The 72,089-nt window shown below is 32.2% G+C and overlaps 7 protein-coding genes across 8 annotated transcripts in view; 4 read left to right on the plus strand and 3 right to left on the minus strand.

Moving 5' to 3' along the window:
- The window catches only part of LOC144544744 (putative disease resistance protein RGA3), a 3,843-nt gene extending 1,788 nt beyond the window's left edge, over positions 1 to 2,055 (plus strand). The window contains exons 1-4 of one of the 2 annotated variants that reach the window (XM_078293299.1): positions 1 to 515; positions 1,421 to 1,501; positions 1,583 to 1,634; positions 1,855 to 2,055. The exon at positions 1 to 515 is cut by the window's left edge and continues 1,788 nt beyond it. The gene's annotated coding sequence lies outside the window, so the exon portion shown is untranslated. Of the gene's footprint in view, positions 516 to 1,420; positions 1,502 to 1,582 lie in introns of both variants that reach the window. The other variant, XM_078293298.1, reaches the window with a different exon arrangement.
- A 9,891-nt stretch (positions 2,056 to 11,946) lies between these two features.
- Positions 11,947 to 18,171, plus strand: LOC144545247 (putative E3 ubiquitin-protein ligase RING1a). Its single transcript, XM_078293838.1, has 10 exons — positions 11,947 to 12,234; positions 12,824 to 12,882; positions 13,131 to 13,212; positions 13,734 to 13,854; positions 14,218 to 14,259; positions 14,634 to 14,775; positions 16,022 to 16,332; positions 16,796 to 16,903; positions 17,357 to 17,509; positions 17,949 to 18,171. The coding sequence occupies exons 1-10, from the start codon at positions 12,089 to 12,091 to the stop codon at positions 17,979 to 17,981; spliced, it is 1,197 nt and encodes a 398-aa protein (XP_078149964.1). The 5' UTR covers positions 11,947 to 12,088; the 3' UTR covers positions 17,982 to 18,171.
- A 4,101-nt stretch (positions 18,172 to 22,272) lies between these two features.
- LOC144545144 (ethylene-responsive transcription factor 4-like) lies at positions 22,273 to 23,071 on the minus strand. Its single transcript, XM_078293730.1, has one exon. It carries the CDS (start codon positions 23,034 to 23,036, stop codon positions 22,446 to 22,448), a length of 591 nt encoding a protein of 196 aa, XP_078149856.1. The 5' UTR covers positions 23,037 to 23,071; the 3' UTR covers positions 22,273 to 22,445.
- Positions 23,072 to 27,207: 4,136 nt separating this feature from the next.
- LOC144545147 (dihydroorotate dehydrogenase) lies at positions 27,208 to 28,753 on the minus strand. Its single transcript, XM_078293734.1, has 3 exons — positions 28,563 to 28,753; positions 28,346 to 28,417; positions 27,208 to 27,749 (listed from the first exon to the last, which is right to left on the minus strand). Exons 1-3 carry the CDS (start codon positions 28,713 to 28,715, stop codon positions 27,360 to 27,362), a joined length of 615 nt encoding a protein of 204 aa, XP_078149860.1. The 5' UTR covers positions 28,716 to 28,753; the 3' UTR covers positions 27,208 to 27,359.
- Positions 28,754 to 50,422: 21,669 nt separating this feature from the next.
- On the minus strand, positions 50,423 to 55,433 carry LOC144544893 (calmodulin-binding protein 60 B-like). Its single transcript, XM_078293428.1, has 8 exons — positions 55,299 to 55,433; positions 55,139 to 55,196; positions 54,691 to 54,758; positions 53,879 to 54,384; positions 53,413 to 53,567; positions 52,842 to 53,123; positions 51,228 to 51,291; positions 50,423 to 50,788 (listed from the first exon to the last, which is right to left on the minus strand). The coding sequence occupies exons 1-8, from the start codon at positions 55,385 to 55,387 to the stop codon at positions 50,637 to 50,639; spliced, it is 1,374 nt and encodes a 457-aa protein (XP_078149554.1). The 5' UTR covers positions 55,388 to 55,433; the 3' UTR covers positions 50,423 to 50,636.
- Positions 55,434 to 59,691: 4,258 nt separating this feature from the next.
- On the plus strand, positions 59,692 to 64,282 carry LOC144545016 (calmodulin-binding protein 60 B-like). The gene is made up of 8 exons (XM_078293570.1): positions 59,692 to 59,802; positions 61,495 to 61,562; positions 61,854 to 62,350; positions 62,614 to 62,768; positions 63,082 to 63,204; positions 63,620 to 63,731; positions 63,820 to 63,939; positions 64,071 to 64,282. Exons 1-8 carry the CDS (start codon positions 59,692 to 59,694, stop codon positions 64,280 to 64,282), a joined length of 1,398 nt encoding a protein of 465 aa, XP_078149696.1.
- Positions 64,283 to 70,437: 6,155 nt separating this feature from the next.
- The window catches only part of LOC144544892 (glutamate--glyoxylate aminotransferase 2), a 4,590-nt gene continuing 2,938 nt past the window's right edge, over positions 70,438 to 72,089 (plus strand). The window contains exons 1-4 of the mRNA XM_078293427.1: positions 70,438 to 70,754; positions 70,846 to 70,979; positions 71,453 to 71,518; positions 71,965 to 72,082. Coding sequence (XP_078149553.1) covers positions 70,866 to 70,979; positions 71,453 to 71,518; positions 71,965 to 72,082 — 298 coding nt within the window. The 5' untranslated portion in view covers positions 70,438 to 70,754; positions 70,846 to 70,865. The remainder of the gene's footprint in view (positions 70,755 to 70,845; positions 70,980 to 71,452; positions 71,519 to 71,964; positions 72,083 to 72,089) is intronic.

A 72,089-nucleotide genomic window follows, 5' to 3' on the forward strand; every position in this document is an offset into this window, starting at 1 on the left:
ATTGAAGAAATTACAAATTGTTGATTGTCCCCAGTTGAGTTCACTTCCGGATGGTCTTTCGCACCATGCTACTTCCTTAGAGTACCTTCATATTTCCAATGCTGACAATCTGATTACCATAGAGAACCTCCCATCAGTCAAAGAAGTTCGTGTTCGGAGAAATCCAATCCTAGAGAGGATTTCAAATTTACTCAGCATCTCATATATTGAAATTTCACAATGCCCCAATCTAAAAGCTGTGGAGAACCTTAAAACTTTACAACGGATGGCTTTAAGTGATTTTGAAATGGAAACCCTCCCGGATTACTTGACAACGGCAATGATACAATCATACAAAAGCTAAGAATCAACTGTAGTGAGGAGTTGCTGTTGAAGATTGCAACCGAAGGAGAAAGTGGTTCTCAATGGAACAAATTTAAGCACATTCCCAAGGTGACTATCAATTCACCAGACGAATCTTTCTCTGCTACTTACCAGAAGACACCGTTCAGTTTTACCACCAATATAAGCACAAGGTTAGTAGCTATTTATTTATTTTACAAGTACAAATAGAACCTATACAACCGAATTAGTACCCGAGTTCTTCTCGGTTTTTGGCCCCTTTCTGTATTTTTTTCCTGATTTAACTGACATTTCTTATCAAAAGAACAAAAGTCACTTCTGGCTGGCTATCTCAAGTAGCACCCTGTCTTAATTATCTGATTGGTAATTACATGCATAAGAAACTACTGGCTGGCTATCTCAAGTGGCATGCGTAAGAAACTTCTATCAGTTAACCTCCAAAGGATTTGTGTTTGTGCAATTAATTCTTGTTTTTTAATTAACAATGTAACAAATAGATAAATGTTTAACAAAACCGAGAGTTTGGTCTATGTAAGCACCTTAATTGATAACTATCTGTCTTTATATAAAATATATATTGACAGATTATCTATTTTCAAATACGAAAGTCAAAACAGATTGAGGGAGAAAACACGATACGAATTTGCATAATATTGTTGGAATTCATCATCTATTGCATTCACAAATTGTATGTATTTTACAGATTTTTTTTTGTTTTGCACTTGTTTTTTTTCCATAACGAAGAAAACCCAAGGATTTTTAGTATCAAATTTCAAAACATAAATAGTCAATTTAGGCATTGAGCCGTCGTTGGGATGCATGTATGCTGTTATTAGTAGTATTTAATGTTATTACTTGCTTGCGTTCAATTCAGGTGTATATGTAACTTAATTTGGGAACCATTAGAGTTATATAATGTAAGTATATATATAGTTTCAGTAAACCATTAGATATATAGAACGAAGAAAAAAAAATTTAGGAACTTGCAAGCAAGCATTTGTTTTTGCATTTAATGCACAGTATATAAAAAGTTTCGGTACTACAATGCTTATTTATCTTTCATGTTTGTGTTTTATAGATAGAGCGACTAATTAAACTTGTGAAGGTGGAGATCCGCAAAAGAGCACCAAAAACTTCAGCTAATTCAACTAACCCCCAGGTATTTATATGTATTTTTCATATTTCATACCACTGAGTTGCCAGGAATATATATGCTAGCTGACATGACATCTTCCTACAGGAAAATAATGCAAGGAAAAATAGGAGGTTTATGATACATGTTCACTCTAAAGGTATGATACTGGAGGATGAATATGTGATAATTGGATCAGCCAACATAAACTAGCTATCACTTGGAAAAACCAGAGTTACAGATATTGCAATGGGTGTGTACCAGCTGCAATACACTTGGAATAGAAACCAAAACCAATCTGCTCCTCATGGTCAGTTAAGGGCAATATGCATGCCTGAACTTATATATAACATATAATAAATCTGATTAATTTAATGCAGATATGTGGGTACAGAATGTCATTATGGGCAGAGCACACTGGTACCAGCTGTGAGGAAACATTCCACCAATCACATAGCCTTGAATGTGTACAAAGGGTACACAAAAGAGCAGTGTTGAGGATTTATATAGAAGTGTGTTTATTATTTTTAAATTTTTATTTTTATCTACTTTGGTTATATATGCTTGTTATTTTGTGGTTATTTGTCTTGGGCTGTGTCTTCCAATATTTCTTTCTCACTGTTCTTTTTCCTTATTTTAATGGTATAAAAAGGAGATTAATATGAACTCTTGTTTGTATTTCAATATTTTAATATAGCAATGGTGGCTCTATATAGCATCGGTAGTTCTTATGTTGTTTTTAACGGATTTAATTCTTTATCAATAATAGATACCACCAAATTTAATTACCCGTTATAATATCCAGAAAAATTGACACTTTTAGCAAAATGGAGTATAATATAGTCTAATGAGTGAAGCTAGCGTGTGCTATGCTCATCAAGCTCTTTTGGTGAGCATAACTCTTAACCGTTCGATTTCTTATTTGATTTGTGCAGATCACTGATGAATTAGGTCGCGCTAAGATAGAAAAAGGAAATGTCTCTGTTAAATTGCTCCGTTATTTCTCCTTTCTTCTCTCTATTCCCTCTTTGTATGCAAAAAACTTTAGGATGTGTTTTTTAACATCTTTATTAAAAGATTAAAAAAAATGAAGGGGAGGGAAGCTAGAGCTATATATGCACGTCAATTGCTCGTGAATCGAACTTTTGGCAGAGAACAAGAGGTAGCGGATATGAATTCCGTGTATAATTTGATGATTATGTTCACCTCCATAATGGAGTGTTGAGTAGGTGAACTCTTCTGCGCATCTCATCCCTTTCCTTCCCGTCTCTTCTTCTACACAGGTGATTTTGAAGCAAATTAATTTCTTAATTAACCACATATGATTAGCTGATATATATGCTTGGCAGATTAGATAAGACGAGAGGACTTATTTCATGTTTTTTTTTTTGTGAAAACTTGACAGGGACTGTCAAGTGAGACTTATTTCATGTTTTTGGAAACATATTTCCAATATTAAAATAAGAGGGATGTATAGCTTGAATTTTTTTTTTTAGATGAATGAATTGCTGACTTGAACCTTTCAACTTGCAATAGCGCATTTTCAAATTAACTCAAATTAATTTGATTTGTTGTAAAAAGTTCTTATCATAATTTTTCAGTGGAGATTTCTGTTATTTCTTTTGTGGTTTTTCTTCTGATATTTTCTAATCAGTACTGTTCTTAATGGGTCCTAATGTAAGTTGGGCTCTACAGCGTTTTGAACTAGAAAGATCCCAACCAAACAAAGGATTGACATGGCCACTTGATCATATTATTCTCTCTTCCTTTTCTTCCTTTTCTTCCTTTTTTTTCCTCTAATTTCTGTTTCTCCTCTTCCGTACTACAACAACACAAGGGTTATGTTACACAACACAATTCAAAAACTGCTGTCAGTATCTCCAACAACAGCCCTCCAAACAAACAAAAAACCCAACTGATAGAATTACCAGCAACAACCATGCGAGAAAATGTCAAAGAAGAATCATCCTCGACATAAGGCAACACCTCGATGACCTTAACCTCACTGCTACTCATGGCAAGAACTACCTTCCATGGGCCAGAGCAGCAACAATTTCTCTCAATGGCAAGAACTACCTTACTGTTTGGGTGAAAGGGGGTAAAGGATTTAGATGCTTTCACACAAAAATGGAATGTATTGTCCCACTTACTGGCATATCAAGGTAGATGCAGTAAATTCAGTTCTTCTGGTAATGTTTTCTTTTTTTTACAGAGATGAAATGCCGTATGTATCTGAACTGTTTTGTTAATGAGAATGTAGCCTATGGGCAATTTGTCAAAATACACACACACGCACACACACCAGGCCTCCTCATCTCTATGGTAAAGGTGGCCAAGAGTCTCTTGCAATGTACAACCACTTCCAGCAGCTTATTTTCCATCCATTTCCTTCTTGCACAACCAAACAACCCAGAAAATGCCGACATTTTTATTTTTACCCCATTAAAAAATTATTTTAATAATAATAACTAAAGTTTAGTAATAATTTTTAAAATACCCCACCCGTGGAATTTTTCCACGGGTTGGAATTTTAATTCCAATTTTTTTTTTTTATAAAACAGAAATTTATTTTTATTTTTTATTTTTTGTATTGAAATATTAGAAATGTTGGATATATTTCTTTGAAAATAGATGGAATACAATATAATTTGATTTATTAGAAAGACTGTAACAAATAACCCGGATCAATATTTTTCAGGCCGGATTTTTCGTGGTTGTAAGAAAAATTAATATATTTCTTTATTTGTTATTGGAAAAAAATAAAAATGCTTAGATTCTGAGTTATTGATCCCGGTTCAAAAGTCACTTATATGTAATCTAGAAAATATTGTGATCCTTTTAGGACATTTAATTAATAAAAGGTTGTATCTATTTTGATAATTCTTTTTGAATAATAATTATTAAATAACTTAAAGTTTTTGTTTTTTTTCAAAAATAGATACAACTTTTGGATCTGCAAGCACATTTTAATATATTCATCATGTTAAACGATTTGGATCGACTGTTTGAAGTTTGAAAACTTTAAAAATGTAGGGTGTAATTCATTGTCATCAAAAAAGATTGTAAGTAGATCTCTCCTCATGGTATATATCTATTATTCGAATACGGATAATTTAAAATTTAAAACCATATCCATACCGCTATCTGCACAAATATTCAGATATTTGTATAAGATCCAAATTCGGTCCAATAATATCCGACCCGTTTTCACCCCTACTTCAAATTCAGTTTCATGATTTAAAATTCCTAGCCCAGAGCCCCAGAAGGGTTCTTAGAGACAGCCTAGGAAAGGGAGATGGTGCGGCCCAGCTGGGCCCATATGGAACTCAGATCAGTTAGTCGAAAAAATGTCTTCATAGTTTTGGGTATTTTGCGTTTGTTTTTTCAATTGTGGTAATATTTTGAAATAATTTCTTTCACAGTAATATTTTTAAATTCATTTTAAATTGAATTGACCGAATTAGAAAACTAGATAGTTAAATTGAATCTTTCCACTGAAAAAAAAATTGACATGTCCCTCAATGAAGTATAATTTTTGTCACTTAATTAAATACTTGTCACTAGGCAAGATACAAATTCTAATTTCTCAATAAAGTATATACGACATTTGTCAATTTGTAATACATTTGTAGATTCGGGCAATTTAAAAGTGTAGTCTGTTTAATTTTTTATTTAGAATCTGAAACTTACACTCTCAAAAAATTTTGAAATGAGTGAAGTGGTCAAAACAAATTGAAATTAATTTTGCATAGAGTCAATTGTTAAAAAAAAATTTTAAAATAAATGTATTAAAATTCATTTATTAACCTTCTAATTTTGGCCGCTTGACTTTATACTAAATTAACTCAAATGTTTAAAATTTTCACATGTAAACGCATCACTCGTAAGATAGACAGGTTTCAATGATTTGGATTCGTCATTTGAAGCATATTCGATGAATTTTAGACTTGAGTTCACCAAGGAGCTTGGTGAACTTAAGAACACCCTAGTTCTACTCTCTCTCTCTCTATATATATAGAGGTTGGCTAAGATCAAAGTGGTAGTTCCTGAGCTTTGGTGCTACCAATTCGTTTTTCAATTTTCAAAGTTCAAAACGTCGATCCGAACCGTTCAAGTTGTTCTCCATACTAAATTGTGCTTGGAGAACAACTTGAATGGTTCAGATTGACGTTTTGAACTTTAAAAATTGAAAAATGAATTGGTAGCACCAAAGCTCAGAAACTACCACTTTGATCTTAGCCAACCTCTATATATATATAGAGAGAGAGAGAGAGAGAGTTAGGCTGGGGTGCTATGGATAGCATAGTGGCCTCTATGCTACGGCTCAATATTCGAGTTTTCAAAATCCAAACGGTCGATCCGAACCGTTCATCTTATTCTCCATATTAATATCTGCTTGGAGACCAAATTTTACATTTTTCTGAATTTTTTTACTATTTATTAAGTATTTTACAAAATTGTTGATCCAACGGTGGCTGCACAAAACAGTAAAACCGTTGGATTAGCGATTTTCAAAGTGGCTTAATAAATAGTAAAAAAATTCAGAAAATTATAAAATTTGGTCTCCAAGCAGATATTAATATGGAGAATAAGATGAACGGTTCGGATCGACCGTTTGGATTTTGAAAACTCGAATATTGAGCCGTAGCATAGAGGCCACTATGCTATCCATAGCACCCCAGCCTAACTCTATATATATATATATATATATATATAGGAGGGTTCAAATGCCTTCATTATGCCTCCATTTTTAAAAATATTAATAACTCAAAATTTAAAACTTAAAAGTCAAAATAAAATCGTTGGATATGATCTATATCATTTTATCTATGAACGTGTAAAAAATTATAACATTCCAATTTTGTTTTGGTTGTCATCAAGAGCTTGTAAAAAAAACACTAATGTGGATAATTTCTATACGTTGATTTTTCAACGTATATATTCACATTTAAACAAAATCGAAATGTGATAACTTTTTATGAGCACATAAAGAATATAACATAGATTATATCTAACAGTTTTATTTTGATTTTTAAGTTTTAAATTTTGAGTTATTAAAGTTTTTAAAAATGAAGGCATTTGAACCCTCCTCTATATAGAGAGAGAGAGAGAGAGAGAGAGGTTGGCTAAGATCAAAGTGGTAATTCGTGAGCTTTGGTGCTACCAATTTGTTTTTCAATTTGCAAAGTTCAAAATATCGATCCGAACCGTTCAAGTTGATCTCTATATTAAAATGTTCTTGGAGACCAAATTTTATATTTTTCTGAATTTTTTTACTATTTATTAAGCCACTTTGAAAATCGCTGATCCAACGGTGACTTAACAAAACAGTAAAATCAGAAGCCACCGTTGGATTAGCGATTTTCAAAGTGGCTTAATAAATAGTAAAAAAATTTAGAAAAATGTAAAATTTGGTCTCCAAGCACATTTTAATATAGAGATCAACTTGAACGATTCAAATTGACATTTTGAACTTTGAAAATTGAAAAACGAATTGGTAGCACCAAAGCTCAGGAACTACCACTTTGATCTTAGCCAACCTCTATATATATATATAGGAATATGCTAGCATGCTATGCATAGCATAGAGCCCCTCCATGCAACGCCTTGGATTTCGACTTTTCAAAATCCTAACGGTCGATCCGAACCGTTCATCTTGTTCTCCATATTAATATGTGTCTGGGGACCAAAATTTACATTTTTTTGGAAATTTTTTACTATTTCTTTAGATTTATTGAAAATCGCTGTTTTTTTAAACAGCGATTTTCAATAAATCTAAAGAAATAGTAAAAAAATTCCAAAAAATGTAAATTTTGGTCCCCAGACACATATTAATATGGAGAACAAGATGAACGATTCGGATCGACCGTTAGGATTTTGAAAAGTCGAAATCCAAGGCGTTGCATGGAGGGGCTCTATGCTATGCATAGCATGCTAACATATTCCTATATATATATATATATATAGATATGTATGTATGAGGAGGGTTCAAATCCCTTCATCATGCCTCCATTTTTAAAAATATTAATAACTCAAAATTTAAAATTTAAAAGTCAAAATAAAATCATTAGATATGATCTATATCATTTTATTTATGAACGTGTAAAAAATTATAACATTCCAATTTTGTTTTGGTTGTCATCAAGAGCTTGTAAAAAACACACTAATGTGGATAATTTCTATACGTTGATTTTTCAACGTATATATTCACATTTAAACAAAATCAAAATGTGATAACTTTTTATGAGCACATAAAGAATATAACATAGATTATATCTAATAGTTTTATTTTGATTTTTAAGTTTTAAATTTTGAGTTATTAAAGTTTTTAAAAATGAAAGCATTGTGGAGACACAAAAAATGAAGGCATTTGAACCCTCCTCTATATATATAGAGAGAGAGAGGGAGAGAGGTTGGCTAAGATCAAAGTGGTAATTTGTGAGCTTTGGTGCTACCAATTTGTTTTTCAATTTTCAAAGTTCAAAATGTCGATCTGAACCGTTCAAGTTGATCTCTATATTAAAATGTTCTTGGAGACCAAATTTTACATTTTTTCTGAATTTTTTTACTATTTATTAAGCCACTTTGAAAATCGCTGATCCAACGGTGACTTAACAAAACAGTAAAATCAGAAGCCACCGTTGGATCAGCAATTTTCAAAGTGGCTTAATAAATAGTAAAAAAATTCAGAAAAAATGTAAAATTTGGTCTCCAAGCACATTTTAATATAGAGATCAACTTAAACGGTTCAAATCAATATTTTGAACTTTGAAAATTGAAAAACGAATTGGTAGCACCAAAGTTCAGGAACTACCATTTTGATCTTAGCCAACCTCTCTCTCTCTATATATATATATATATAATTTTTTAGATCAAGTGATTTTCTACCTATCTAAAAAAATTGTAAAAAGTTTCCAAAAAATGTAAAATTTGGTCTCCAAACACATATTAATATGGAGAACAAGATGAATGATTCGAATCGACCGTTAGAATTTTGAAAACTCAAATATTGAGCCGTAGCACTGTAGCCCTCTATGCAACCCATAGCACGTACCGTATATACATGCTAGCTTTTATGTAGGTAAAAACACTAACACATTATTTCTTAACACCAATTAACTAGTTAAAGGTGATCTGAGGCGTAGAATAATTGGAAGGGAAGAAGATGCAAGGTTTCTCTTCTTTCCTCTCCATCTCTCATTCTCTCTCTCTCTTTGAGTTCTGTTTAATTAAGACATCTCTTTTTGTCTTTTACTCTGTAATCGCGTGACTTGACTGACTGGTGGGGTCCATACATGCAAGGGGAAGAGAGGAGTGGGTTCTGTTACTTCTGTACCACTACGGCACTACTTTTTGTTGTTTTTGTAAAATGCCAATTCTATAGACAACGAATCCGTTTGACAACGACTCCATATCCTCTGAGGTAACGAAATATTATTGTTTGAATCAAGGCCGTCCGATTAAAATCTGAACCATTTCGGTTTGAGGTGGAACGCACAGGGTCACTTTAATAGTCATGTGGATTCTAATTGAACGGTTCAGATTCAAACAGAAATATTATGTTACTGTAGGAGTAGGGGTGTAAACGAGCTGGCTCGGGCCGAGTTGGGCCTTAGCTCGGCTCGTTTATTTTGGCTCGAGCCTGGACCGAGCAAGCTAGACCTAGGTCACCCGAGCCAAAAACCCCTGGCTTGCTTGTGACAAGCCAGCTCGAGCTAGCTCGTGAGCTGATGAGCTGGCTCGCTGGGCTTTATTGAGCTGCTATTATACAAATTCAAAAATATAAAAATAAGAAAGCTCATTCAAAAAATTTAAGAAATCGTCCAGCATGCACATCTTCAAGCAACTGAAGCCCATATCTTTTCTTCCCAAACCAAAAATACATCAATTTTGCATAATTGCACCTTTAAAAATGGGACTGGACTTAAAATTATATGGGGCTAAGCCCTAAATCCACTGTAGTTTAACGAGCCGAGCTGGCCCAGTCCGAGCTGACCCCTAACTCAGTTCGTTTATTTTGGCCCGAGCCTGAGCCGAGTTGGCTCGTTAACAGCTCGGTCCACTACCGAGCGAGCTAGAGGCGAGTCATGAGCGAGCCACGAGCCGCGAGCTCTTTTAACAGCCCTACTTAGGAGATAGAAATTCTTAAACAACTAGGGATATGTAGGATTTGAGTGAGTCTATGGTACTATGCATAGCAGCTAGCAGCTGAATGTTTTCCAATTGGTGAACGAGATAGTAATCAGATACATGTTGCGGTTGCATGCATTAAAGTTTAATATAAAGAACAAGAGATCTGTTACTACAAAAATAAGACAGTATTTGCCACGATAAAAGTGTTTTTTATATTTTTGTTGGTAATATTGATATGCTTAGAAATAACACGTTTTTATCAGTGTACTTCGGCAATAGTATTTTTTTTATCCTCGTAGATATTGTTCCATTCTTATAGTAACAGAGCTCAAACAAGCAATCAAGTGATTGATGGAAGCAGGATCCAAGGAAGAGAGGAGAGCCTGGAACTGAGCAGATGAGATGAAATTGGCATGCAGAAAGGCGATGAAGAGAGAAGTCGTGTCGTATGTTCACTTGTAAAAATTCGCCGAGGAGTTGGTGAAGGTAAGAAATGTGCAACCGCCATGTCGGTTCATACTAAGTCGTGTCATGTCAGGTTGTGTCAATCAAAAAATATATTTTAATAATTTTGGATATTTTGTTCATACTAGTACCAGTGGTTTGGTACCGGTTTGTTGACAAATGTATGATTTCATTTTATAAATAAAATCGGTGGAAATAACTCACTTTTATAAAATAAAATAAAAATAGTTTTGGATATTTTGTGTGTGGTATTTCATGTGTGGTATTATTTTGAATTAAATTTCTTTCTCAATTTTCATTGGGTATTTGTAATTTAAGGAATTGTACTGATTCATTAATTATACATTGTACTCATGATTCATTAATTATACATTGTACTGATTCATTAATTATACTCATACGGGGTATTAAATATTAATAAATGCTGTTTTGGTAACTTGGCTTCAGTATGAAAATAAAGAAAAAATATGATTAATTATATTGATAGCATAATTGGCAAAATATTTTATTTTTTTCAGATTCAAGTATGTAAACATCAAAATTTATCTTCTTTATTTGTAACAGCAAAATGTTTGTCATGGTTATTTCTTTCTATTTATAAATGAAAACTAATTACATGTCAGCACAAAGAGGAAATAAAGGGGGCTTGGGAATAAGCAATTGTAAATAAAAAACACAAAAGCAAAGGAAATTTTAAGATTGTATTTTTCTTAGGTTTGGCTATAGTAAATTTTATATTATTTTTTTATTGAAATATATAACCTCTAATGTACCTGCTATATAACTAAATTTATATATATTATATTTTGAAATAAATTTAATTAGTTATAAGAAAGGATAGATTTCTAACAAAAATTGACAAATTAGTTTGGTATAGATTTTAACAGAGCGGTTTCATCTTCATACAACACACATAGTACCAACGATATAATATCAAAACAACACTGCATATGGATTGTGCGCTGCATGAAGCTAAAGCTGCTCTGTTAAATATTTTACCCGGATGGGAGCCGAGAATAGCAATGGGGCTATTCTATCATTTAAAATTGGGCCCGGAATAAGCTATTCAAATAGAGAAAGAAAAGCACATAAAATTTTAAGATTGTATTTTTCTTAGTCTTGGGCTCTTGGCTACAGTAATTTTCATTTTTCTTTTTATCCAAATGCATGTATAGAATTACTGCTGCATGCTATTGGCTAAATTAATATGATATTACTGAAATAAATTTAATTAGTAATAATAAATGATAACTTTCTAAAAAAAACTGACAAGATAATTTTCAATTTTATATAATATAAACATGTGTATATTTTAAAATAGCTAGAATTTTCTATGTCTAGAGCTATATAACTCGAGAAATGAAATTATATTAATGTATATATTACAATTATTAGTGAAGTATATTCTGACGTTCCATTGAATTCGTTTGATTCACATTAAATTAAGTAAGGACAGCTTTAAAATTCGTACAATCCAGTATGCACGAATTTTAATAAAAAAACAAATAGCTTTGCTTAAAATTAGACTGAATTTAATTCAATACAAATTGACACACACACCCTCGATTGCCCAAAAGAAATGAGAGTTAAAAATAAAATAAAATAAAAGGAAAGAAATGGAGATTCACTAGTAGCATAATAGTTGTATCGGACCAACCAATTCGATCTGATGTTTGGTCGAAGCTATTCGATTTAGAAAGTTTAGAAAAAAGAATAAAAAAAAAAGGGAAAGAAATAGAAGTTCTGTGGGAGCGGAATAGAATAGCTGCATGGTTTTGTACTTTTGTTATTCTCTTCTTATTCCGAAGAAAAGAAAAACAGGTGGCACGGTGCCACATCACGGCTATTATAAGGAGAGAAAGAGAAAGAGAACCCAGAGAAAGAAGAGAGAGAGCACTCGACCAATAACCCATCCCATCCCTTCCCTTCCCTCTCTCCTTCTCTCTCCCTTGCATGCCCTCTCTCTCTACCACCAAATCATAATCAAGAAAGGCGTAAGAGAGACGGTTGAGGGAAATGCGATCGCACGACGAGAGGGAAGAAGAAGAAGAAGAAGAAGAAGCGGAGGAGGAGGAGGAAGCCATGGAGAGAGGTTCCATGGGGGAAGGAGAAGAAGGAGGTAGCGACAGCGACACCTCTGACAGCTTCGATCAGACCAACCAGTAATAAAGCTCCCACCTTTCTCGTTTCTTTCTTTCGATTTTAGCATCGATTTGCATGCGCCAACCTCTTTGTTCTCTATAATGAGACCTCTCTACTTAATTTCTACAAGTGCTTTGTTTGTCAGACAGTGGCTTCTGAGTTCTGATTTTTTTAAAAGAATCAATTTTTTCTCTCTAACATGTGAAGGATGAGGTTATAGTTGGTGGGTATATTGGTATTTTATAGTATTATGTACCAGTTGCTGGGTCGACCGGTACAGTACTCTGTACCAAAAACGGTACTCAATGTGCCAACCAACCAATGTTGTCTGACCCAAAACGGTACAGTACCTCTCTGTTGTTTTTTTTTGTTTGTTCTCTAAATAGTTGGTGACTTGGTGGTATATTGGTATTTTATAGGATTACTACTATACCGGGTCTTATGTACCAGTTGTGCCGGGTCGACCGCTACGTTGCTCAAATGGTACAGTACTCTGTACCAAAAATGGTACTCAATGTGCCAACGAACCAATGTTGTCTGACCCAAAACGGTACAGTACCTCTCTGCTGGTTTTTTTTTTTTTTGTTCTCTCAATAGTTTTTGTTTCAGGTTTGTGCATGTTAAACTAGAAGAAATTCGAAAGGAAGTGCAATGTCCCATATGTTTAGGTACAGCATTATAAATCCCTTTTAATTTATATCCAATATTATAATTATTATTTCAATTTGCAAAAGCAATAATTATTATGCTGTAATTTCTTTGGTATAATTAACCCCAGGCAGTTAAGAGTTTAAACTAATTTTGCATTTAGTTTGCAATTAGTTGGTACTGATTTTACTATCAATGAATGTTAATATGATTGCACCTTTGCCAAAATTTAACTTTTTTTCAAATTTTTGTTTTGAAACTTTTTCAGGAATAATCCGGAAAACCCGAACTGTTATGGAATGTCTGCACCGGTTTTGTCGTGACTGTATTGACAAATCCATGCGTTTAGGGTATGTAATATTATTTAGTAAAGTGTATGTTCTATAAGGGTATAATGGTCAATGTGAAGACATACAAGTTTAATCTGGTACAAATGCAAGCTGGTATATACCCAAATACAAACAAAATTTGTAAATAATAAATCATCCATTTCTTTTATTATACAGGCATGTGGTACCTTAACTATTTTTTCTCGGTATTTAAAGGGGATGAATTTCTTTGTTTTAAGCTGTAATAGCCTGTAATAGCTGGTAACTATTTGGCTATATCACTACTACTTTATAATCCATTTTTTAGCAAAATAAAAGCATGTGTCTAGGGTATGCAAGTGTATGTCCTATAAGGGTAAAATGGTCAATGTGAAGACATATAAGTTTACTCTGGTACAAATACAAGCTGGTATGTACACAAATAGAAACAAAATATGAAAATAATAAATCAGGCATGTGGTACCTTAATTATTTTTCTTGGTATTTATAGGGTAAATATCTGGTTATATAACTATTAATTTACAATTATTATTTTTACTTAGCAATAATGAGTGTCCAGCTTGCCGTACCCATTGTGCAAGCCGTCGTTCTCTAAGAGATGATCCCAACTTTGATAAATTGATATCCGCACTGTATCCTGATATTGACAGATTTGAGAAAGAGGTACTACATTTTTTGATGTATATCTTTTTTTATTGAATTTTGGCATGTCATATTTTCTTTAAGTGAGGCTATGGTAGTATGCATAGTGCATAATGGTTCCTACTATGCATCAATATCTTCATTTTTAAAGTCCAAACAATCGATCTGAACAGTTCAACATGATCTAATTATTAAAATGTACATGTCGATCAAATTTTACATTTTTTAGAATCTGTTTACTATATTTTTAGATAGGTAGAAAAGCACTTGATCTAAAAATTCTAGACCATTCAAAAGTAGTGCTTTTGTTGGAATTTCAGAATGTTTTTATTTTTATTTCTTTTCTGGTATATGTTGAATTAAAACTGGTTTTCCTTATTGCAGGAACTATCTTTTAATGAAGAGGAAAAACTAAGGAATAAGCTGGTAGTTTTTAGTTCTTTATAATATTATATCATATCATTATATGAGTCTGTATCCTCTGAGATATCTCAAATTTTCAGTTTATCTAAAGCAGGGCCAAATATTTTTTTTGGGTACCTATTCAAAATACAAGGGGTCAGTATTATTGTGCTTTGAGATTCGTGCCGAAAGGATTTGAACGGTCCAGATTTTCCACAAACCAACTCAAAAGTTTGACTGTTTGAGATATCTCAGAGGATGTGAACTCATCATTATATACCCTTACTCCTGAACTTACTAATTTATTGATTTTCGACCAATCGGCTTATTGCCATTGCTTATAGTTTAATGTATGATTACTCTTTAGTTTATATACTGAATTCTGGTTTTAATGGTAGATCCAAGATTCGATTGCAGAGACATTTCGCCGGCAATCAGAAGTGGCCGGAAAGAAAAGTGCCGCAAAGTCACCTGTATCGGCTAATGCCCGGAGATCGAGAAAGAGAGGCACGGGATCCGCCCGGGATATGGGCCCTTCTGGTAATATATCAATTACTTTATTATTTGTTTTACACCATATCAGGTCTATGGTGTATATTAGTTGATTTGGTCAAATATATAAAAATCTGGATAGATTTATCAGATTGTGATATTCTTAGTCAATTTGGTTGAATATATAAAAATCTTTTTCATTTTATAGTGGATATTTTAAAAGGTTAATTTTGTATGGAATTAAATATATACTTAAAAGTACATTTTTAATTATTAATAGGCCAAAAGATTTTTTGTTTTTAAAGTATTTATAGGGATTGTCCACCTTTTGATAATTTGCAACTAAAACTCAGATTTTTTTTATTTGCAAAGAACACCCAGATGTTAAAGCAGAATCAAATCAAAGAAAAATGGCTAAATTGCCCCTGATAAAACTTCTTGTTGTGAAGTCAAATATATCAGTTTAATGAAACATCTGAAATAAATGAAATAAACATCCAAGATACAATGCATTTTTTTTTTTTGCACAGTACTTCTAGGAAGTGTCCACCTTTTGATGATTTGCAACAAATACTCAGATTTTTTTATTTGCAAAGAACACCCAGATGTTAAAGCAGGGTCAAATAAAAGAAAAATGACTAAATTGCCCCTGATAAAACTTATTGTTGTGAAGTCAAATAAATCAGTTGAATGAAACATCTGAAATAAATGAAATACAATGCATAGTAGAAACTGCTGTTGTTGTAAATTAAATTATTGATAGGCCATACCTTGTCTTATTTAATTACTGGAAAACCAATTGCAACTAAAACCCAGAATATTTTATGAGTAATTAACTCAAATGATCCTTATAGTATCATCTCTTTTCCATGTTGATCCTTGTAGGTACAATATTTTCATTGTTCTTTTAAAAGTTTCTCACTTGTACCAATTTGGTCTTGCCAGTAATAACTGTTAAAAGTAATATTTCGATCCATCTCAGCATCACAGCATTTCAAATAACACATGCATGTAGTCATACGAGCAGTTCAGGTGTCATAAATACTTATACCACATATCATATATTTTCAAGATAATGGTAGGACTAATCTGGTACAAACACTGAAATACTGAGATCAAAATAGGGTTTGAGTTATATTTTCAGGACCATTTCTGTAATTACGCCTTTTTTCTTTTGGATATTTTTGCAAATAACATCCTGTGTAAAAAATGATTTAATCAAGAAGAAATGACCAAGTTGCTCCCTGTCTTTTCCTTATGATACAAATAAATTTCTTCATAACTGCATGTACAGGTTCTGACAACGATGAGACACAAGAACAGCAAGACAGCATTGAGGAGGTTAATGTGGCGAGAAACGGGACCCACTCGTCAGAGGAACAATCACCACCTCCTCCCGAGGAAAGACCAAAGAGGCGTAGAAAATCTAGACAAAGCATAAATGAGGAGAGAGAAATTGGCGAAATTGAAAATTTACAGGACAGTTTAAACTCGTCACTTCTGATAGCATGGGGCCGCAATGGGACCCGGTCCCGCCATGCTAGGGTCCCGCGCTTGACCAAGTTGATACAGCACCTGAGAAATTCTGAAGAAGAAAATAATGAGGTATGTATGTGTGCCAGTATGATTAATTTTTTAACAGTATGTGCAAAAGTGTCTTTGGAAAGATTAAATTTGAAGGTTATGAGGTGCATTTTGTAATTGTAACACCAGATGTAAAAGCAGGGTTAAATCAAAGAAAAATTACTAAATTGCCTCTGATAAAACTTCTTCTTGTGAAATAAAATTAATCAGTTTAATGAAACCTGTGAAATAAATGAAATAATGAGGTATGTGTATGATTAATTTTTATGAGGTGCATTTTGTAATTTTGCAGTTGAACCTGATTGTAAATTTTAATACCAGATGTCAAAGCAGGGTCAAATCAAAGAATAATGACTAAATTACCCCTGATAAAACTTCTTGTGAAGTCAAATAAATCATTTAATGAAACATCTGAACCAAATGAAATAATGAGGTATATATGTGTATGATTAATTTTTATGAGGTGCATTTTGTAATTTTGCAGTTGAATCTGAATGTAAATTTGGTTCCGCTCAATGGATCAAATTCACCTGAAATGGAGAAGACTTATATTAGTTGCCGGTCTTCAGTTTCTATCCGTCACCTCTGCCATGTTAGCATCTCTTTCTCTCTCTTTGTTAAACAAAGTAATTGTACAAAAGTAAAGAGTGAGGCTATGGTACTATGCATAGTGCATATTGGTCAATACCTCTCTTTTCAAAGTCCAAACTGTCAATCTGAACCGTGCAACATGATTTCCATATGAATATGTACTTGTAAAATCAAATTTTACATTTTTTATGATTTTTTTTCTATTTTTTTAATAGGTCAAAATTACTTGATCTAAAGATTCTAGACCATTCAAATGCAGTGATTTTCTACCTATCTAAAAAAATAGTAAAAAGATTCTAAATAATGTAAAATGTAGTCTTCAAGTACATTTTCATATGGAAATCATGTTGATCGGTTCAAATTTAGTCCTAAAGTACCACAGTCTCACTCAAAAATAAATGTATTTGACAATTTATGATTAAGGTGACTATTTTATATTATTTTTTTCATGCAGCTGGTGTCGATACAGACATCTTGCCTAGCTGAAAATGTGGAGATATACATGAAGAAACAAAGTGTTAGAAATTCAAGTGGCGTGTTTATATTATCTGGAGAGAAATCTTTGAACGAGATAATACCCTTTGGATCTCTTGAGAAAGGCGAACTGGTTAGACTAATTAGATCAACTTCTTTTCTATAACATAGTTTGTTTTGTCCTATTTTTTATTTCATTATTAAATTTTCTTTGGTTGGTACGTATTGGTGTAATCAAATTCAGAAGAATTTCAACTGTAGTTGTACGTAATGTTACACTTTCAGTACCTTATCTGGTCCAGTATTTTAACTGTAGTTGGTACATATATTTGAACTGCAGTTTGTACGTACTGGTGCAGAAAATTAACTGTACATGTATTTCAGTACATACCAACATCAAAAATAGGCTGCTCATTTGTGATAATGCACTGGTACACAAAATGCAGACTCAAAATGCAAACTAAAACATACTGGTACAATTTCAGTACCTTTTGTTATTTGATCTATAGCTGATGTATATTTACCAGTTTATGAAATGTCAAGTTAATATAATTTTGCTTCTTTGCTTATAGGTGTTGCTTTATGCTGTGAAAAATACAAGGTAGGAACAACTGTCATGTGCTAATTCTCTCCTCTGGTAGAAATGAAAACTAACAGCATGTGAATAATCATAGCAGTAATTCATTTCTTTAGAGGGTTTAATTGCTTATAAATTTATGTTGTCAATATACTCTTGCCTGATCTGAGAAGGTTTTGTAAAGCATACTTAATTCTTGCATCTAAAGTTTTAAGCATATAATTCTTTTTTTCTGGTAAAATTGAGAACACTTCAAAAGGCTGCTTTTAATTGATTTGAAGGCTCAATCTTTTGATTTTTTTTTTTATTTATTAATTTAGGCTAATTCTAAAATTTTAAAAATATATAAGAACTAATTTATGAATTTATTTACATGTGAATAAAATTATTTATGCTGAATTTCACTTGTGATTTATTTACATTGTGTTTGTGTGTCTAGTGATATTTTTAAATTAATATTGGCTACATCAATGATAAAAAAAAATATCATAATTGACAGATAATTTTGGAATTATAATTTTTATACTTGCATGACATTTTGTTGGTAAATAAAAAAAGATAAATCAAATATTATGCACAATTTTTTTTAGAATGTAATTAAAGTGCATGTTCTGGGTCAATTTAGGCCACAATTATACTTTTAAGTCATAAAAACTGACATATAATGCATAATTTTATTTAAGGTAATATATACATCAGATATTATGCCTAAAATTCTATTAAAATATACTCATATTGTATTTATGTGTATATATTTGATGTCTTTAATAAAGTTAGACAACTTTTGTGATTTTAAAATGATAAACTGACTTTGAGAGCTCTTAACAAGTTACAATTAAATAGTTAGTAACATACCAACATTGCCACAGATTCATGTGCCACAGAGAATCCAAAAGGTAACCGAACGTAAGCCATACTGCGTCAGAAGTGGGACCCACAATGACGGCCGAGCAAGAGGCAGGCAGGCTTGATGAATTGACGCCTAATAACAATTAAATTAAACCCAGCTTTTACTTTTTACAGATAAGCCCACATTTTAATTCATTTTTACAATTTTCTTCTTTTGTGCAGCGAATTACGGGTATTCATCGGGTCTGGTTTAATCGGTTTTACGAACTGAAAGAGTTCGGATTAAACGGTTTAGTTTAGTTTTTCCGGTATAACCGATTGATTTGGTTCATTTTAAATTGTTTGGTTTGTTCAGTTTAAAATTTTTTTAAACTAATTAGACTGAACCGATCGAAATTTTTAAACACGTCCCTTATCCGAAACAAATGAACTGTTTAAATTCAAAAAAATACTACATAATGTATAATGCTTGTTTCGGTTTAAAACATGTTAGATACCAACAAAAAATTTTAATTCATGTTAAAAATTCAAAAATTAACAAAAAGAAAAAAAATATTTCTATTATCAAAATTCTTATTTCGGTTCAACCGGACAAACTGAAATTTAGTTCAGTTCGGTTCGCCTAATAAGTTTATTTCGGTCGATTCAGTTGTAATTTTAAAAACTAAATAATATTTTAATTTTTATTTCGGTTTTAACTTTTAACCGAACCACACCGATAAACACCACTAAACCGAATCATCATGTTGAAGTTAATGTCAACAAGAGAACTAATTTCTAGCCTGAACATTATGATTGAGAGAAACTTTGAGTGTGATTTCTTTTAATAAAACACAATATAGAACCCTTCAAAATTATGTAATCAAGCACAGCTAATAAAATAGAAAATTGATTCCTATTTCTTAATTAAAAAAACAATATAGATTTACGGATACAATACCAATAAATATAATTTTCCAATGAATATAAAGATGGTTTATACTTTTTGAAAGAGATATTTTTCATATGAGTTTTTAGATAATTCTGGATTACTAAAAAATAATAACTTTGTAAAATACTTAATAAATAGTGAAAAAATTCAAAAAAATGTAAAATTTTATCTCCAAGTACACTTTAATATAAATATTACGTTGAACGGTTCGCATCAACTGTTTAAATTTTTAAAATTATAAAATTGAATTGTCGTAAGATGTTGTAACTAACAAATATTGTTGTAAGTGGATCCCTCATCTACATAAAATATCCTGCAAATAATATTGTTTAAAAAATGAAATAATTAGAAGCTGCTGGCCACTAAAAGAAAGTATGATGTGAAGTTTAAAAGAAAGATTTTAGTATGAAAATGAAACTTATATAAATGTCTGTAATATTTATAGTCAACAAAATTATTGGTATCCACTATGGAGTCAACACGCACTAACTGGATAATTTCATGTATATCCTTCAAAAAAATTGAAATTACGTATTTCTCTTTCTAAAATTCATAACATCATATTTACTCACCTAAATTTTAAATACTGATATATTTATGCAATTTATTGTTGTTTCTATTAAACTATTTTTAAATTTATAGAGTTACTATTTTACCATATTTACAAAAAAAGGAATGTAATTTTGAGGTTTTAAAGGATATACATGGAATTCTCTCAAACAAATTTATTGATCTTCCCCATAATAAAAGATAAAAACTTTTACAGGACAGCTAATAAGAAATTAAAAAATATCACGTATTTAATAAAAAATAAGTAGGTGGATATGGTGACATGCACACGCAATTAAAAATTAATGTGCGAGAAAAAACATTTAAAATATTACGAGGTGCTGATAACAAATATGCAAGAGAAAATTTGGGAAAATATATGAACAGAGCTATTTTACCTTTATATAGCGCACAAACAATATGCCGTCCTGTTTTAATTCTATAGTCTATACGCTGTATGAAGCCAAAATCGCTATGTTAAAATCTTTACCCGAAATTTTCGGTTGAAAAAACAAGATTAAAAAAGAAGAGGCGAAATCTCCTCCGCAGATTCCGACGACCAAGTGTCAAAGACCAAGTGGGTCCCATTCAAAAGCAGCCGCCGCTCGACCCACTGTCTCGTGCCACCTTGGTCCCCTATATTTCTTCCAGTGAGCCCGACAATTGTCGGTCTAATCACAACTGTCCACGTAGCAAGCAAGACCCATCACAACCGTCTAATGAGAATAATTCTAAAATGTTACTATTGTTTAATTGCAGAGAAATCCATCAGGTTAAGTAAGTTCCCTAGTCCCTACATACGTGCACGTTATACACCGTAGCCGGTCAGGTCGCGATCAAATGTGGACCCCAGTGGAGCAGGCAACATACGCGTGTCAGTATCTGGATGGGAAAGCCAGTAGGATGATTTTGTTCGGAATTAACAAGACCTACATCTGCCGGTCACTGCGACGGTGAAACGCACACTTGGACGTCATGGGTTTCGGATCTCGAGACAGACGTCCACAACACGCTTGCATAATATTATTCTTTTCTTTTTCGCGGCGTAATGAGTGTCGCAGTGGTCCCCATCTAACAAACAATATTGCCTCTTATTTCCTCTTGTACCGCAAATTTTGTGTTTCGATCTGGTCCGTTACATCTGCTCGTGCACGAATATTGAAGGACTAGGACGGTCTGGATGTCAAATCAGAATGTGAGGTACTATAGGGATGCATACCCGTAATAAACTCTCACCGCCATCTCTAGATCGATTTATCCGGTGCACGCGGAATTGGACCACTGAACAATTACATCTATATAAAAAGGGTGCGGGATCCACGTGCGGTGTGTGAGCCAAATGTATATTAAAAGTAGTTCGGTAGCGGATCTACTATTTAATGAGTCAATCTTAACCGGGAAAATTTACAAAAAAAGAGCGAGAGACAGGTGGAGAAAACGACAAAAGGAGTGCCGGCTATTGCTGGTCACCCCACGCTTCCTCTGCAGCGGCCGGCTCTCTTTATCCACAGAATTCTTATGATTTAAACCCAGTGCACGATATAGGTTTATTACTGACGACCGGGTCCCACTATATATAGCTCCCCATATTCCTCGTGCAGGGTGAGTACGAGTGCTCAGTACGATCGGATCTCGTGGGCAGCACCATATTATTCTATTATTAATAAAATAATTTAAATCGCAAGCGGCCATTTGACTGTGACGTGGTATCTCTTTTCTGGAAGAACAAGGATTAAAGGATAATGATTTTAACAGATTAGATTTGGCTTCATGCACAGCACCGCACGAACTAGAGAATTAAAACATCTTTGCTTATGGTTAGTGCGCAGTGCGCTGCATAAAGCCAAAGCTGCTTTGTTAAAATTTTTACCCGGATTAAATTAGAGCCGCAGCGCCTTTCACGCAAAAGAAAGCAGCTGGTGTTGGTCAAGTGTCGTTCTGTGATTGGATAGTTTCGGATTATTATATTTACAGACATTTCCAAAAACTATTTTATCAATAACAAATATTAGGGATTAAAAAGGAAAAAAAGGCCTTCTTGCTAGCTGTTACTACATCTCACATTCTCACTGGTTACAAAATAGAGAAACAAATAAAAGGATGCCAAGATATGTACAAAAAAGTAGTTTTATTAGGTCAGATAATAAGAGATCTAAAAAATTATCAAGGGATCTCAGCCGGTGGTGCGAGGTTGAGATCAAGATCCAACGGCTGTCTTTTAGCCACCTTACTAGAAGAGGATTCTTCCGATTCACTCTTCACCGGTGGTGACCTGGCCTCTTGAATTAATGGTGGTCCCACCAAACCCATAGTCGACTGATCAATTAAATAAAACCTCTGACCACCGGGCCCCACGACACAGCGGAACAGATCCAGGTTAACAACTGGTGGTGCAGTCACCGCAGGTAAGGTTACCGGTTGTGGTACCGGATCTTCTACAGTGCTACTGTTGCTGCTGTTTGTACCGCCGTTGATAGAAGGAAGAGAAAAGTTTGTTTTTGCTTTGGGTCCCCGAAATTGACGCGCAGCCGTGTCGTACGCATGTGCCGCCTCCTCAGGTGTGTCGTAGGTGCCAAGCCAGACACGGGATTTCTTACCGGGGTCACGTATTTCAGCCGCGTATCTACCCCATGGTCGCTTACGGACACCACGGTAGTGGATCTTCTCTGTTGCCTTATCGGATCTGGTATCTTTTAGATTCATCGGGTTATTGAGTACTGAGCTTTGAATTTGTTTCTCTCTTTGAGGCGCCATTTGTTGTGTTGTATTGAGGTGAAGGAGAGGAGTACGAGAAGAGGCGTCGGTGCTTTATTTATAGGGACGGATAATCAGTAATCTACGAGGTCTTTTTCAGAAGCAACCTCCAAAACACTGTTTATTATTTTATTGAACATTTTTCCCATATGTCCATACTATCCTTTGGGGTTTGACGATATGCTTGTAATTTAAAGCTGATCATTTTTGTTGTTTACTAGTAATGATACAATTATGTTTTGTTAGAATTTTTATTTATGAGGTTTTATTTATTTATTATATGTTAAAAATATTAATAATTCTGACTTCTGTAGAGAATGCAACAAACACTCTTCGTTATAGCTTATCAGCTCATTAATTTGTCGCTAGTTCCGAGTATGCTACTGTAATTAGGAACGGTGTCAGATTTTCTAACTATGAGATCAAATATTAATGGGGTTAGTTATATAAAATTTTCTTACTACGAATGGTGGTCAATTTTACAGTATCTATTTATAATATTTTACGTGTTTATTATTACTTTGAAGTATATTAAGTAGTACAATAATTTGGATTATACTGATAAGCTACTTCCATTTATACACAAATGGTGCGTGTTTCACCTGTCAAAATCATTAATTGTAAGGAATCTTTATGTCTTACTAATGTATTGATGATGATTATATCAGTAGTTGAGGCGAAAATGAAAAGTCTTTTAAAATTTCATGCAAAGGTGAGAGTTGGTCAATTTAAATAAAATTAGTTTTTAGTAGTTATTTTTTTATCAAATTTAATCGAACAAGCAACCTACATTCAAAGTGAATGCAATTTAAATATGATGTGAAATATATTCATATTTAGTTTTTTTATATATATTGAGACAGTTATAATATATCAGTTTTGAGAATTTAAAAACATGTAATAATTGTACATATTGTTATAATTTTGCCATTGCCTCTTTCAAAGAAGCATATTTTTTTCAAATAAATATGGTCCACTCTTAATTAATAATATGAATAATTTAACACTATTTTTAATACTTCATACTTTCATAGTACAACTCACGGGTAAGTTTATCCTCTTATAAAAGAGTATGGCTAATATAACATCAGTGTCATTTCAGTCTATATAACATCAACTTCAAAACCTATCAAATCGAGTCAAATGGTGAATTCAAACCGTTCAAACTAATTTACTTTATAAGTGATGCGTTTTTATGCAAACTTTTTATATTTTCGAGTTATTTTAGTATCAAATCAAGCGACAAAAAAATTAAAAAAAATGAATGTATTAAAATTAACTTAAAAACTCACACATTTGACTGCTTGACTTGATACCAAATAAACTCAAAAACTTATAAATTTTACATGTAAACGCACAACTAATGAAATATATCAGTTTTAACGGTTTGAATTCACCATTTGAACTCAATTTAATAAGTTTTGGAGTTGGTATTATATAGACTGAAATAACATTGATGTTATATTAGCCATACTCAAAAAAATAGAAGCCAAAGAAACCACAGTATGTGCAAATACATAAGTTTCTAGGGACGTACAAGTAAGATGTAAAAAATTTAGCGTACCGCGTACACAAAAGAGGCAGGGAAGGAGGCGAGCGGCGGAATAAGAAATAATTCAATAATTAAAAAAACAGGAGACTAAACATAAGCGTTTGAGACGGGGTCAGTCAACTTAGCGGTTTGACCCGACCCGGCCCCGCCGCCCATTTGATGTGCGCGTGTCTGCGTGGCACCTTTTCACTAGTAACTATATATATAATCCAAACCCATTAATCATTATCTTAATCAAACCCACAATCTTTAATTCCTTGATTAATTGTTAATTGTTATTTTCAGCCGCCGCTCGTATGAACAGGTGTCGGGTAAATATATTGACAGAGCATAATTTCCTTAATACAGCGCAGGTACAGTATAACTAATACAGCACTACATATGAGTTGTCCGCTGTTTAACACAAAAACTGTTCTGTCAATATTTTACCTGCCAGTGTGCGTAGTTCCTGTCACCAACTGTTCCCTAGATGTAGCCCCAATGTCCATGGCATCCCACCCCACATAGTTAGGTCCCATCTGTAAGTTGAATCTGGGGAATAAATCTGTGATATTTTAAAAGGGGATGGTTATGCGCGGTGTTTGACATGTGATTATGGTTTTCGGCAGTGCGGGGCCCACTAAAAACCAGGCAATTAGGAGCGTCGGGTGAATATATTTACAGAGCATATTTTGCTTAATTCAGCACCCGGATAATATAACTAATACGGTACTATATATGATATGTGCGCTGTTTATCGTAAAAATAACTCTGTCAATATTTTAACTGCAAGTGTCCTGAGAGAAGTGTCTCCAACTGCTCCACAGATATAGCTCCAACGTCTATGATATCCTGCTTTACATTGGTGGGTCCCAGCTGTCAGTTTAATCTGGGGAATAAATCTGTAACATTTTATACGGGGATGATTATGCGATTGCGAGGTGTAAGTTTGACACGAGATTATGGGTTTCGGCAGTGCGGGGCCCACTAAAAACCAGGCAATTACGGTTCAGGCGTCGCCTTCTTGAGCTGGGTCCACCACTATTTCATAGAAAACGAAAATGTCGACACATCGCGGTGCAGGATTTGATTTCCTCCTCTCCAGTATTTCAAAACTGGAGAGGATATAGAAACAGCTGTCCTTCTGCAATTTTGGTCGGCGTTTAACAATTTTCATTGTATTTTTGAATTAAATCAATGAATGAGAAAAAATTAAAGGAACTTTTGTCTGTATAATTTTTGTTTTTGGAAACATCTGCCTGTAGGCTGTATAAATTAATTGCGTATTACATTTCTTGCTATCCGAACGCATCCAACAAAGATTATTTTAATTTTTGTATCAATGTATCAAAATATGATTGTACTACACAGTGTTATAAATAACAGTATGCGGTCGTTTGACAAATATGGTACTGTCAAGCGATTAATTGAGAATAATCAGTTATAATTGGAAATAATTAGCCAATTAGTCGGAAAAATCTGTGACAGTTTGATCACCACCAACGACTAATCGGTCGATTAATCAGACTAAACGAACGTTTTTACAACACTAGTTTTACATGTTGTATCTAAAAAAAATAGTAAGCAAAATCAAAACAGAAAGAAAAAACAAATTCAGCAAGTATTGATATATAAATCACTAAATTAGTGCATGTTCGACAAATTTAAGCTGTAATTAGGAGGATTTGTTCGGCTAAGAAAGAGTTAGACCGATATAGCTTAAATGAATAAAATATATATTATGACATGGAGGAGCTCTGAGGAATTATGCCGTAAGGAAGGGTTTTATCAGCTTAATTTTTTTTTTTCTAAGGAAGCTTAAGAAAGGTGGTTTAAACTTGTCTAAGACAACCATGTTCGGCCACAGCAAGTATTGATATACAAGAATGGGGTCAATTGACTCCATTTTTTTTTTTTTCAAAATATAGTAATAAAAATATACTTCTCTTATATAAATTATAATAAAATGCTAAGAGTACAAGAAACTGATCCCCATAATTTTTGTGAAATTTTAAACCATTGATCTCCATTCTTTAAAAAATAAATAATTTGTGTATAATTTTGAAGATTTATAGTATTTTAGAACTTTTTTAAATAAAAAAATAATCAAAAACTCATATGTAACATTTCTTATTTTATACTCTCTCTCACTCACCATTCTAATTAAATTGTTTATTTTTTACCCCATTCCATCAATTTCTGCATCCGCCCCTGATGAAGGAGTTCTAAGGAGACTAAAGCTTTGCAGCCAAACATGTACAATTGAGCTGCTCGAATCGGTCATATCTTTATTTAACGGAACGCCATAGCACAACTCAATGTGATCTATTTTTAGTATCTAACTGTAAAGGCACAAAGCTTCTTTCATGGCCGATTCATACACTAATCCTTCCCCATAGCTGTAGAAACAATTATAAATAACACTCAGTAAATGATTCTGGTACGAGTGATGGTATATAGTACTGTTACTTTGCATGTACCTGTCATGATTTTTATGCAAGAAGGTTGGAGCAGGGATCTGATACCTTATTTTTATGCAATTATAAATAACACTCAGTAAATAATTTCAGTTGTCTTGGTACCAGTACTGCTACAGATGGACAACATAGAATAGCAGTGAATTGACTGAACTTGGAGAAAAACACAGAGAACAACATATATATTAATTGTAGGTAAACATAATACCATATTACAGATGATGATTCAAATGCATAAATCTTGTTAAAACCAAAATACAACATCTGAAACCATATAGTGACCATTATAATAGTATTAGCAAAGTCATTGAGTCCCTAAGGTGAACCAAAGTAATCTTCGAACCAGAAATAATCACAATCATCAGCATATCTAAATCCGTCATAGTCATCGTCGTTGTCATTGTTGTTGAAAAAACGGTCATAGTCGATATCATCATTGGCGTAGTCCCAGGGAAAAGGATTACCCGTGGTGGTAGTAGCAGCAGCGGCGGCAGCTATAGCAGCAGCGGCGGCAGTAGCTGCCGCCGCCGCTGCCGCTGTCTCCGGAGTGCGTGTGGACAAATTAAAATTACCATCAATCAAATCCACCTTTTCAGCTTTTACGACAGTATCTAACTGTAAAGGCACGAAGCTCCTCTCGGGGCCATAAAAATGCGGGAAGTAGTTCGCACCATCGGCTGATTCATACACTAACCCTTCTCCCAGCTGTAGAAATAATTATAAGTAAACATTCAATAATCGCAACAAATAACTAGGGATGATATATATATATATATATATAGTACCCTTACACCTTGCATGTACCAGTCATGATATTTATTGATACCAGTAGGGTTACAGATGGTACCATTCCAAGTATTCAATTAGGTAACCATGCAACACCATTTAATGTGCTTTGTGCTCTTTGTTTGATTTGTGCTTTATGCCATAGTTGCAACTATTATAGGGAAAATATATTGACAGAGTAGTTTTTGCATCATGCAGTGGATGGACAGTACAGTCAAAGTAGAGCTAAATATAACTTGTGCTCTGCATAAAGCAATATCTACTCTGTCATTATCTTTATCCCAAAAACCTTGAGCATAGCGCAATTACATAAATGATGATGAAATTGAAATGGGTCAATTGGGGTAAAGATTTTATGAGAGCGGTTTTGGCTTCATGCAGTGCACGGACTATAAAATCAAAACAGCACTGCATATGATTTGTGCGCTGCATGAAGGTAAAATTGCTCTGTTAACATCTTTACCCTGAAATTGGAACGAATCCGAAGTAGAAATAAAACTTAGGAATAATAAAACCTTAGCAACATCGATTTGGAGCAAATAAAGATCTTTTCTTCCAGCAAAGAAATTTTCCAATGTCATCTTCACCTGCATCAATAAATCTAAACATTAATTCACAAATCACACCAAATAAGGATTCATTATTATTGAGCTTTGAGATTCGTGCAGAAATGATTTGAACGGACTAGATCTTCCACAGATTAAGGTCAAAGTTTGAGATATCAAGAGAGACCTGATTGAGGTCACTGAGGTGAATACAACCAGTGGTGCGATCGAGATCTCCACCATGAGTAAATCCCTTGTTTTGAAGCTCTTCCCACTCAGCTTCAGCGCTGATCCTGTAAACCCACTTCTCCTTCTTCTTCGTCTCAGATGCTTCCTCCATTTGCTTCTCTCTCACTCAAATTTTGTTCTCCTTCTTTCTATGAAGAGGAATTCATATCATTGGAGGTAACAGAAACTTTTAGTTTAGATCTGAACCGTTCGATCTGCTTTTGCAGTGACCGAATTTTGATCGGACGGTTATGATTTTGGCATAAATATTATGTTACCTCAGAGGATATGTTCTAAAGAATAAGAACAATGAGCAATTTGGAATTCAATATTATTTTTTTATCCAAAGTCGAATCACGAATCTCGAATTTGTGCACCCCTAGGAAGATCAATTATTTCTACGCTAAAATATGATCTGTATTAGAAAATTTTAAACGTATCTACAATTTAATATTTGATTTGAATCCGATATGTTTTCACCCCAATTGCTTCCAAATTCGGTGATAATTTTATATAGTTGAACATGCTTGCTCGAGTGTCAATGCTAAATAATTTAGGGTTAATTTTCTATCTATCCTCCAAAACAAGTTTTCTATTTATCCTTGTACTCTTTATTATATTTAATATATCCCTCAATTTTTATTATCTTTTTCTATTTACTCATAAAGTTAATTATTCATTAATAAAGTCTGAACCAAGTCTGAACCAAGCTCAGTTTTGATACCGTTTCTAAAAATCAGCGTTAGTTTCAGTATTCAAAATTGACAAGACTAATATATGAGATCCAACGAGTTTGGATTATTTTCTACTGTATACCTTCATTTTTATCAAGTTTTAGCAAAGATATAACGAATTGTTGTTCTTAGTGTCTGTTTTGTTTGTGCTCCTCTTCACTGATGGTATAATGTACAGCCTGTGCCTTTTGGTTGGAACCGCTCAGTCTTGTTCCAGTACTGTTGATACCAGCTGAGGTGCCAGAAATTGATTGGAATTCCTTCCTGAGGTGTAATGAGCCGTGTACGTACATCTCACTTGGACTTGTCCTTCTGCTGAGATAGCACAATACTTCCAATTTTGATAAGACATTCTCATAGCCTCAATTGATCAAATATCTCATTCTCATGTACCAGTTCATCCACTTTCTTGGCTTAATCTCTGCAAATCCTGGTGCACCTCTCCCTCTAGTCCCTACATAATATAAATTGTAGCCAGTGATATCTCGGCCCATTTAGTGCAACTAGCCCACTTACATGGGCCAACCCCTTCTCTGAGATAAATATCTTAACATATTAGTTTTGTTTTATCTTTATGCAGCGCACGGACTATAGAACCAAAACACCGATTTATATGATTATTGCGCTGCATGAAGCTAAAAATACTCTGTTAAAATCCTTAACCCTTCTCCGGCTATTCTTTCCTCTGCCTTCAGCGATTTATATAGTCTTCAATGAAGCGGGTCTGAAGTTTTCTAAAATAATTTATTTTATTTTTCTATTCTAAAAAAAGGATGACCTCGTGAGTTGATCATGACTTTTAAGTTGAGATAATGCAATATTTATGTTAAAACATTGCGAAAGCATTTTGTAGTCATGGAAATATCATGTTATACATATTTAAATATGAACAATATATATAAATCTTAATAAATAAATAGGTTTTGTGCTAGCCTATTTATATGAATCTTCCAACCCAATAATCCTTACATAAATATGAAATTTTACAAATAAACTATCACATCTATATTTTAATGTTATTTAGTTTTTTACGGTCATATAGTTAGTTAGATATAAATATATGAAATTCAAAATTGTTTCTAGATCTTTAAAATATCAGAGACAATCGATTTATGAAAACAATTATTAATTGTTAATTATAAAAACCAATCATAAAACCTAAAATGGCAACTAATTCCACATTCTCTGCAATCTACACATACGAACCGTCCACACCTTTTCCTACCACTCGCACCGAATCAATCATTTGAAGACAATCGGGGTGCGCAGGCTTTGGGATTATCTGAATTTTTCTTCTAATTTATTCAATTTTTCTTTTGATGTTTTTATTTATATTGACATTGAATCTACTATAATTATCAAATAAATTAAATGAAGTTAATAGAAAATTGTTGAAATAATAAAAAATTATGAAAAAGATGAAATTGTATAAATGTCAATAAACATTAATTACTATATAATGTATGATGTTTATTTTATTTATTTTTTATTTATTTGAAAATGTGTTTATCTATTTAATTATGAGATATATATTTATATTACTTAATAACACTTTGTGAAAAAGAGAAATAGCGTTTAGTCCTTTGGGGAAAAAAAAAACTTTGGGATGACTTATTTTTTAAACCAACATTTTGACTTGCAATAAGATTTTTTTTAGGAAACGAATCCAATTTATGGTTGTGCAAAAAAATGTTATCCTATACATCTTGAAATTTGACATAATATTATATTATGTAATATTTTGACTCTTTTAAGTGTAATATTTATGTAACATTTTGATCATATTAAGTGAAAACACATTGCGATAACCCGCTTCACAGATAAATCCCCTGCTCCACCTCTGGTTCTCTCTTCCCGCCGTCTGATCCGCACATGAACACGGTCTTTTCTCAGCCTCCTTTGTCTGTAGCTGGGTCCCCAAACTTTACACCCTAACACTGCGCCTATCTAACCAACTCCTCCATGTATGACAGTCTCTTCCAAGATTTTCAAAATAAAATAAATAAATATTCCTCCCCAGTCCCCAGTGTCCGCTCTCCGTCTCCGGTTTGCATTTTGCAGCCAGTGTGCAGTGACTACAGTCTTCCAAGTTCCAAGTGTCAACTGTCCAAGTGTCCAAGTATCGGGTTTACACTCTGCAGCAAGTGTGCAACGAGTCAACGACTTCAGTCTCCAAGTGGCAAGTGGCAAGTGGCAAGTGGCAAGTGGTCAACTGGGTTCAGGGAAACGATAAGCAACACCAGCTATGCTATGATATGCATACCCCACAATGCTACCACTCTCTCTATTAATTGATTCATGACTCCTCTTCTTACACTCTTAGATCGGACTGCTGTGACTGACTGGAAACGATTTGGCGTGAAACTTCTCCACCAGCGAATTGCCATGAAAAACATAGAGATTTGCCGAGAGTTCAATCGGAGAAAAATTAGCAATATTTTATTCCAACGATACCCTTTTTCCTATTTTGCTTTCATACCCGCCGAATTGTCTACGAAGTGAAGAAGAAGAGAAGAAGAGAAGGAATTGAAGAAAGGAGATAAGAATGAAGCAGCTATGGAATTACCCTTTTCACGCAAATATCTTTCTTGTGATTCGAGCTCCACTAAATATGCTCATGTATCAGGTTAACTTAACACCATCTCAAATGTCGATCAAATTTCAAATTGAGACACCCTTCTTTCTATTTTGCTTTTTAGTCACTTTCTCTATTCTTCAACAACCATCTCAAATGTCGATCAAATTTCATAAAATAAAAAAAAGCCAAAATGAAAAGTTAAAGTCTCTTAATCTTTATCCGATTTTCTTCATTTATTGAGTGAAAATTTCTACAAATATATAAATGGTACTTTGTTTGTGGAGTTGCAAAATCAAATTATCACAGCTGATAACTTGGTCAGATCAAGAAGATCAATATCGCTATTTATATATGCAGGTATTCCATGTTAAGTATTATTATGTTTTTTAAACTTGTTTGAGTCGTTTAATTTTTGCAAGGCTACGGTTTGCTTTTGGGAGGAAACAAAATTGACGGACCTATTACTATTACTATTACTATTAGGAAAAAACAAAACTGACGATTAAGGTGTGAAATGATAATCACCAGCATGCATTTCAGGGTGTTAACTTTTAAGGTGGAATTTGTTGGGAATCGGACATGAACAAACATGCAATTTGTTTTTATTTATTTCATTTATGCAAAGAGAAATTACTTTCCAGAGTAGAGAGAGTGGAATTGCAATTGAGAATAATATGACTCCAAGTTGATTAAATTATTGCCAATTTAAAATGAATTGGCACATGACTTGGTAGGATGTAAACCAAAGTTTCCATGGCAAGGTTTAGTTGAGCCAGAGGTGGTTTTTCTGGCATTATGAATTTGTTCGACGGCTTGAGAATGGTCTCATAATAGTCGGGTGTAGTAGAGGCAGGGTTAACATAATCAAACCGTACCAGGTATGGTACCAGATCAACAAATTTGACCAAGTTTACTGTACCAGATTATCTGGTTAATCATATATTATGTTTCTTTGGGCTTAGGCAAAACAACACAATTGATGAGGTGGATAAGCTTCAAGCTGAAGTGATAATTCTAGAAAATTTTGAAGACCCACATACATCTCTTCAACTAGAAAATTCCAATGGTGCAATTTCTGTTAACAAAAAAGTGAAGAAATCTTTGTCTAAATTGAATGTTAAGAGAAAACTTGAAGAGGCTGACACCTTCGGTTGTCGAGACAGATTGAAGCGGCAGTGCTTAAAGAGTAATGGATTCTCGGTTTGACAAAAGGTTAAATAATACTTTTGTTTTATTCAGCAAAATTGATGACAAAGAGTACGTTTTGATCGTGCAAGGATTAGTACAAGAATAGTAAATTTTGAGTTAGTGATTGAAAATAGTGCTAACCCGAGTGGTTTGAGAATAGTGCTAACTTTGAACTATTCGAGTTAGTAAAAATGTCGTTTGAACTGTATATTTGGAATAGCGATATAGAGAAATAAATAAAATAATAATTAAATTAATTTAATATTTAAATTAATGTTATATTATATTTAATATTTAAACTAATATTATGTTACATTTAAATTAATGTTTTTAATACTAATCTAATATTTTATTTAATACTAATCTAAAAATTAAACTAATATTATATAGTATTTATTCTAAATTTTTTAATATTTAAAGTAATATTATATTACATATAATATTTAAACTAATATTATATTATATTTAAACTAATATTATATTATATTTAAACTAATATTATATTATATTTAATATTATATTTAATATTATATTATATTATATTTAATATAATATTTCATTTAATACTAATCTAATTTAATTTGACATCATATTTATTTAATACTAATCTAATATTTAAACAAATATTATATTATATTCAACACTTAACATTTATGCTAATATTATATTACATTAAAATTTTAAATTAATATTATATTATATTTAATCTACATTTTATTTAATTTAATATAATTTGAAATTATGTTTATTTAATAATAATCTAATATTTAAATTAATATTATATTACATTTTATATTTAAACCATTATTTAATACTAATCTAATCTAATATTTAAACTAATATTAAATTATATTTAACATTTAAAATAATATTATATTACATTTAATATTTAAACTAATATTATATTATATTAATCTAATATTTTATTTATATTGATCTAATATTAAAACTAACTTTAATTGAGAGAAATTCAATATTTTATTAATATCACTAACCCCACTACCTCTATTCTTGCTAACCCACCATTTCTTTGGGTTAGTAGAATAGAGATGTTCTTGAGCTAATCCAATTTGCTATTTTATGTTTGGATCACCAAGGTTTGAGAATAATGGAGCTAAATCAAGAATAGCTCTATTCTTTGGTGATCCAAACACACCCAAAAGGAATTATTGAAGAAATGGAGGGCTAGTTTGCAAATTAAACAGGTACAAGTGGGTGCTGGTATTGAACCTGGTAGTGAGCATTGAATTATCCAATTACTGTCTCATAATGAATGTTCTAATTTTCTAATTCATTTGTTTGTTTTTCCCATACCCTTCTACTTTTTTTAATATATTTTTTAATATTTTTTTTTGTTTCATGTTAAAACCATGTAATCTAAACACAACTTGTTGTTGTGTCATTTTGCTTTGTATTTACTAGTACTGAGTTAGTAATACTGAGTTAGTAAATGTATTTGCTGATACCTAGTGTCACTTTGTTTTTTAATCTTTTCAAGTATATACTTTAAGGGCAAAAAAGTCACTTTTATTTAAATGATATAATTTCTCTTTTTTATGTGCACATTTCAATCAATAAATAGAGAATAAATGAATTCTTATCTATTTTTATTCCGATCATCCAAATTCAATTAGAAATCATCTCTATTGAATTGAAATCAATTGAACTCCAATACCCTCATTGTTTTTATCACACCCTTATTCTTACTAATGGAAAATGTCATTACATCATAAATTTACTAGTCATATAAATGTTTTTTTTTTTCAGATGCTGGAATTGGATGTTTAGAGAAATAATTTTGAAATAATGTAATTACTTGTTAGTTTTTCCATTTGTATGTATTTTACTAAATCTCAGATCACAGGCCATTTCTCTCTTTCTCCGATTCAGGTTAACTACAAAAGTTTGCTTATGAAGATGAACTCATATCATCTGAGGTAACAGAAATTTTTAGTTTAGATCTGGACCGTACAATCTGCATTTGGCAGATCATTTCATCTGGACTGAATTAACCGAATTCTGATTGGACGGTTCTGATTTAGACACAAATATTATTTTACCTCAGAGGATGTGATCGAAAAAATAACAGCAATGAGCAAATTGGGTTTATCCAAAGTGGAAGATATATATTATATTGTTGACCATTGTAATTAGATATATGACACATTTAGTTCCGAGTTTTTTTATTAATCGAAAATAAAATAAAAAATATCCCGAGTGGGAATTGTTTTACTAGAAAATCAAAATATAGGAAAAACGAGATTAATTATTCCGGCTCTCAAACGGTGCAAAATTTTCCGTCCAAATTAATAGTCGGCTAATCTAAATCCTTAATCATGCTAAGAAGAAAAAAAAAATTTGGACGAGATAGATTATTCCGTCTAGCACTGTAGCAGTTTTTTTTTCAGAAATTTGTTTATGATAGACGGGTTGGTTTATCTCGGCCAGTTTTTTTCCAGTTAGATCGCTAATTAGGATAAGATTAACGGGACAAAATGCTTTGTCCGTCTAATTATAATATTGAACGGGATAAACTATCATGTTTTTCCTATATTTCAATTTTTCAGCAAAACGGTCTCATTTCCTGATATTTTTTATTTTATTTTCGATTAATAAAAAAATTGGCATTAATTTAGTTCTGCTATAATATTTAATTCGTTTATATATCATTAGGATAAAAAATTACTTTATAATAAATGCGGTGCATTCTATACAATTTAATTCACACCTTTATTTCACTAATATATGATTTGTATTTGAAAATTTTAAACGGATACAAACACAATTTAACCACTTTTTGATTTGAATCCGATATGTTTCCACCCACATCCCTCTATGTTGATAATTCTAATTTTAATATTTTCTTTCATGTTGTCAATTTGACCTGCTTAATCATATATTTTGTATATAATAGCTCTCACAGGTTTGTATTTATTTAATGGAATTTTAGTATATGTAAATCTTCTTTTACTTTTATTTTTATTTTTTTATTAAGTGTTCACATTTCACATATCAAATTTGTATACTCTTTGAAGTTGTGTTTAAATTTAAGTGTTAACACGTACTGCAGAAATTGAATTATATACATAGTTTACAATTTTTATTAACATGTTTAGTCAAAATTTATAAGATCATTTTTAGTGTAAATTTAATGTTTGATATATATTATTTGAGATTTTACTTTGATTTATACAATGCAGTATTTTTAGTTTAGTTTAATTTAAAACATATTCATGTACAAATTAGAATTTAAAATATTCTAATTTTTTTACTTCAATAGTGAAGGTTGAAAAGCACAAGTCTTCCAAAATTTCTCTAGCTAATTAAATGCATTTTAAAGTTTCCTAAAATAATCCATTTTATTTTTTTATTCTTGAAAAAAAAAAGGGATGATCTCTTGAGTTCATCATGACCTTTAAGTAGAGATAATGCAACTTTTATGTTAAAGCATTGTAAAAGCATTTTGGAGTCATTCAAAATATCATGTTTATACATATTTAAATGGAATATATATATATATATATATATCATAATGATTGAATGAATATGTTGTGCTAGCATAATTATACAAATCTTTCAAACCCAATACTCACATAAATATAGAATCGTATTGTTTTACAAGTAAACTCCTACACTTATATTTTAATGTTATTTACTTTTTTACAGTCATACAACTACTTAGATATAAAATATATGAAACTCAAGAATTATTTCTCAACTTTTAAAATATCAGACAAAATCAATTAATGGAAAAAATGATTAAATGTTAATTATAAAAACCAATTGCAATTCCTATAATGCCAACTAAGCCCACATTCTCAGCAATCTCTACATTTCAACCGTCCACACGATTTCTACTCTCACCGAATCAATAATTTGAACTCAATCGGGATGCGCAAGTTTTGGGAATAATACAATTTTTTTTAATTTATTCATTTTTTCTTTTTATTTGTTTATTTATATTTACATCAAATTTACCATATTCAGTAAATAAATAAATAAGGTTCATAAAAGATAGTTAAAATAAATACAAAAATTCTGAAAAAAAATAATCAAATTGTATGTGGAAAAACATTAATTACTATATAATGTATGATTTTTATTTTTTATTTTTTTCACATAAAAATATATTTATCTATTTAACTATGAGATATATATTTATATTACTTAATAACACTTTTTGAAATAGAGAAATAATGTTTAGTCCTTTGAAAAAAAAAATACTTTGGGCTGACTTATTTTTTAAACCAACATTTTGACTTGCAGGAAGATTTTTGTTAGGAAAAAAATCCCATTTATCCATTTATGGTTGTGAAAAAAATGTTATCCTACACATCATGAAATTTGTTATAATATTATATGAAATATTTTGATGTTATTAAGTGTAATACATATGTAACATTTTGACCTTGTTAAGTGAAAACACTGTATAAATAGTATTATTTAATTATTAATACTTGTTGTAATCATTCTCAAATAAGCTTCAATTCTGGATAAAATGTATTTGATACATAGATTTTGACCTTATGTGTCAAACCTGCTCAAAATATAGAGATCAAATGAAATGCTAGTGATAAATAATTATATTTTCCTATAGTTAACCATTATAGTTCATTTGATTAGTTGTAACTTGTAAGGTACCTAGTGTTACAACCTATGTTGCATGGATACGAGTATCGTATCGAATACGATACAGATACGGCAATACGGTAATTTTTAAAAATTCTAGATACGATACGTTTATTATATATATTTTTTATTACTTTAATTTTATTATTAATTTAACATTAATATTATATAAATTATAATATAAAAAATCTGCACTAAAGTATTTTATATATGTTATATATAATAGATACTACATTTAGACAATCAAGTTGAGGTATAGCAATGGAAAAGTCACTGGTGGCTTTACCCATTAATGTAACATGAAAAAAATGGATGATCTCCTACCCCCGAATCCATGACGGACACGGGTATTAAACGAGCAGAGTATGATTTTTGAAAAAAAAAAACTGTGATGCCCGGCCCGTTGTACCCGTGTGCCCATGATGCCCGTGACCGTGTCTACCCGTGCCCGGGTTTGCCCGAACCGCCCGGCCCGGACCGTTTACCAAACACTAAAATGGAGGGAGCATCTGCAGTTGGTCCATGCGCAGCTCACAGGGGGGCAGACGTATCCCGCTCCGTATCCGAGCATTGAAGAGCTGTATCAGTGTGTGTCAAAGCGTATCGCTGACTGTATCAGGATGTTAAAGATACATCACGTCATCGGATACGGATACGGGGCCCAATATGAAGTATCCGAGTTACATAGGTTACAACCAAAGTTTTAAAAAAGCTCATCTCTCGGCCCATCTTGTGCGAATAGCCCAGTTACATGGCCCAACGCCTTCTCTGGCTATTTAGATATAGTCTGCCTTCATGGATTTAGATATAGAATCTTCAATGAAGTGGGTCTCAAGTGTTGGTGCTGACTGCTGAGTGAGTGAGTGCAGTGCTGGCTACTGCGTGATGATTTGCGATATATAACCCGCTTTACAGATATATCCCCTGCTCCGTTCTTTCCTCCCGCAGTCTGCTCCACGCATGGACCGGTCATTTATCAGCACGAATCTGATATAATAATCTGTGAGCCAAACCATGCACAAATGTATCACTAGTTAATACATTTATCCATAAGTTATCATATAATCTACATTCTTATTAATTGTAAAATATTAAACAGAGTGCACTAGTAGGTAATCACAGCAGATGAAATGCAGAACATATGTGCAATTTGAGAAAAATGAGATAAAAGGGTATAATAGTAAATTGACCCATCTTTCCGACCGAAGCCAGAACCAGGTACAGTAGAGATGCCAGTGGCTTCTAGAAGCTTTAGAGGCACTAGAAAACATCAAGTGCTTTTCCTGCATTCTTTGCAGCTTCAATTGCTCTTGCTGGTAAACATATTTGCAGGAAAGAATAGATAGCACCTGCATAAATTTACAAGGGTGAATATGATATTATGAATTTTACAGGGGTATACGTGAAATTGGCTCTAATTTAAGTTCATTTCAAGTACCATTTTTTCTTAGTAAGTGTCACCTTTTACAAAACAATTTATTTAAACAGTTCATTTTTGTTTTCAACCTTTCTTATTTCCTTTTATTGCATGATAATATTAAGGAAACAGATAAATGAAAACACAAGCAATAAAACAGAAGAAAAGACATATTTGTAAGAATTCAGTTCCAGTTAACTTTAGGTTGATACCTGGTCTGGTTAAATGAGATTTAGACAGTTCATTTTTTGTTTTTTTTTTATAAATTTTAGTTAAGTTTAGGTTGATACCTGGTCTAAAAATAGATATTCCGGTAAATAATGAGGTGAGCAAGAACTTAACCTGTAATTATTTCAAAATAATAGATTGGAATATTTCTTGAGCATTTCTTTTAAAAGATAATTAAATGCATTTTAAAGTTTTTAAAATAATATTTTTTTTTATTCTAAACAAAGGGATGATCTCATGAGTTGATAATGACCTTTAAGTTGAGATAATACAATGTTTATGTTAAAACATTGTGAAAGCATTTTGGAGTAATGGAAATATCATGTTTATACATATTTAAATTAACAATATATATATATCATAATGATTGAATGAATATGTTGTGCTAGTCTATTTATATGAATCTTGCAAATCTAATAATTCTTACATAAATATGGAGCCATATTGTTTCACAATAAACTCTTATATTTTTTAATGTTATTTAGTTTTTAAAAGTTATCAATAATCCTTACATAAATATGGAACTATATTGTTTTACAAATAAACTCTTATATTTATGTTTTAATTTTATTTCGTTTTAACAATTATACAATTAATTAGATATAAAATATATGAAATTCAAAACATTACTTCCCGACCTTTGAAATATCAGAGACAATCAATTTATGGAAAATATGATTGAATGTTAATTATAAAAACCAATGGCCGAACCATCTAAACCAACCAAGTCTACAATCTCCACTCTATCCACAACCACAGTCATTCACACCGCTCTCACCAATCTCACAGTCTCATCGAACCAATTATCCTGAACCAATCGAATTGCATAAGCTTTTAAATAATCAAAATATTGCAGTGTCAAGTTTTATAGTTAATTTTTTTTTAGTTATATTGACATTGAATTTATTATAATAAAAATAAATTAATTAAATAGAGCTCATAGAAAATGGTTGAAATAAAAAAAATTATGAAAAAAATCAAATTGTATAAATGTGGAAAAACATTAATTACTATGTAATATATGATGTTTATTTTTATATTTTTTCACATAAAAACTATTTATCTATTTAACTATGATATATATATTTAATTTTTTTTATCTGCGTATCCTCGGAGAAATCTCATATTTTGCGTGACTGACGTGTCTGGTGCCTATTCGGGGGTGACGTAGGGAGCCAGTATTATTTGAGCTTTGAGATTCGCGCATAACGTATTGCGACGGTTGAGATTTTCGAAAAAGTCACGCAAAATATGAGATATCTCATAGGATGCGAATTTCATCTCTCGGCCCGTCTTTTGCGACTAGCTCAGTTACATGGCCCAACCCCTTCTCTGGCTATTTTTTCCTCTGCCTTTTAGCCATTTATATATAGTCTTCAATGAAGCGGGTCTTAAGAGTTAGTAATGGTGCGTGCGTAATTATATTGGATAACCCGCTTCACCGATCTATCTTCTGCTCTAACTCTGGTTCGCTCTTCCCGCAGCCTGCTCCGCGCATGAACCCGGTCTTTTGTCAGCCTCATTCCTCTGTAGCTGGGTCACTCAAACTTTATATCGTAACACCGCGCCTATCTAACTAACTCCATATATTCCTCCCAGATCTTTGGCAGCCTCTGCAGATTTTAAAATAAATAAATAAATAAATAATTCCTCCCAAGTGTTTCCGTCTCCGTCTCCGTCTCTGCAGCCAGTCTGCAGCTACTACAGTCCAGTGTTGTAAAAGACGCTATTAACGGCCGTTTAATCATTAACGGTGGTCAAACCGTTACGAATATTCTTTAACAGATGCATGTTTGCGGATGAAAACAATATTAATCGGTTGTTTTTTTCAATTAATCGGCCGTTTTACCATTTAATCGTCAGTTTATTCCCATTTATTCTCATTTATTTCTGTTTATTTCAATTTATTTTCATATTGATTTTTTTTTTTTTCTGTAATAGTATGTGATAATAAGTTTTGTAAATCATGCATTGTAGTTTTATTTGTGTTTGAACATACATCGAATATTTTTAACATAACTAAATAAGTTTTTTCTTCTTACTTACTTTGAAATTGATTAATTCTTCTGTTATTTATATATCATATATTTTTCTTACTTACTGATGTAATTTTTTTTCAATTAGTACGACATGTTTATTTATAAAACTAAGTTGTTATTACAAACTAAGTTTAGTGATTTTATGTTGAAAATTTTCATTTTTTTTAAATAATATGTTATTAGTATTTGAAAAAGCTTAATTCTGAATTTATTTTTTTATTAAATAAATGTACTACCTACACATGTAAAGTGCTTATGTGTTAAGAAAAAATAAGCGTGGTGTCATGTTATAATAATCGAACTAAGTTAAATTGAGTTTATTTGATAAGTGTAATGAATTAAATAAATTATGATATATATATATATATATATATATATAGAGAGAGAGAGAGAGAGAGAGAGAGATGGGCTATGGTGCATTGCAATGCATGGAGGGGTTTGTGCATTGGACCATATATCTAAAATTCAAAATCCAAATGGCCGATCCAAACCGTTCATCTTGTTCTCCATATTAATATGTGCTTGGAGACCAAATTTTATATTTTTCTGAATTTTTTTACTATTTATTAAGTATTTTACAAAATTGTTGATCCAACGGTGGCTGCTGATTTTACTGTTTTGTTAAGCCACCGTTGGATCAACAATTTTGTAAAATACTTAATAAATAGTAAAAAAATTCAGAAAAATGTAAAATTTGGTCTCCAAGCACATATTAATATGGAGAACAAGATGAACGGTTTGGATAAGTCATTTGGATTTTGAATTTTAGATTTATGGTCCAATGCACAAACCCCTCTATGCATTGCAATGCACCATAGCCCATCTCTATATATATATAGGAATATACTAGCATGCTATGCATAGCATAGAGCCCCTTCATGCAACGCCTTGGATTTCGACTTTTCAAAATTCTAACGGTCGATCTGAACCGTTCATCTTGTTCTCCATATTAATATGTGTTTGGGAACCAAATTTTACATTTTTTGGAATTTTTTTACTATTTCTTTAGATTTATTGAAAATCGCTGTTTTCAGCAAATCTGGACCATAAAAAAACAGTGATTTTCAATAAATCTAAAGAAATAGTAAAAAAAATTCCAAAAAATGTAAAATTTGGTCTCCAAACACATATTAATATGGAGAACAAGATGAACGGTTCGGATCGACCGTTAGAATTTTGAAAAGTCGAAATCCAAGGCGTTGCATGGAGGGGCTCTATGCTATGCATAGCATGCTAGCATATTCCTATATATATATATATATATATATATATATATATATATATATATATATATATATATATATATATAGAGTACGGCTAACGCGCTTCCTCTAGCATATGAGCCGAAATGCTTCCGGTGGAAATTTGAAATTTCAAAATCAAAAAAGTCGATCTGAACCGTTCATCTTCTTCTCCATATTAATATCTGCTTGGAGACCAAATTTTACATTTTTCTGAAATTTTTTACTATTTATTAAGCCACTTTGAAAATCGCTGATCCAACGGTGGCTTAACAAAACAGTAAAACCATTGGATCAGCGATTTTCAAAGTGGCTTAATAAATAGTAAAAAATTTCAGAAAAATGTAAAATTTGGTCTCCAAGCAGATATTAATATGGAGAAGAAGATGAACGGTTCAGATCGACTTTTTGGATTTTGAAATTTCAAATTTCCACCGGAAGCATTTTGGCCCATATGCTAGAGGAAGCGCGTTAGCCGTACTCTATATATATATATATATATATATATAGAGTTGGGCTACAGTGAGTTGCGAAGTAAAGCGATTATTTTACTTCACGCTCATATTTTGTGATTTTAAACTTCAAAATGTCGATCCGAACTGCTCAACATGATCTCCATATTGAAATGTGCTTGGAAACCAAATTTTATATTTTTTGGAATTTTTCTTACTATTTATTAAGCCACTTTGAAAATCGCCGATTTCAGCGGTCCAGAAAAATTTACTGTTCACCCGAATTTTCAGATTTTCAAAGTGGCTTAATAAAAAGTAAAAAAATTTCAAAAAATATAAAATTTAGTAAAAACGCTAAATTAAAAACATTAAATTGTTCGTATAATTCCGATTAATTACTTGATATATATATATATATATATATATATATATATATATATATATATATATATATATATATATATATATATATATATATATATATATATATATATATATATATATATATATAGAGTTAGGCTACTCTGCTTTGCAAAGCAAACAGCCATCCGTGCTTTGCATTTTGATCCCTTGGATTGTCTTCAAGATTCGTGCAAAACCAATCTGATCAGATTAAAATCTTTCGCTGAAAATTAAAAGGGGGGCGGAACTGGACCCTCCAGTTCAGAGGATTTCGACCCCTCTTTCTTCCTCCCGTCCCCTCCCTTAATTTCTTTCTCACGCGACCAGCCAGGAGGCGATTTCAGCGGCAACCAGCGTCTCTCACCCGACCCAGCGGCGACCAGCGAAACTCCCGCGGCTCTCCCCTCATTCTGTCACGCGACTCACTCTCCTTCCCCCACCATGCACCTAGGGTTTCGGTGACAGCGGCGATTTGAAGCCTTGATCTGAACTCTAGACTATGTTGTAATTTTATTCTCTCTAGACTATGTTTTAATTTCAAGATGTTTTCATATGCCTTGATCTGAACTCTAATATTCTGTTATTTCAGAGGATACGGAAATTCTACAAGTTATTCTACATTGATGAAATATTCGGAAATTTACATACTGCCTTTAAACTGACTTACTTATTTCCCTTTTAAAATAAAATCAGGGGCCTTTTCCACTATATATGACTTGCATCCATAAGAATTTGAATTATTAGTTGTTGTTAAACAGATGCATGTATTGTAGAAGCTAAACTACCTTCCTGGTGCATTTTTCATAATTGTAAGGGCCTAACTGCTTATCTTTCAATATCCAGTGTGTTACCAGTTATATTGTTTATTTCAATCTAGACGATTCAAAAGCATGAGCTACAAAAATCATTCTATTTTCTACAATAGAGAATAAATGATGATAATTTGATTTCCTTCAATGTATTGAAGTTTTGGTTTTTTTATTAATTGTTAAGCTATCAGCTTAAATAATTTATGGTTTGAAAAAAGGGCATATAGGCTTATAGCTCATTGTATTTTCCTATCTAAGTTTGCTGAATATTTTTTCTCATATTTTTTTTAATGAATACAAAAACAAATGACAGGTACGAGAAAAACGTTTTCGTCTATGGGATGGAGTCATAACCTGACAGATAAAGGTGAGGAGCTATAAGAGATACAACACCAACTACCAAGTCATCCACTGGAGAAAGAGTAAGAGATTAACAACAAACAAATATGGTTGCCTGGCACCTGCTCCATGATGTCTCGACGGCTGTGCTATTGGGCAATTAAAATTTGTTGCTGCTGATTTTGTTTAGCTATTAGGTTGCTTAGGAGGCAATTTTGCTGAGGGTATTTTGGAAATTGAGTTGTACATGCATTTGTTGCTAAAACATGTGATCTGACTATCTATGTGCAATTTTTAAGAGGTTTTTTACATGTTTTCTATTAAGGTGGTACAAACTGTGTATTATGATTTTTAAGTGCATGTCAGATTGTTGTATGTTTCTCAATTGAAGAACATTAACTTTATAAGGGCATGTCAGATTCGTTTAGAAGAACATTCAACATGCTGTTTAAGCATGTTTAAACTTGTATTACGCTGTTTTTAGCATGTTGTTCCAAAAACCGTGAGCATGTTATATTAAAAACTGTTTTGTAAATTTTTACATTAAACATCCTCAAAGAACAATACACTTCAAGAACAATATGCATGATAACATAATTCAAGAACTGCTATAAGCATGTAGTAGGGCAAATTTATCATAACAGAAGGGCAATTTTATAAAAATAAGAATACATCACGATTTTGCTAAAAATAAATAAACATGTACATCACAAGTAATTAAAGAACTGTCATAAGACACATGTAATCACAAGATCCACAACACACTTGAAATAATTATTGAAATAATAATTCCATACATCATCATCTAATTAAACATCAAGCACTACAGGAAACTTTAACAACAGTATCTTCGATATCTTTTGCAGAGGGTTCGACACATCTGCATCCCTTCGTTGTTGATTCTACTTTGACTACTCTTATTGCCTAGTCAAGTAAAAAGATTGTTATCAAAAGAATATTACAATTAAACCATGCCTTTGTTCTAGCTTGAACTGTTAAATGGGCTCTAGTAATATTACCCCAACCAATTCTAAATAATGGCAATCAGAAATGTTTTTTTCTTTCGCAAGGTTCTAATACAGTGGCACGTTGAATTCCACATAAAGCTTAATTTTTTTCTAATTAAATTTGATCAATTCAAAAATCCATATGGATGAATAAAATTTATTTTTTTCTAACTAAATTTCATCAAGTCATAATAAGGGCTATCATCCATTTGTACCAACTCATATATACTGGTAACACACTGTACCAATCAAACCTTCAACCAAACCTGAAGTTTCTAATTCAACCATACTCGCAATGAAATTTGCAATGAAGTTTACAATATAACAGCATTTATGAAACCCTAAATAGGATATTTTATTTCCTATATACCATCAGAACTATAGGGCCCATTAGATTGACGTGTAGACGTGTAGACGTGTAGTGGACTAATTGATCTATAGATCTTCTTGCCTTGTCAAAACATGGGCACAAAATGAATTTCCTAAATTATCCCAAGCACACAGTAGCATACTGTCAGCCAATAGAGACAAATTTGCCAAAATATGGAAGAATAAACCTCAATTATAGACAACTGTAGAAACAATATGAATATTTACATAAACCCCAATTAAATACTATCTCCTGAAAAAAAATAGAAAGGAAAAAATCAACAAGAAAATTACCTCTTCCGATCTCTGAGGTGGCGCCGAGAGAGTAGGGTTGTGAAATAGTCAGGTTGAGGTTTCCTCTTCCGATCGGTGGCGTCGAAAGAGTAGGGCTTCAAATCGCCGCTGTCACCGAAACCCTAGGTGCATGGTGGGGGAAGGAGAGTGAGTCGCGTGACAAAAGGAGGGGAGAGCCGCGGGAGTTTCGCTGGTTGCCGCTGGGTCGGGTGAGAGACGCTGGTCGCCGCTGAAATTGCCTCCTGGCTGGTCGCGTGAGAAAGAAATTAAGGGAGGGGACGGGAGGAAGAAAGAGGGGTCGAAATCCTCTGAACTGGAGGGTCCAGTTCCGCCCCCCTTTTAATTTTCAGCGAAAGATTTTAATCTGATCAGATTGGTTTTGCACGAATCTTGAAGACAATCCAAGGGATCAAAATGCAAAGCACAGATGGCTGTTTGCTTTGCAAAGCAGAGTAGCCTAACTCTATATATATATATATATATATATATATAAATTTAATAAAAACGTTAAATTGTTCGTATAATTATGATTAATCACTTGGCGGTACCCCCATCTGTTTAACAATCGCATACCATTATTTACAACACTGCTACAATCTTCCAAGCGACAAGTGTCCAAGCGTCGAAGTGTGCAATGACTGCAGTTCCAAGTGGAAAGTGTCCAAGTGTTCAAGTGTCCGGTTTGCACTTTGCAGCCAGTGCACAGCGACTACAGCCTTTGAAGTGCCCAAGTTAGGGGTGTCAATGACACCCTTTTACCTATTTATCCGACCCGTATCGTATTCGAAAATACGGATAAGGGTAAGATTTGTTTTCCGTTAGCTAATCTGGTACGGATAAGGATAATGATTTTTTTTTTGTTATCTTATCTGTTTTAGTATAAGATAATTTAAAAAAAAATTATATATATAGATATATATTTGTACAAAGATGAGACATGATACAATAAAGTTTTTGCATTTTATTAAATTTTCATAATACAAATTAGTTGTATTCATTATTATTTTTTTCTTATTTTAAAAATTATTTTATCGAAAATACAAATTGAAATGTTAATGACACTTTTTTATCCGTTTACCCGATCCATATCATAGTAACATGATTCGCGAATAAATCGTATTTAAGCCTGAGCCGAACGAATCCGCGTTTTAATCGGCTAAACAAATTTTTCCCGAACTATTCGCGAATAATTCGTCGAAATCGCGAATTTTACGAATTAAACGCGTAACATTCGCGTGATGCGGCAGAAAAAATAGAAAAGTATTAATGACAGGAAAAGTAGAAAAAGACAAAAAAAAGCATGCCTACTCCAACTCCCTATGCACTTGCCCCTGTTTTACACCTCTAATTATAAATTTGCCCTTGATATTTGATCAACTTACTATAAAACCATGCAACATCTTATGAATTCCTCCACGGTTTATGTTCCCAATTTTTTTTATAGGAATTCACGCCTCAAAAATGATAATCAATATTAATTCAACAATAGATGGAATATGACTGATCAATTTGTAATTAGCATTCTATTTTTACACTAATAAAAAAAATTAAAATGAACGAAACAATCTTTTTTTTTTACAACTTTAGTATTTTAGTATATTATTTGGTGTGTACAAAAATGAATTATTCCCGAATTATACCCGAATTATATCCGAATTATACTGATTTGGTGTTTACAAAAACGAATTATTTTCGAATTATACCCGAATTATATCCGAATCACGAATTTTTGACTCTGCCGAACCTTTCCCGAACTATTAAGTTGTCACTATGATCCATATCATATTCGAAAATACGAATAAAGATAAATTTTTTTTTTTTTAACAAGTACAGATATAAAAATATCTCCACCTAACCTGTATTGTACCCGTTGACACACCTGGCCCAAGTGCACGGTTTGTACTTTATAGCAAGTGTGCAGCGACTGCAGTCTCCAAGTGGCAAGTGTTCTCTGGATATTCCACGTCAAGTGGTCAACTGAATTCAGGAGAAAAGACAAACAACACCAGCTATGCTATGCATCCCCCACAATGCTACCACTCTCTCTATTAATTGATTCATGACTCCTCTTGTTACACTATCATTGTTACCAGTGAAAAATGTTATTACACTATAAACTTACTTATTTACTTGTTATATAAATAAATATTTGTTTGAAGAGTAGAACTAGAGAGTTTCTAAATTTATCAAGCCTCTTTGTGAACGCAACTCTAAAATCTATAAAAATGACTTTAAATGATAAATCTGAATTGTTGAAATCCATCTACCTCGATCACAAATGATGCGTCTACATGCAAAAAAATTTAAACTTTTGAATTAATTTAGTATAAAGTCAAACGGTCAAAATTAAAAGATTTATAAATTAATTTTAATGCATTCATTTTTTGAAGGTTTTTTTTTACCACTTGATTCTATACAAAATTAATTCAAAATTTTAAAATTTTCACATGTAGATGCATCACTCGTAAGGTATACGAAAGTATCTTTTTTTCTACCTCACGATTATTTTAAAATTTTCACATGTAGATGCATCACTCGTAAGGTTTTTTTTTACCACTTGCATTCATATTTTTTTTCTTGAAAAAATAAAATGGATTATTTTAGAAACATTAAAATGCATTTATTTACTAGAAAAAATCGGTTCTGAGCTCGAGAAATATTTCAAAATATTATTTGTGCACCTGATTATTTACTGGAATATCTATTTTTAGAGCAAAAATGTATTACAACCTAAACTTAACTGAAATTAAAAAAAGAAAAAAGTAAACTGTTTGGATCTCATTCTACCAGACCAGGTACCTGACTTGATTTGAATTCTTACAAATATGCCCTTTCTTCTGTTTTACTGTCCGCGTCTGCATTTACCTGTTTCCTTAATATTTTCATATAATAAAAAGAAATAAGAAAGGTTGAGAACAAAAATGAAATGTTTAAATAATTATTTTTGCAAAGGGTAAACACTTACCACCAAAAAATGGTACTTGGAATAAAATTTAAAATAATGGCAATCATGTTGGAATTTAGTCTGTCAAATTTTCATATATTCCTCATCTGATTCTGAGACGAAGAAGAAGGAGAAGTGGGTTTACAGAATCAGCACTCAAACTGAGTGGGAAGAGCTTCAGCACAAGGGATCCACTCATGGCGGAGATCTCAATCGCACCACCGGTTGTATTCACCTCAGTCACCTCAATCAGGTCTCTCTCTCTCTCTCTCGACCTCATCAGGTTCATTTCTATATCTGCCTCTGTGTCGTATCAATTCGCATCCTCGGAGATATCTCAAACTTTGATTTGATCTAGACCGTTCAAATCCTTTCTGCACGAATCTCAAAGCACAATATTGAAGCAGGCGAAGATGACATCGGGAAATTTCTTTGCTGGTAGAGAAGATCTTTATTTGCTCCAAATCGATGCTGCTAAGGTATTATTAATTTATTATTCTTTAATTTTATTGATGCATTATGATTTATTCTGATTTTAATTCATTCATAGAATAAATAGAATTTACAGTCTCAAACTATCATGGATGTAATTGCTACGCTGAAGGTTAGTAAGGTAAGTTTGGGATAATGATATTGACAAAGCAGTTTGTTCTTCATGCGGAGCACAAGTCATATTTAACACTACTTTGACTATACTGTCCATCCAATGTATGAAGCAAAAACTAATCTGTCAATATCTTTACTCCAAAATTACCTTAGTAACCCTGAGCATAACAAAGAACGCGCTTGATACCAGGCATAATGCACAAATCAAACAAAGAACTCGTTACTGTTAGTGCACATGGTACCAGGCATAATGCACAAATCAAACAAATAACTTGTTACTGTTAGTGTGCCTTGTACCAGGCAGGCAGGCATAGAGCACAAATCAAACAAAGAACACAAAACATATGAGATGACTTAAATCTGATCATATTGGGTACCAGTGAGGTCCTCCTGTATAGGCAGCTAATTAAATGGTGTTGCATGGTAACCTAACCTAATTGAACTTATGGAATGGTACCATCTGTTAGCACTACTGGTACCAAAACAACTGAAATTATTTCGTGCTTAGTGAATGTAATTAACAACAAAATCAAAGAAAAAACAAAAAGTTTAGAAGCTCAATTAAATCAAATACAAATATTATTTATGAGGGTACTTTTATTGACAACAATTTCCACGGAATATTACAATAGGACACTTAAATAAAAACAAAAGAAAGAAGGCATCAACCATAATTGAGGCATCAACCATAATTGAGGGACTACTTGTAATTAAACACGAGATGTATAGCTTTAGGACCTTGTAAATAAACTTTTCTTTAATTAAAATTGTTTATGACAATTCTATAATAAAATGTAAAAATAATTGGTCCGGGCTGATAACTTGAAGGCGGAGGGCGCCGAGGACGATAACAGCCACTGCCACCTCCCAATCGGACTTGTGTATTGTAATTGGGAGATGATTCGGCATCTGCATACAAATTTTCCTTTGAGATTAAGTTGCTGGAAAGTTCAAGTTCAGGAAATGCTGCAAGAGGCACTTGGAAAATTTGAGTGAGTCTATGGTACTATGCATATTACGATTTGTTACCGTGCTACATCATTGTTTTTGGATGGTCCAGAATTTTCAGATCAAGTGATTTTCTAAATATCTAAAAAAATAGTAATTTTTTTTCAAAAAATGTAAAATTTGGTCTCCAAACACATATTAATATGGAGAATAAGATGAACGGTTCGGATCGACCGTTAGGATTTGAAAACTCGAATATAGAGCCGTAGCACGGTAATAACCCGTGATATGCATAGTACCATAGACTCACTCGCAAAATTTTATTTACTAATCAACATATTACAAATTTTAGATAATCCTGTAGAACAATCAGCTTTAGGAATGAAAGTAAAGTACTTACCGACACCATTAGTACGATGCACCGAGTTCCCATTCAGTATATTTCCTCTCTCAACATTTGTACGCTGAAAGAATAAACAAAAATATTGCATTATGGGTGCAGGGGTTGATACTGTCTCATGGTGCAACAATGTTCAATATTTACAGATTATTTTCTACTTGGCATCATGACATATGAAGCTTAATATCAATGCTCTAAACAAACTTTGGGCCATAACTTTAGGTTCAAGTTAATAAAATAAAGAATGCAATGAATCTCAAGCTATGTTGCATGGATACGGGTACGGGTATCGTATCCAATACGATATGGATATGGCGATACGGCATTTTAAAAAATTAAGAATACGATATGGATACGGGTACGGGTATCGTATCCAATACGATATGGATATGGATATGGCGATACGACATTTTTAAAAATTAAGAATACGATACGCCTATTATATATATTATTTTAATTATATTTATAATTTAATATTTATATTATATAAATTAAATATAAAAAATTGTGGGTAAAGTTTGATACAAGAGCTCAAGTATACAATAAATATCATAGTTACTAAGTTATAACAACAAATGTGAATTGGCCTAGTGGAAGAGACGTTTGTTGCATTGGTCTGAGGTCCTAGGCATGGTTCTGAAACTCAGAATCGGAATTGGAATCGGACACTTCACTGTAGAGTCGAAATTGGATGAATCGGTAGAAATCAACTGAATTAGATCGGAAACTCGGATTTTCTTGACAGAAGCTTGTTTTGTACTATTTTTTTGATAAAAAAATAATTTGTCAATAATTTATGTTTAAACAAATGATTACATTCAAATAATCCACCAAAACAATATAATACAAAAATTATAACTAAAATAAGTAACATTAAATAAACAAATAGTTTTTTTAGGCAGATAAATAAGAAAATTTAGTTAATTTAAAATTAAATAGGATAAACAAATTATTTGAAAATCGATTTGTCTGAAAATAAAGTACATATGAAATAGTTAGAAATAAATGTTGAAAGTTAGAATTTATACGAGATAGACATGTTAGAAAATTTATACTTGATAATACTTAAATCTTTTTTTAATTAATTGGGACTGATTTACAAAACCTTAAAAATTTAAAGGTTGAAATTGTAAAAAAGAATTTTACTGGGGCAGGTGGGACGCGCATTCCCCATTCATGTCATTTCTTCCATCTCGATACAATCTTGTCTCAAGTTAGAAATTGCTAAAATTCGTTGCAGACAAAATCTTTAAACTTGGGGGCCATCCTTTCTAAATCAATTTCGGGCCCAGCTGCAGAGAAAATCCTTTTAATAATTAGCTGCCCCTGCTCATTTACGCACTGACCGACCCACCCATAATGTATCAGATCCGTATTTAGAAGTGTCTGGCACGTATCTCTATAAGTCAATACGTATCGGAGAATGAATCGGATGGTATGTGATACGCCACGTAAGCGGATACGCCAGCTGATGTATCGGATACGTATCTGACACATGTATGGATTCCAATATGAAGTATCTGAGTAACATAAATCTCAAGCAATAAACACCTAATGCGTATCAAGTATGAAGTAAAGAAAAGCTTATCTAGAGCAACTATTTAATTTCCTTACGTTTGTTTCAAGGGCTATAGCTGGTTGCGTCTCCACTATCCGCTCAACAGAAGCAGTTGAGATGTGTTCATTTAATGCACCTTCAATTATTTTGTTCTCAGAAGGGTTTGGCTCAGATGATCCTGAACCGACAACATGAAGCCCACCATTTGTACAGAGAGACTTGTTCCTTACCATCGGATGAGAGACATTGTGTTTAGCATGAAATTCATCGGCACACTGCGTTGCGTGCGCAATCATAGACTCCCACTCTTTGCCAGATTCTGACTTAATACAAAGTATCTAAAAAATATAAAGGTGAGAAGAGAGGAAAATGAGTATTACCATTCATGAAATCATAAAGCAATATTTATTTACAAACAAATACGAAAAAATAATGATCACAATCTTGAATGCTGGTTTTAGTACCAGTACATTGCGGGAGACACCAGATCTATATATATAAGTACTTATAAGTGGGTACTGGAATTGTACGATTAAGTACTGGTACGGGCTCTGTTCATCTCCCAGTACTAGAACCACTTGTCAGATTTGCATGTGTAACATAAAAACTACAGGCATGTATCCTAACCTCGCGAAGTGCAGGTTCATCATTGTAATACAATTTGAGGAAGTCCTCCACTGTATTGATCTTTTTCTTTTCGAGGAAAGAAGCACGACCTTTTCCAATTTTCTTGATACATTGTATGCTGTGTGTCAGCTTTAGAAGGTCTGGTTTTTGAGATGCTACGGAATAAATAGCATAAAATCAGCAAGTACAAAAAAATACAAGGATTTAATTTACCCTCCATTATCAACATATAACAACTTCTGACAACTTATCAGATATGTAGTGGCACTAAAATCTTTATGTTCGTGATTTTTGGTTGTCAAATGCAAATTGAACTTTAATGTCTGACCTTACATGCTGGTACTGGTAATACATGCTGAGAGCATAGACTAAGATACTTGGAACATCTCTTACTAGTAGCATGCCAGATACCAACAACACTATAATAAATAGTGATCAATAATACACAATGAAAATCATTCTTTACCTTTCACGCGGCGGTCTTTTACCCGAAAAGATTCGCTCACACCCTCTCGAACTCTTTCACCATTCAAATAACCCTCTTCTCCTTCATCCACGATCACAACCCCTAGCCGAAATCCACTCTTTGTCCAGCTTGAATTATCATTAAAAACAATATTTTCAAAAGTACCAACCCCTTTTTCAAGCTGAATGATAAGACCACGACTTGTCAAAATAGGCCCCTTTCTTTCCCTTACCCTTTCCCTTAACACGCTCTGATTAAACTCACCACAGCTCCAAGTTTCCCCTTTGTTTTCCCAGAATTCGGCATTAAGCACCGTGATTCTGACTTTGGCAGAAGAGAGAATGTTGTCAGGAGATGTGATTGACTGAGTGTACGTGTCGTGTATTGCTACTTTTATGGGTTCTCCAATCTCGTCTCTCACTAGGTCGGTTGTGAAGGTGGGGTCTTTGACCTTGTTGATGAACTGTAGCTGGTATCGAGCATGGATGTTTTGATTTGGCAGCAGCCTTTAAGACAATTTTGAAATCCATAATAACTTACAAGAGACAAAAGCAATAAAGGGAAAAAGTTTGAATCATGTGGTAGTTTTTACAGGCATACATCATTTGAAAACCAATAACCTATGTAATCCAAAGTTGGAATAAAAAAAAGGTGAATAAGTAATTTTCACAAAATTAGAGTTGATGATGAGTGTGTGGTGATTGAATAAAATCGTTGATTGTGCCATAATTGAACATCAACAAAATGCTATTGACCTATTTGGTGTTCCTTGGAAAATTGGGTGTTGAGATCAAGAGTAAATAATAGCTCACCTTGGAGGAGATAAATTGTAGTGAGACTTTTTACCAAGCTCTTCCCTACCATACATCTCTTCTCTAATCTGTTAAAATTAAATAAAATTGGTATTACATAAACCTCAATAGACTCGTACCAATTTCAGAAACTAAAGTAGAGACGTGCACGAGAGTAACGGGTCTAGGGACAACAAATAAGCAATTAAGCAAAATAAAAGAGTAACAGGTATAGGGAGCAGTGATACAAACAAATAAAAAAATTGGTCCCAATATACCCAAAATTGTGCAATCAAATTTTAAGCTTAAGAAACAGAATAAAATCACTCTTCACGTGCAATTAACCACCAGTAAAAGTAAAACCAACCAAGGATAAACAACAATAAAAAAAAATTTAAACGATGGTCAGACTAGCACAAGTGGCATATGGTCTTAATTTGCAATTATAAGAAAGGGAATCCATCCTTACAATTCTTCGAATTTGCTCTTCATCAATCTTGTCATCATTCCAGCGAGAACTGGGATCCCTAGTAAAAAACAGAAGAAAAGTTTAAGCTATATATAGAAGGAAAAAGACTAAGTAATTGAACTATTAAGAGAGAATAAGAGAGGAGAAAAGTGGAACTGACAGAAGGCTGGTCTGGCCTCCGGTGAGAGGAGGTGAGATATTAATGGCATTGCTGCTGCTGCTGTTGTTTTTGTTGGGATCCATAGCCATTTCTACTTCTCTGTATTTCTATCTATCTCGCGTTTATGCCAACTGAAGAAAGATGGAGGAGAGTAGTAGACAGACATCTGTATTATAAAAGGGAGGAAAAGTGCTAAAACCATGTCTGTATTCGCTTTTATTTTTCGGATAGGGATACGGATACGGATACGAATACACATCAGATAATAGGTGAATTGAATACGAATATGGATGCGAATGCGAATACGGATCATATATTAAATAGATACGAATACATCCGTCTTTTATAATAATAAATAACATAATTTTTTAATAGTATATATCTATTATTTGAGTATAAATAATTAAAATTTATAGTTATTGAGATATACATATATATGAACTCATAGATACGGATTTGAATATTGTCATATAATATTCAATCCGTTTGCACCGCTACATCTGCCCCGGGAATTACGAATTTCCTCTTTCTTTCTTTTTTTTGTCTCTGTCTCTACGCTATGTGTGAATCAGACTTTACCACTAACAAACATCAACGAAGACTTTTGGCTTTCTCAGTCGTTCAAGGATGTTACACTGTCCATTTAATTATTTATAATTTGAGAATTTACTAGAAGTTTACCATTTTTTAAATTTTTTTTTTTAAACCAGATGAGAGGGAAGTCCGAAATTTTTACTCAATTAAAAAAATTACATAAATGTCCTCCATTTTTTTTTAAAAGAAAAATGATCCACCTGAATTCCTAACGGTTTATTTTGATACATAACCGCCAAAAATCCTAACAGTTCAATTATATTGTCTGTATATGTGTGAAGTGGGATGCCGATTTCACTAATCTCATTTCAAAATTTTCCACACTATCTTTCCTCTCTTTCTTCATCATCATATCTATATCACTTTTGCAAGTAAGTTACTCAATTTTCTTTATATTTTGTAGTTCAAATTGGTAGGATATGTTAAAAATGGTATATATATTTTGTTACTGAAGAAGATGAAGCATATCTATCTGTTTTATAAAAGGGAAGAAAGGAAGGCCTAGAGAGAGACATCTGCCATCTGACCCGGGAATTGGGAATGTCCCACCAAATTTCCTTTATTCTTTTTGTTTTTTCTTTTCTTTTTAAACAAAATGAGAGGGAATTAAGCTCTCTCTACGCTATGTGAATCAGGATTTTACCACTAACAAACACAGTGACAAATGAACAAATGAATTAAAATGAATTATTCAGGTTTGGTCTGGTGGCTAAAAAGTTCGTGATTTGAGAATGATTTGGAATTATTCGGATCGGAAATTTCATAAAAAAAAGAAAGTTCGTGAATAATTCGTAAAATTCATAAAATTTACAAATAAATCAGTCAAAATTTGTGAACCGAATAATTCTTTTCGCCATCACCAAAAAAAAAATTACACAAATAATTCATGAATCTTATTCCTATGCTACCAAACAAATAGCAACAAAGACTTTTAGCTTTCTCAGCCATTCAATGAAGGATGTTACACTGTCCATTTAATTATGATATAATTTGAGAATTTTTCAGCAAATTTTTTTATTTTTTTAAAAGCAAATGAGGGGGAAGTCTGGCATTTTTATAATATTCCAAAAAAAAAAAAGTTTCAGAAATGTTCTTGATATTTAAAAAAAATGCTCCAAGTGTTACAAATACTGGCAGTTCACTTCGGTAAACAACTGTCAGGAATCTGACGGTCCATTAGATATAGAACTGTCAGGTGAACCTGTACAGAACTACCAGGTGAACGAGTAATGTGTCTACATTGTGAAAATTTAAAAATTTCATATTAATTTTGTATATAATCAAGTGGTAAAAAATCGTTCAAAAAATAAATGCATTAAAATTAATTTATAAACCTTCTAATTTTGATGAGTTCGTAAACAATTTTCAACTTTGAAGAATCCCTTCTAGTCCGTCTCTTCCATAATTATGTCAATTCTCAATTTAACATATTATAAATCTCCATTTTATTATTTTTCTCTTTTCTCCACTATTTTATATTATTTTTCTTTTACTCTTTCTTTCTTCTTGTTTTTTTTTTTTCTCTGTTCTTCTCCGAAAGAGAGAGAAAAGGGGCTTCATTTGATTAACGGAAGGGGATTAGGAGCATCTACAATAGTAATTGTTTTAAAATTGCTTATCTGATGTGTTAATTGCTAACATAATTGCTGGGATGTATTACAATTGCTAAATTAACCAATTTATTTTATAAGAAAATGTTTGTTTAATGACACGTGGTCTAATTGATTGGCTCAAAATCTTTCTAAGTGCTCTCTCCAATAAAAAACAAAGATGTGTTGATGTAGACATAGAAAGCAATTTAATTTAATTGCACCAATGCAATAGGTTAATTCCTAAAATTTTCATAACCGTTGTTTAGCAATTAATTTCAATTGCTGGATTAGGGATGCTCAATGTAGATTATTTTTTTAGTTTACACATTTTATAAATAAAACCTGAAATTTTATAAACACTATTTATAAATAAACCCTTAAATTGATAGATAAATACAAAATTATTACAGAAGAAGTTTATTAATTTTACCGAAAGTTGCAATTTTTGACTCCTTCAAAAAGTTTTCATTTAAAAAAAAAAAACTTTTGCCTTTGTACAATCAAAGCAAAAGTCTTCATTTTTAATTTTTTTTAATCTAAAGAGCCCGTAGGCAAAAAGTCTTCATTGTTACTTGTTTATTAGTGATATAAAATCTGATCTTACAAAGCGTAGAGAGAAGGGAAATTTGCAGCAAATTTAATTGCAGGAAAATTTACAGCAAATTTCTACTTTCCGGGACAAAAAATCTTGCTTATTATGAAAGGCAAAAGTTTGGAAATTTCCACTTCATTTGATTATAAGAAAGTGAAATTTCTCTGATATTTGCAGCAAATTTGCACGGAAATTTCCACTTTTCGGGACAAAATGTCTTGGTTGTTACCGATTTTAAATTTGTAATTAGCAATGAAGTTTTAAATGGGAAGAATAAGTTACCGATTGTTTTATTAATAGAAAAAAATAAAACAAAAATCGACAATAGTTATTATTTTTGGCGAAATTTAAAATCTAAAAAACCGTTATGATTAAACCATAACTTCCATATACCCTTTATTTAACAAAACAGTGCAAAAAAAAAAAAAATTACAGGACGTTATGGACAAAAACGTCCAGAGATTTTTCTCATCTGGTGTTATTTTTTTCAAAAATAGTAATGTTCCTTTAGATAGCAAAAACTGTTTTTTTTTTTTTTTTTTGCTATTGCGTTTCATTTTTTTTTGTTTGGGTGCATTGTTTAGTTAATGGGCATCTACATCTCTGATGCTATTAGAGTTTTTAATGTGAGGTGGTAGTGTCTAATTTATAATTTTTAGAAATATGAGAGAGTTTCTTATTTAGCAACTATGTATGAAAGTTTATTATTTTAAGAAGATGTATATGAACTCCATACTGATTAAATAATTAGTTCAAATTATTTCTCTATTTTTAATTTATTACTGATGTGATTTAATAGAAACTCTAAAATTAATTTTAAGAATGTGAGAGTTTAGAAATTTTAGAGACCTTAATTTTTAAAAGTGGTGAACAGTTGGTGGGATATATTAAGATCGATGTTGTTAGAGATTAATTATCTTCATAATGTGAATTAGTGGTGTCAATGGCACTCTTTTATCCGTTTACTCGACTCATACCGTATCTGATAAGATAGGTACGGTTAAGATTTTTTTTCATAAACTTATTGGATACGGGTACCGGTAAAGAATTTTTTTCATTATCTATACGAGTAAGGGTACAGGTAAAGCCTATTTCGTACCCGTTATTTGATTGGATAATTATAAAAAATCTATATATATTATATATATTAATAAGCATTAAAAAGAGTACTTTAATTAATTTACTTGCACTTAGCATGATCAATTTTTTTTTCAATAAATTACTATATATATGTTTTAATGTTTTATTTAATAAATAATAATAATAATAATAATTATTATTATTATATTAATATTACCCGTTATTTACCTTTCTGCTAGCATTTTGTTATCCAACAAACATAACATGTAAATATAAAATACAAATAAAAATAATTTGTAATGAATACGGGTATAAAGTACTTTCACTTACATCCAACCTTACCGTACCCGTTAACACCCCTAATGTAAATGTAAATGTAAATGTTATGACGGACATACCATCTCTCATTTTGGCATCGTCAAATTTCCTCGCATTTGGTTGCCAACTTCCCCACGTGTGTAGCTGCACAAATTTTATAAACTGACGTCTTGTATCATCCATCTTCTTATTCAGTTCTGAGTTGATATAATCACAGATGACAGTAAGAAGTAGAGATCAGAGCCATAGTCATGGATTCAAACATAATCAACAGCAGCCATGCCGTTCATCCCTCACCTCCTCTCGCCGGAGGCCAGAGCAGCCTTCTGTCAGTTCCACTCTTCATCTCTTAATCTCTCTCTTATTCTCTTAGTCTATCTCTTAATCTCTCTCTTAGTCTATCTCTTAATCTCTTAGTCTATCTCTTAGTCTCTCTCTTATTCTCTTAATCTATCAATTACTTACAATTTAACTTTTTCTTACTGTTGTTTACTAGGGGTCCTGGTTCTCGCACGCCTCAGGTAGAGATGATTCGGAAAATTGTAAGGATTGATTCCCTTAATTTCTTATAATTGCAAATTAAGACCATATTGATGCCACTTTTGCTTTTACTTCCTCTGTGTTCATTCTTTCCTTGGTTTTACTTTTACTGGTGGTTATTGGATAATTGCACGTGAAGCTATAGTGATTTTATTCTAGGAGTATGATAATTGTATCCCAAACAAAATTCCCGAGCGTGTCCCCCAAGTAGTTTAACAGAAAAATCTTCTAATGTTGTCTAACTTCTATTTCTAACGTTAATATTCAAATATTTAAAGCTATGTTTATAATATCTTAAAATATTATTCGCAAGTATTTAAACATCAATCTGAAAACATTAAAATTCTAAATAAAAATAGTTTTAACTTCTAACTACTTTTGTTTTCAAGTCAAAAGAACAAAGATTCATTTCACCCATCTTTTTTTTTTCTCTAATCATTCTCGTCCATTTTTTCAATGATTCGTGATAAAATTTGCGTATCTAAAAATACAAATATTTTTTACTCGATTTTCTCTTTCAAATGTGATTCATAAATAATAACTTTCGAGTTATATTTGTGTCGTTTTTTTTACCACTTTAAATTTATGTGACTTTCAATTTTTTAATTTGCTTCAAAACAATTTAAACATTTATTTACACGCATTCAAATATCTAGAATAAAGCGTAAAAACCTCATGTACAAGGAATTTAAATCTTAACAATAACACTTCAAAGCATATAAATTAAACCTCAACATAACACTGCATTTACAAAGCTCATGTACAAGATATATAAATCTCATATACAAATTAAGTCTTGAAAACTTTAATGGTTGTAGACTGAGATTTAAAAACCTGAAAATTTAAAGTGCTAATTAGCTTTACTTTAAAAAAAAACAAATGACTTCAAAATTACTCAAAAATATTTCTTCATGAATCTTATTTGAAAGATAAAAAATGATAGAAAATATTCGTATTTTTAGATTCGTAAAATTCATCACGGATCGTCGAGAAAATGGATGAGAGTGATAAAAAAAAATAGTGGGTGAAAATATCTTTTTTTTTTTGGCTTGAAGACAAAACTAGTTAAAAGTTAAAACTATCTAGATTTAGAATTTTCATGCTTTCAGATAGATGTTTAAATGTTTGCGAATAACATTTTAAAATGTTATAAACAAAGTTTTAAATATTTGAATATTAGCACTGAAAATATAAGTTAGATAATATTAGCAGATTTTTTTTATTAAACTATTTGGGAGATGCACTTGGATATGATTGCTCGGGGGACCAGAACATTTCTCTTTATTCTATATATGTTTGCTTGAGCTTAAATTTAATTGCACAATTTTGGGTATATTGGGACCAATTTTATTGGGCTTAATTGCTTATTTATTTGTATCAGTACTATATATCCCTAGATCCATTACTCTCAAGCACGGGTCCCTACTTTAGTTTCTTAAATTGGTACAAGTTCAATGACAATTTTATTTTATTTTAACAGGTTAGAGACGAGATGCGTGTCAGGGAAGAGCATTGTAAAATGTCTCAATACAATTTACCTACTCCAAGGTGAGCTATTATTTACTCTTGATCTCAACACCCAACTTTACAACAAATAAATAAGCAATATATTAAGCCAAATAAATGAACTGTTTGTAAAATGTCAACAATTTTATTCAATCATCAACTCTAATTTTGTGAAAATCACTTGTTCACTTTTTTTTATTCCAACTTTGGATTACGTAGGTTATTGGTTTTCAAATGATGCATGCATGTAAAATTTACCACATGATTCAAGCTGTGTTTTCTTTTTGCTTCTGGCTCCTGTAAGTAATTATGGATTTCAAATTTCTCTTAAAGGCTGTTGTCAGATCCAAAGATTCCAGCTCAGTACCAGTTACAGTTCATGAACCAGGTCAAAAGCACCATCTTCACAACCGACGAAGTGACAGACGTGAATGGACATCCCATAAAAGTTGCAATATACGACATGCACACTAAGCCTATGTCTATCATTTCTCCTGACAACATTCTCTCTTCTGCCAAAGTCAAACTCATTTTGCTCAGTGCTGAATTTTGCACAAACAGAGTAAATTGGAGCCCAAGTGAATTTGTTCAGAACGTTTTAAGGGCAAGAGAAAGAAAGGGGCCTATTGTGGCAGGTCTTATTATTCAGCTAGTACATGGTGTTGGTATTTTTGAAAAAGGTGTTTTCCTTGATAATTCAAGCTGGACAAAGTGCGGATTTCGGCTAGCGGCTATGGTTGTGTGTGATGGAGAAGAGGGTTATTTGAATGGGGAAAGAGTTCAAGAGGCTGTGAGCGAATCTTTTCGGGTACTAGACCGCAGAGGGAAAGGTAAAGAATGATTTTCATTGTGTATTATTGATCATTATTTATTATAGTGCTGTTGGTAACTGGCATGGTACTAGTAACAGATATATGTTTCAAGTATCTTAGTCTATGCTCCTATCATGTTATACCAGTACCAGCTTGCATGTAAGGGCAGACATTTATATTTGACAACCAAAAATCACGAACCTAAAGATTTTAGTGCCATTACATAAGTGTTAAGTTGCTATATGTTGATACTTGCTGATTTGATGTTGTTTATTCGGTAGAGTTTCAAAAACCGGACCGGCTAAAGCTGAATGACAACGTACTACATATCAAGAAAATTGGGAAAGGTCGTGCTTCTTGCCTCAAAAATAGAAACATCACAACCGTGTGGGACTTCCTCAAATTGTTTTACAATGATGAACTGGCACTTCTCAAGGTTAGAATACTCACCTGTAGTTTTTATGTTAGACATGCAAATCTCAGAGTGGTTGTAGTTATATATGGCAGCTGAACAGATTCATTACCAGTAGATAATGTTACAATTCCAGTACCTATTTCAAAAAAGTACTTGTATTGTATTGGTACAATAAGGTGCATCAATTATACTAGTTCATATTTCTTCTAGGCCTGACTAATATCGGTAGTGGTCCTGAAAGGTACATGCTGATTCAGATCTAGTGCCGAAACCAGGATTTAAGATTATGATCATTCTTTCTCATTTTCATCTCTTTCTCTTTCATATTTTGTAGTTACTTGGTATTAAGTCAAAATCTAACAAAGAGTGGGAGTCTATGGTTAAGCATGTGACGCAGTGTGCCGATGAATATAAAGCTGAATGCATTGCCTCAAACAACAGTAGTCAGCCTCAGCAGGTGCATTCATTATATCTTCATTTCATTTTCCTAAATTTTACAATTGTTTCTGGTCGATTTGTTGGGTTTATAATTTCATTGTATTTTTTACAAGTTGAGTCCACATATTTGGTTTCAAGAAGTCAATGTTTTTAATCAAAATACAAACCAATTAATTTTATTTTGAATATTTAATTAAGAATAACAAAATGTAATATCTTTGTTTATTCTTTCAGCATGCAAATGTTGAGAGAGAAATATACTGAATGGGGGAGGGTGGTTGTGCAGAGATGTGTACCAACTAATTATAATATCAACCTTTGTTCCATTAAGTTGTGCAGAGATGCGTACCAACAAATTAAAAATTTCTTTTGTTATCTCAGAATTGTATGATTATACCTCAATGTCTAAATTATTGTTGTCATTTGAATTTCAGGCTTTAGTTGATCCGATGGAAAGGAACGTGTCTCTCGGTACAAATGTGGGGCATGGTGTTGTCGGTTTGGAATCATCAGAGCCAAACCCTTCTATGAACGATATAATTCAAGGTGCCGTATTTTGCTCATCTTTTGGTGAACCCTTGTATATGTTTATCTAACCGAGCTAAGTTTCTTCTATTATTATGATTAATTATAGGTGATGTGCCAGCAACCAACAAGCCGTATGTTGACCATGTTCTAGATTGTTATGATCCTAAAATGAAATTTTCATATGAATGGGAGGCGCAAATGTCTATGTTCCATACTAATGATGGCAGTAAGTACTTCACTTTCATCTCATCATCTAAAATTATAGAAACTGATTATTCTAAAAGATTATTTCAAATTTGTAATATGCTGATTGTCCATATGCCTATATGTAAATAAAATTTTGTGCGCCTCTTGCAGGATTCCATCAATCTAAACTTTCAATCAACCCGTTCTTAGACAATTTTTCGGAGTGGAGGGCAGATGATGCATTAGCTCCTGATTACAATGAGTCATATCTATTTGACGGTGGCAGTCGCGGTGGCAATTATGGTGGAAGTGACGGTGGCGGTGGCAGTGGTGGTGGCGGTGGGAGTGGCAATTATGGTGGCAGTGCAGGTGGCGGTGGGTAGTCAGGTATCTTTCAAGAGAATAGACTGAATAAATTGAGATATGATTTTATTAGAATCATAAATAAGGTGTCTGGATGGAGCACGAAAGGCGAAAGGTGTTATGTAATTTCATTTTACAAGAAAAACAAATTGTATATATTTTTTTTGTAAGAAGTCTATTCTCTTGAAAAATCAGGGCTGAAATATTCAGCAGTAAATATTATCCCTTATCCAAATATCAGAATCAGGGCTGAAATATTCACCCAGTTCCTTTGTTGTTTAGTGATATATAGCACAAGTTTCTTATGATCCTATCATATTATATCATATCATGTGAGCGCCGCCCAATACAAGGCCCACCACTGATATGCTGATACTGATACTTTTTTTTTTTTGAGAGAAAACCGTAGGTATATTGCATTTCAATAAAAGTTCAAACAGATTATATTGCTCCAAATAGAAAATAAACGAGTAAGAACTAAGGAGTCTACCTACTGCTGGAATTAAAAACGTACAGACACTAAAAAATTAAAGCTATTCGGATTGGAAAAAAAAAAGACAGAAAGGAGGGAGCGCTTTGTAATTTCACCCTTTCCCTTCTGACAAACTCTTTGCTTGTTACCAATATGCTGAATTGGCGCCATTTGCACTATTTTAAAACTTCTAAAAACTGGTTTGAGAGCGTATCAGTCACCATTCTAACTCGTACTGCCTGAAATTTGCGTACCAATCCCTCTCTGAAAGTATCTGGGGTCTAACTGATACCAGTCCGTTCTCCAAAATGCCGCAATCGATCTCTGCCGAGCGTTTGCCAAATGACATTTCAATGATTCCAAAATGCTTTCACAATGTTTTAACATAAACATTGCATTACTCAACTTAAAGGTCATGATAAACTCACGAGATTATCCTTTGTTTTCTTGAATAAAAAAATAAAATGGACTATTTTAGAAACATTAAAATGCATTTATTTACCTTTTAGAAGAAATCGGGTCTGAGCTCGAGAAATATTTGAAAATATTATTTCCTAACCTGATTATTTACTTGAATATATCTGTTTTTACAATAAAATGTTAATTCAACCTAAACTTAACTGAAATTTATAAAAAGAAAAAGAAAAAAAAAAAAGAACTGTTTGGATCTCATTGTACCAGACTAGGTACCTGACTTGATTTGAATTCTTACAAATATGCCCTTTCTTCTGTTTTATTGTCCGCTTCTGCATTTACCTGTTTCTTTAATATTTTCATATAATAAGGAAATAAAAATGGTAACAAAAATGAAATGTTTAAATAATTATTTTGCAAAGGGTTAACACTTACCACCAAAAAATGGTACTTGGGTTAAAATTTAAAAGAATGGCAATCATGTTGGAATTTAGCCTATAAAGTTTTCACCATAAACAATATATATTTTGCATAAAATTGACATCTTGCATGTGTGTTCTCACAATTTACAGGCTAAATTCCAACAGATAAGCTTGCACATGGACAAACCAACTGTGCAACACATGCTTGATGAAATGTCTCTTATTAAAGCAAAGCCAACTCTATATATGGTCTCCAGACTTTCATGCACAAGAACTGTTTGATAAAATGCTTATGAGAACAAAACCTCCTTAGTTCTTCTTATGGTAAATCTATTCATATCCGCTCCAAGAATCTTGTTTAGTTGTTTAACTATTAAGCTCAAGACTAATTTATTTTTCTTTATATAACCATCAATGAGAAATGCAGACTGTCGAAACAGACTAGATTAAAACAAAAGATTCAAAAATGACAAATGATATATAAAAGATATCCCAAATACATGATTCTCTGTATCAAGTTAAGTAACACGCATCGTTATTTATTGAATTTCATGTCAATCTAAGAGCATTTGTGAAATATTAACCTAAGAGCTTTTTTAATTAATAAGGAAGCTTTTTAGTTCCGTTAGAACATCAGAAGCATCCAATACTTGAGAGCTGACGGTCCAGTACTGCAATCTTTATTGATTTAATATTTCTCTTCATTCTTCAAGAGGCGAACAATATGCCGATTTTTTTATTTATATCCAAAAAATAAATTAAATTACAAAAAATAACCACTTTGAAGTTGAAATTTGAAAACTACCCAATCCGGCTATTCAGTAACCGGTTTTTTTTTTCGGTTATCCAATTCCCATATTAGTGAAATGGGTCCGGTTATTGGTTAACCGGAAATGAGGGAAATGTTTGATATGTATATGTCCGGTTAATGGTGCACCGGTTTTTTTTTTTTTAAAAAAAAAAAAACAGAAACTTTTTTTTTGTATTAAAATATTAGAAATGTTGAATATATTTCTTTGAAAATAGATGTAATACAATATAATTTGTTTTATTAGAAAGACTACAACAAATAACCCGGATCAATATTTTTCAGATCGGATTTTTCGCGGTTGTAAGAAAAATTAATATATTTCTTTATGTGTTATTGGAATAAAATAAAAATGCTTAGATTCCGAGTTATTGATCCCGGTTCAAAAGTCACTTCTAGGTAATCTAGAAAATATTATGATCTTTCTAGTACATTTAATTTATTAAAAGTTGTATCTATTTTGAGAATTATTTTTGAATATCAATCATTAAATAAATTAAAGTTTTTTATTTTTTTTTCAAAATAGATACAACTTTTAATAAATTTAATATATTAGAAAGATCATAATATTTTCTAGATTACTTAGAAGTGACTTTTGAACCGGGATCAATAACTCGGAATCTAAGCATTTTTATTTTTTTTCCAATAATACATAAATAAATATATTAATTTTTCTTACAACCGTGAAAAATTCGATTTGAAAAATATTGATCCGGGTTATTTGTTCCAGTCTTTCTAATAAAACAAATTATATTGTATTCCATCTATTTTCAAAGAAATATATTCAACATTTCTAATATTTTAATAAAAAAAATAAAAAATTCTGTTTTAAAAAAAAAAAAAACCACAAAACCGGTGCACCATTAACCGGACATATACACATCAAGCATTTCCCTCATTTCCGGTTAACCAATAACCGGACCCATTTCACATTTCCGGTTAACCAATAACCGGACCCATTTCACTAATCCGGGAATTGGGTAACCGGAAAAAAAAATAAAAATCCGGTTACTGGATTACCGGATTGGGTAGTTTTCAAATTTCAACGCCGCAGTAGTTATTTTTTGTAATTTAATTTATTTCTTGGATATAAATAAAAAAAATCGGACAATAAGCATACGACATAAACCAAGCTGGTTTCATTATGGGTTTCTCAAATGTCAAAATAGGGAAGGGGAGGAATTAGGTGATTAATAATATTTTAGAGAATATTAAATAAAAATAATTTCAGTTATTGATTAATTGGGTAAATTTGTGAGTTTTTGAATTTTAGAAGGGTAAATATGATATTATGAATTTTAGAGGGGAAAATATGTAATTTTGATGTTTTTGAGCGGTATACATGAAATTCTCCCTAAATTTTAATCCAAGTACCATTTTTTGGTGGTAAGTGTTTACTCTTTGCAAAAATATGTATTTAAACAGTCCATTTTTGCTCAACATTTCTTATTTCCTTCTATTACATGAAAATATTAAGGAAATAGATAAATACAGATGCGAACAAGTCAGGTACCTGGTCTGGTAGAATGAGATCCAGACAGTTCATTTTTTTTTTTTTTAATTTCCAATAAAGTTTAGGTTGAATTAACATTTTACTTTAAAAATAGATATTTCAGTAAATAATCAGGTGTGCAAGAGCTTTACCTGTTATTTTGTTCGGAATATTTCTTGAGCATTTCTTTTAAGTAAAGTACTGTTAAAGTTTTTCCAAAATCACTATTAAGTAAAGTATAAAAAAAATAAAAAAAAAACTATCAAGACTTGACGATAAAACTATTATGAATTTAACGGTTGATGTCAGGTTTGCACTGACCTTATTTAACCCGATCGAAAACACTATTAAGAATTCAGCGAAGAAATATTAAGATTGAAGTTGTGCACGTAGGTGTTCAACTGTTAAAATCTTTGATCGTTAGAATTGGAAGACGTCTGAAAGATTCTAATTGGAGGATTATTATTAATATTATATATATTTTTTTTTAATTTAGATTTGGTTTTTTAATGTTTCTTTCCTATGTTTGAAAATGCAAAGGACCAATTGATACAAGTATACAACCATTACTTGATTGGTTGAACGGTAGCCATTGATACAACCAGAGTTATAATAATAAAAAATAAAAAAAACCATCTCTCAGCCCATTTACATGGCCCAACCCTTTCTCTGCCTGTAGCCATTTGGGTAGAATCTTTAATGAAGCGGGTTTTAAGTGTTTGTGAGTAATTATTTTGGATAACCCGCTTCACCAATACATCTCCTGCTCCACCTCTGGTTCTCTCTTCCCTCGGTCAGTTCCGCGTATGGACCCGGTCTTTTGTCAGCCTCCTATCTCTGTAGCAGGGTCCCTCAAACTTTACATCCTAGCACCGTGTCTATCTAAACAACTCCTCCATACATTCCTCCCAGATCTACGTCAGCCTCTGCAGATTTTAAAATAAATAAATAAATATTCTTCCCAAGTTTCAAAGTGTCCAAGTGTCCGTCTCCGTTTCCGGTTTGCACTCTGCAGCCGGTCTGTAACGACTACAGTCTTCCAAGTGACTGCAGTTCCAAGTGAAAAGTGTCCAAGTGTCCAAGTGTTCAAGTGTCCGGTTTGTACTTTATAGCAAGTGTGCAGCGACTGCAGTCTCCAAGTGGCAAGTGTTCTCTGGATATTCGACGTCAAGTGGTCAACTGAATTCAGGAGAAAAGACAAGCAACACCAGCTATGCTATGCATCCCCCACAATGCTACCACTCTCTCTATTAATTGATTCATGACTCCTCTTGTTACACTATCATTGTTACCAGTGAAAAATGTCATTACACTATAAACTTACTTATTTACTTGTTATATAAATAAATATTTGTTTGAAGAGTAGAACTAGAGAGTTCCTAAATTTATCAAGCCTCTTTGTGAACTCAACTCTAAAATCTATCGGAATAACTTTAAATGATGAATCCGAATTGTTGAAATTCATCTACCTCACAAATGATGTGTCTACATGTAAAAAATTTAAACTTCCGAATTAATTTTAATGCATTCATTTTTTGAAGGTTTTTTTACCACTTGATTCTATACAAAATTAATTCGAAATTAAATTTTTTTTTCACATGTAGACACATCACTAGTAAGATATACTGGTTCCAACAGTTCAAATTCATCATTTGAAACCAATCCGATAAATTTTAAAATTAAGTTAAAAAAAAACTTGGTAAACTTAGGAACATCCTAATTATACTCCTTTTTGAATGCTGAATTGGATGTTTGAAAAACATAATCTAGGAGCTATAGAGATAAAACACCCGAAATGATTTATTAAAAATAATTTTGAAATCATGTATTTACTGAATAGTGTATCTAACTTTCTATGTATTTTACTAAATCTTAGATCACATACCATTTTTCTTTTCTTTTTTTTAGTAAACACATGTTGTTCCGAACTTCTATTAAGATATATACAATTTTAAATTAAACATGCAGCAAAATATAAAAAAAAATCCTAAATTTAGTATGGTCCGAATTTCAATTTTGGTCTATACATATTTTCAGTTAGAAAAGAAAATGAAAGACCTCCATTCAAAATTTCGGCCACTATTTTAAATTTTGACATACATTTTTTTTTTTTACATTAGAATCAGAATTTCAAATTCCGACCTTTCATTGTTACTAGAGACAAATAAAAAGTCTAAAAATGCTGCAATAAAATATATTAAAAGTCTACAAATATTCTAAATTCCACAAATGTAAGATTGGAACAATTTCCAACAAATTTAGCATGACATTCATAGTTTCTGTATTTAGTGGGCCCCACTTGACAATTCCCCCAAAAGCCCTCGCCTTCTCTCAATCCTAATCGCCTTCTCTCTCTCAATCTACCAATCAATTATCACCCAATTCCTATTATTAACAGAGAAGTTTTCACTTCATGCAGCGCACATACTATAAAGCCAAAGCAGCCCTACTAATGACTTGTGCGCTGCACGAAGTAAAAACTGTTATGTAAATAACAATTAAAAAAATGAGAGGATACAGTGATTCCTTGCATTATCCCCAAAAATTTAACTAGAATAAGACACTCCTATTATTAACAAGGTAATTTTCACTTCATGCAGTGCACATACTCTAAAACCAAAGCAACCCTACTAATGACTTGTGCGCTGCACGAAGTAAAAACTGTTCTGTAAATAACAATTAAAAAATGAGAGGATACAGTGATTTGCTGCATTATCCCCAAAATAAATTAACTAGAATAAGACACTCCACACTTGTCTCCTTATTCTCCTTTTTTAATCACTTCTCTATTCGCTATTCTCCGTCTCCTATTCCTGCCTGCTTCTATATACCAATCACCTCTTTCTTCTCCATTTTCTCTTCTACTTTCTCTTCTCTCCCTAAGGTACCCATCAAATTATTCTTATTTATTCTGATTGTAAAGCAGTTTTTACATATTTTGTTAATTTTGTTATTTGTGATTATGGGTATTTTAGGTTAATTAGAGAAGGTGATTATGGTTAAGCCACTGGATCATGAGTCGATTAATGAAAATGTGAAAAAGACTGCATATGCTGTCAGAGGAGAACTCTACTTGAGAGCTTCTGAACTTCAAAAAGAGGGCAAAAAGGTTTAATCTTTTCATTAATTTGTTAATTTTGTTTTGTAATTATATACTTGATTTACTGAAAAATACTATTTCCTTTGTGAGTTTTTTTTTCTGATTAAAAAATATTTTCTTTTTTTTAAGCAATTGGAGAGGAATTTGAGTCAATTTTCTAATAATAATAATAATCAGTTTAATTTCTAATAATAGTCAATTTGAGTGAATTCACTGAAAAATACTATCTCCGTTGTTCTGATTTAAAACTGGAATTTGAGTTCCTTTTACTAAAAATACCCAAAATTTCATTACGTGGGGTCTCTTTCTCACTAGGGGAAAGAAAAAATGAATAAAATGGAAGTACATGAATATTTTTCACACTAATAATACCCAAAAATTTGAGTTCTCACTCACTAATAATACCCAAAATCTCATGGAATTTGTAAAACCAAAACTGAAACTCACCATAGAATTTTTTTTTTCTTTTTTGATTGTTGCAGATTATTTTTACAAATGTGGGCAACCCGCATGCTTTGGGACAGAAGCCACTAACATTCCCTCGTCAGGTTTGTATACTCACATCTCAGACAAACCCGCATTTTTATTTGCATAAATGACCTTGCAAGAAATGAATTCGATGTTTTCATGAAAATTTCAATATTTACCTTTTCTACTGTACATGAATGTTTTCTGATCTTACAAAAATTCTTTGGTCAAACCTTCCAAATTTATTTAGAATTATGGCGAAATCTATGTATAACATGATATCAAGATAGAGAAAAGTCTTAAAAAAATGAATCTCTTACCAGTGGGGCCCTGTACGGCTGCTGTATGTGTACCAGTACCACATAAACAAAAGTTACTATTGCCAAAGTAGAATTTTTCTGTAGAAACTTCAACAAAAATGAATCTTTTGTCAAGATTTTTTTTTTGTTTCATAACGAGCAAGCTCTGAGGGGTATAATTGGAAAGTTGGTTGGTTAATTAATTTTTACCATGTCTCCTTCTATAGGTGGTGGCACTTTGCCAAGCGCCATTTTTACTTGACGATCCAAATGTGGGGCTTCTTTTCCCAGCCGATGCCATTGCACGTGCAAAACATTATCTTGCACTTACTTCCGGTGGCTTAGGTCATAC

Source organism: Carex rostrata, chromosome 27 (assembly GCF_964058835.1).
Source record: "Carex rostrata chromosome 27, lpCarRost1.2, whole genome shotgun sequence".
In the NCBI taxonomy this organism is placed as follows: Eukaryota; Viridiplantae; Streptophyta; class Magnoliopsida; order Poales; family Cyperaceae; genus Carex; species Carex rostrata.

What these genes read in the sequence shown, in the direction of transcription:
- LOC144545144 (XM_078293730.1), bottom strand. Translation starts at nt 23,036, where the DNA reads ATGGCGCCTCAAAGAGAGAAACAAATTCAAAGCTCAGTACTCAATAAC.
- LOC144545147 (XM_078293734.1), bottom strand. Translation starts at nt 28,715, where the DNA reads ATGGAGGAAGCATCTGAGACGAAGAAGAAGGAGAAGTGGGTTTACAGG. An exon ending in ACCTCAGTGACCTCAATCAG is followed by an intron (nt 28,418 to 28,562) that starts GTCTCTCTTGAT and finishes TTATTGATGCAG; the next exon opens with GTGAAGATGACATTGGAAAA. An exon ending in TCCAAATCGATGTTGCTAAG is followed by an intron (nt 27,750 to 28,345) that starts GTTTTATTATTC and finishes TTATTTCTACAG; the next exon opens with CTGGGAGAAGGGTTAGTGTA.
- LOC144545247 (XM_078293838.1), top strand. Translation starts at nt 12,089, where the DNA reads ATGCGATCGCACGACGAGAGGGAAGAAGAAGAAGAAGAAGAAGAAGCG. An exon ending in TTGACAGATTTGAGAAAGAG is followed by an intron (nt 13,855 to 14,217) that starts GTACTACATTTT and finishes TCCTTATTGCAG; the next exon opens with GAACTATCTTTTAATGAAGA. An exon ending in AAAAACTAAGGAATAAGCTG is followed by an intron (nt 14,260 to 14,633) that starts GTAGTTTTTAGT and finishes TTTTAATGGTAG; the next exon opens with ATCCAAGATTCGATTGCAGA.
- LOC144544893 (XM_078293428.1), bottom strand. Translation starts at nt 55,387, where the DNA reads ATGGCTATGGATCCCAACAAAAACAACAGCAGCAGCAGCAATGCCATT. An exon ending in TACAATTTATCTCCTCCAAG is followed by an intron (nt 54,385 to 54,690) that starts GTGAGCTATTAT and finishes ATTGTCTTAAAG; the next exon opens with GCTGCTGCCAAATCAAAACA. An exon ending in AAAAGACCGCCGCGTGAAAG is followed by an intron (nt 53,568 to 53,878) that starts GTAAAGAATGAT and finishes TTTATTCCGTAG; the next exon opens with CATCTCAAAAACCAGACCTT.
- LOC144545016 (XM_078293570.1), top strand. Translation starts at nt 59,692, where the DNA reads ATGACAGTAAGAAGTAGAGATCAGAGCCATAGTCATGGATTCAAACAT. An exon ending in ACAGTAGTCAGCCTCAGCAG is followed by an intron (nt 63,205 to 63,619) that starts GTGCATTCATTA and finishes TTTGAATTTCAG; the next exon opens with GCTTTAGTTGATCCGATGGA. An exon ending in TATGAACGATATAATTCAAG is followed by an intron (nt 63,732 to 63,819) that starts GTGCCGTATTTT and finishes GATTAATTATAG; the next exon opens with GTGATGTGCCAGCAACCAAC.